The sequence below is a fragment of the Thermobia domestica genome, chromosome 5 (assembly GCF_964235325.1).
Source record: "Thermobia domestica chromosome 5, izTheDome1.hap1.1, whole genome shotgun sequence".
NCBI classification, from domain to species: domain Eukaryota; kingdom Metazoa; phylum Arthropoda; class Insecta; order Zygentoma; family Lepismatidae; genus Thermobia; species Thermobia domestica.
In genome coordinates, this window is record NC_137458.1 from 301,340,604 (window position 1) to 301,412,692 (window position 72,089).

A 72,089-nucleotide genomic window follows, 5' to 3' on the forward strand; every position below is an offset into this window, starting at 1 on the left:
GTTTAACTATATTCCTGTTAACTGCAGATTTTTTAAAAAGATCTCTTTTTAATCTATATTTGTATTCTTTCTTTACTCACTCATGAAGTATATCTATAACTTTTGTCAATTTTTTAAAGTTGCTTCTTAGATAAGTTTCGAGAGTTGTCCGCAATTAGCATCTTATTTGAACTACTTTTTAAAATGGTATGTGTACGTTTAGAGAACTTGTGGTTTGATCTTACAATGTACATAGTATAATATAACAAAAATAGTTTTTTATGTACTGTAACGCTGTAATCTCACTTTAATTTACCATCGTATATTTTTCTTTCTTTCTTTTTTTTTTTTTTTTTGCGTGAAAGTAACATTTGAAACCGAATTATTCCTTTAAAATTTATACATGAAATGAAAATTGTTTTTTTTTTTTAAAAAAAACTATATGACATACTCATTGTATAAATAAATGTGAAATATTAGTGTTTTGTTTGATTTATTTGTGTTGATTGAAGTCAATACTTCGAGTGTAACTTTGCCCACTTATCAACAAAATTAAAAAGTCGTAGACCAGTATAATTTAAGCAAGTTACATGATTTGAGACATAATTTTGGAGGGGAAGAGTAGAAATTTTACTAATAACATTTTTTTTTATTTAACTTTTCCTGTATTTATGTTTAGCGTGGCCTTGTGAATTTTGTTTACTTTTTTTTTTCAATGTAGAAACTTACCTAGGGATTTTGGAGTCTGCTCTTAGATATTTAAATTGTGAATAGTGCTTCGGTGATATTTAGCATTTTGATTATACTGCTTGTTTATTATTTTTCTAATAACTTCATTTACATAATGTTGTGGCTTGATGTAACAAAGTATTCCATCACATATTTTTATACTCATACGGTAATGCTTTAGTTTAATATGTATGACATTGACAAATTGGTGTACCTTAACAAAAAAGCCCTATATTTTAAAATGAAGCATGAAAAAATAATGCATAAAATTAAAATTATTCTGTTAATATGTGTTGTACTAATATATATATATATATATATATATATATATATATAATGTTGTAGCTATAGATGAAATTTTGCGTTCACCATCTGGAAAATAAATATTTCTTATTTAGAATGCGCAAGTTACAAGGTTATTATTAGCAGGTAACACTTAAGTCCCTATTCCCTGTTACCAAGAAATAAGTCCCTATTCATATTTCGAAAAGTAATAACCAAGAAAAGACGTTACCAAGAAAATGACGTTTGTATCTACATTAACACTACATATTTCATTATGTATAGATGTTTCCTTGTGTAGTAAAAGAATCCCTGATATTACACTTCACTTTCTCCTACAAATGTGCTCTGTTAGAAGGCTAATGTGTGGTCAGTTCTTCAGTTTCCCAGTTGCCTCACGATACTGAAACAACACCGAAAAATCTGTCATCATTAGGAATAGAATTCTACAGCACGCTAAGAACACATTTGTGTAACAAAAAAAAAAGTTTGTTTCTAAATTTCCTTCGTATGTGGTAGAAATGAAATTATTATTATTTAGCATAAACATTCTATACTACTATTCACAGTTTCAAATGCATATACACAGGCCGGTAGCCAGCCCCAAAATGTAGGGGGGCGGCTGAAGTTAGGGGAGCCCGATCCAACCATATCATAGTTTATCACCATATTATAGTTCATTTGCAAGTATACCGTGAAAAGTTTAGGGGGGCCAGCGAAAATTTAGGGGGGCAAACCCCTAGATCCTCCTGGATACGGGCTGCATATACATATATATAATTATTCCAAAATGCTATCTCCACTGGTTTACCTGTTTCCGTGAGGTTACAAAAGTCAAAGAGCGCTGGTGTTTTCGATGTGAAAACCCCACTGGTGTCGGCAGCGCGGCCAGTCTCTGGTCAGGGAAACACCTTCAAGGAGGAACCGATGTGGTGACCACAAATTTTAACTAAATTACTAGTGCCAAGCCGCACTGATATTCCTTGCTCGTTACAATCTCTTGTGTCAAGAATTTCCTATTATTATTATTATTATTATTATTATTATTATTATTATTATTATTATTATTATTATTATTATTTCACACAGGAAATTTGAAAATGAAATGAAATCTGTAAGTTTTACGTCCCACAGTTATGCCGGTTAGGCTAAAGGAGACGGTGATGATAAGTAATGAATGAAATGGTGGAATGAAGAAAGTGGGAGAAAACAGGAGAATTCCGAGAAAACCCATGCACACGGTGTTTGTCCACCACAAAGTTCACTTAGCGCGAGCTGAGATCAAACCAAGGACCCCATGCAACTGAGATGAACGCTCTACCACTGAGCCACCGCAGCCCCCACACAGGAAATTTATCTGCTATCACAATCGTTTGCTAATTTATATTTGTATAACCAATCACCAGGTGTAAGACTGAAATACATGAGATGCAAGAGGCACCTTTCTATGTTTGAAAGTAGCCACAAGAACTCCGAATAAGACTAGACGACTATACTAAAAGCAATAGGTTTAGCAAAGAAAATAAAGAGCGCCCCTCCTTCTCAGTGCCATAAATCTGTCCTCGAAAAGGACGAGAGGGCTAGAAAATTTCATTCCACAGATGTGATATGGACAGAGTTTAAAAACCTGTTTTAAATGGCTAGCCCGAATTTCCCTCACGCTGCTAACACAAACAGGGAGAAGCAGAGATCGCACTGTTGCAAATCTTCACATGAAAAAAAAAGGGGGGAATGAATAACTTAATTGGAGGCTTTTAGTAAAATTATAAGCTCATATAACAAATCCTTTATTATCGACCTGACTCTATGTAAATTTTTATAAGGATTTGTTCATTGCTTGCTGAGGAAAACACGAAAAAAGTTCCAATGTTATTAGATAGGAGAAAACTCGACTCAGCGAAGAGGTAGCAACAGCCTTAAGATGAAACAGTGTTGCAGCACTGCTACCATCTGCTGTACAGAAATGCAACTATGAGCACCAGTCACTAAAAATATATATATATATAATATCATCTACAGGGTAGTCCGGAAGTGGGCGTACCTCCCCTTTAGTTTCAACAGTATATTGTTAGTTATGGTAGAATGTCTGTACACAGTTATCTTGAAGTCTTAAGAGTCTTAAACATTGGTTTGATTACCATCCCTGTCGTAAGACAGCTGAATTCTGCGCCAAGTTCTCACAAATGTTTCGCGGAGATACTCCGGAGTCACGAGGGTGAAGGCGTGTTCCACAGCTGCTCGTGTGCTTTTGAGTGTTCCTACATTGTTTGATATCGAGTGTTTCTTACTTGTTGCTTTATGAAATTGTCTGGTGTTGGTACATCGGGACTTCTTGGAGGCCAGGCAAACGGAGCTGGTGAAGATGCACAACCTCTTCCACAACTTCACTGCCAGGGGTGCCCATCCCCCCCAAAGCTGATGGCGCACTCCCCCCCCAAAACCAATAATCTCTTCTCTCCTCAAAACTCAAGTCCTCTAAAAGCAATTGCCCAGTGTAGCAGTAGTTTTTATAGTACTAGTAATTGTTATTTTTTTGTTGTTTTTATTTCCTGTAGTAGTATTATAGAATGCTTGTAGTAGTAGTAGGGGCAGTAGTAATTATAAAAATGGCATTACTTTTATTAGTAGTCTTGGTAGTGTACAATACTAAATATGTTCTATAAGGATATTGAAGGGTATAAAAACTTCTACACACTGTGTATGGCACAGGTATTTTTTTTACATTTGTAGTAGTATTATTTTTTTCTTTACAAAATATTGATATAATGCCCTTGTACAATCCGCGGCAAAAAACCTGCAACATGAGCATATAAGTTTATTGTGAAATGACGAAGTCTTTTGCTCCAAAATAAGTGTGCACGGGAGGAGGCGGAGGTTTATCCTGGCATGATTCGTTCCACTTAGACGTTATGTTCATTCCCTGTGCTGTTAGGCGTAGTTTCACAATAAACTTACATCCTCATGTTGCAGGTTTTTTGCCGCGGATTGTACATGAAAAGTAAGACGCAAGTTACAAGTTATTGAGTTTGATACCAAAAGAAAATGTTATCTTCGAAATTAGCCTACAAAAAGAAGTGATATCCAACAAAAAACATTCCTGTAAAAGAGCCAAGTACGAGTGGCCTTAAAAAGAATTGAAATCACAAAAATAAGCGCCAAGTTCTGGTGGACAACAGTTACAAACACTCACTGGCTCACTTCAAATTTAGATTTGAAACTTGGCTGTTGTCTGTATGGTTACCACTAGCTCACAATTATGTCAAACTACTTTATAATTTTCAACAGACAACATAGGCAAGTTTCAAATCTAAATTTGAAAGTGATTCCTTGAGTGTTTGTAGCTGTTGTTCACCAGAACTTGGCGCCAGCCTTTCATATAGCAACTTGCGCGGTACTTCATTCATAGAGTTTCTAAGCAGGGGGTAGGGGGATTCATTCTCGAGATTTAAAAAGAAATCGCATCGTGTTCCAATGTTATTCTGACGACAGCAAAATTACTTATTCGACATTAGAGTAAAATTCTTCCCCAATTTTTTATTCCCCCCAATTCTTTTCTCGATGGCACAACTTGCGCCATTCATCCCTCCTGTGGGCGGCCCTTCTCTCTTAAAACGAACCAACCTTTCCTTTCATACGGCTACTTGCGCGGTACTTCATTCATAGAGTATAGAAGCAGGGGGTACGGGGGTTCACCCCGGAAAATTTTTGAAAATTAGCTTCTCAAAATCGTGTTTTAATGCTATTCCGACAGTAAAATTGCTAGTTCGAAAGTAGAGTAAAATCCCCCCCAAAATTTTTCTCAATGGCGCAGCTTGCGCCATACATCCCCCCTGTGGGCGGCCCTGTTCACTGCAAGTAGCTGTTACCAAGCAGAAAACAGCCGAAAACAAATGAACATGGATAGCAATGTTACCAGACAATGCCAAGCAATGTTAGGAAACAAATGTGGGTAAAACCTAAAGCTGTCAGAAAACAATTAGGGGTACGCCCACTTCCGGATCATGCTGTATGTGATAAGAATTATCTGTAAGGATCATCTTAATTAAAGATAGAGATTTATTTATCCAGAATAATGTTTTTATGTGTGGTCCTCAAAGGAAACTTTGTTTCACACGAATTTTTGTTCTAAATACTTGTTTTGTTTCACCAATTTCCGCTTCGACGAAAGCCTTAGGCTACTCGATTATTGCATATCTCGCAGTCGGGCACGTTCGGAGAAACAGCAATACTTGTTTGAATCATGTTTTGCCGAAAACTATATGAAAGTAATTTATATTTAGAACCGTAGTCTTCCCAGCGAAAGACCCAAAGTCTCCATTTCTTTTCTTTTCTGAAGTTTGAGGATTATAATTAGAAACCGGATGTTTAGGCACTAAAAACCTCGAAAATAGGCAGGCAAATAGGCACTAAAATTATAAATAGGCAGTAAAATAGGCACTAAAATGTAACTCGAAATAATGAAGATAAATACTCAATATAATTAAAAAAATAGATTCAAGTTATAGATAATGTTCAAAGAATATAGAAACATACTTCTTTGTTAATACCTTCTTTTATTTTATATATAAAAACGAAGCTTGTTATGCATTCCATACATACTGGGTGAACCTGAAAGATGTGCACATACTTCGAGAGATGATTCGTGAGATCAAAACAAGACCAAAAGTCCTTTTGCATGTTGTCGAATTCCACGTCGTGTAGGAGTGACAGGGGGACCAACTTGGAATCCAAAATCGAATCCTGACAACTGGAACGAGACATAAAGGTGTGCACATACTTCGGGAGGTGATTCGTGACATTCAGGAGGACCTTTTGTCTTTTTTTCATGTCACGAATCACCTCCCGACGTATGTGCACATTTTTGAAGTTCAGCCCTTATATATATTGTAACGTACCATGTGGTTGTGTTTACAAACACCTAGTTTACGTATATATGTGTGTATTATTTATGTTATATAAATTATATATTTTACCAATGAAGGCTTATTTTGAAGGAAATGCATAGAATAGGCAACATTAGGCACTAAAGCAATTATTTAAGCAGTAAAGGTCGAAATAGGCAAATTGGGCAAAATAAAATTGGCTTAAATCGAAACGGTAACCCCCATATGAACTTTAAAACGTTATTTTTGATCATATCTTTAATATTAAAGAATAGGCATTTTGCCTAACATCCGGTCTCTAGTTATAATAGTACTAGCTACAGTCGGTCGAACATTTGTGCCAAGGGGTACCTGGCTCAGGGGCCTGGTCCAGTCTTGCATAGGGGTACGTTGCTTACCCGGAAGGGATATATAGGAAAGAGATAGTTCTAGAAGTTTGGGTGGTCCATCTAGTTTCCTTTCATGTGTATACAATTATCAAAAATTTAAAATTAAGAGGTTTTCTGATCTAATGTATCCCCTTTCATTATGTTTTATTATGTTATGAATCAGTATAGGGGTCAATGACACCGTTAAATATTGGAAATTGCCAAAATTTAAAATGTGGTATGGTAGCAAAGAACCATGGTATGTACCTTTGTAAACTTGGATGATTTATTTCGTTTCTTTTTGTGGGCAAAAAATTATCGAAAATATTGATCCCATGTGTCCTCTTTGATGATTGTATGTCAAGTCATATGGTTATATGGATGAGCATAGGGGTACCCATTTCTTTCATAGGACATTACTACTTTAATATACCCCTCTAAAATTACGGGACGACCACTCCCATTAAAATTTGGAGATTGCCATGGTAGGGTAGTATGAACTATGATAAAGTTTGGTCGATTCACATTCCTTTTTTTGAGAAAGATATTGTGACAAATTAACATTTGGATTTTTTTCGTCCTAATTTATCCTCTTTCATACCCACTTGTCGCGAGATGGGATTAATTTTCTAAGGTGCGACGTATATTCGGATATCGTCTTCTTGTTTCCCTCTTTAATTTTAAAACGTTGGCTTATATTTGGGCATTGTCTTGTTCTTTCTGTCTTTGATTCTAAAAGCATGAACTTATTCCACTCCTTACTTTTAAGTGTGCGGCTTATAATGTTTTCTTGTTTCCTCTTTAATTTTAAAAGAGTAGATTTTATTTGGACATTATCTAATTCTTTCAGACTTTAATTTAAAATCCATGACTTACATTTCGTAATTTGTCATGTTGTTCTCCTTAGTTTTAAGTGTGCGCTTATATTATTTTCTTGTTTCCCTCTTTAATTTTAAAGGGATGAATTATATTTGGAAAATGCGTTCTTTCTTCTGATTTTAATTTTATATGCATGGCTTATATTTCATTAATGTCATGTTCTCCTTAGTTGTAATTGTGCGGCTTGTATTGTCTTTTCGTTTACTTCTTAATTTAAAAAAAAAAGCGGCTTATAGGTCTATTAGGTCATTGTCTTGTTATTTCTGACTTTAATTTTAAAAGGGTAGCTTAGACCTATATTTGGACAATGCCTTATTCTTTCAGACTTTAATTTAAAATTCATGACTTATATTTCGTTATTGTCATGTTGTTCTCCTTAGTTTTAAGTGTGCACTTATATTTTTTTCTTGTTTCCCTCTTTAATTTTATTTGGCCGACTTATATTTGAACAATGTGTTGTTTTTTTCTGATTTCAACTTTAAATGCATTAGTTATTTATATTTCATTATTGTCATGTTCTCCTTAGTATTAATTGTTTGGCTTGTATTGTATTCTTATTTACTCCTTAATTTTTAAAAAAGGCGGCTTATATTAGGTAATTGTCTTGTTATTTCTGACTTTAATTTTAAAAGGGCGACTTATATTTCATTATTGTCATGTTTTTCCCTTTGGTTTTAAGTGTGCGGCTTAGATTGTTTTCTTGTTTCCTCTTTAATTTTAAAAGGGTAGATTATATTTGGACATTATCTAACTTTTTCAGACTTTAATTTTAAATGCATAACTTATATTTCGTTATTGTCATGTTCTTCTCGTTAGTTTTAAGTATCTGGCTTATATTGTTTTCTTATTTCTTCTTTAATTTTAAAAGGGTAGCTTATATTTGGACAATGTCGTATTCTTTCAGACTTTAATTTAAAATTCATGACTTATATTTCGTTGTCATGTTCCTTTCCTTAGTTTAAGTGTACACTTATATTCTTTTCTTTGTATCCCTCTTTAATTTTAAAAGGACGACCTATATTTGGACAATGTCTTGTTTTTTTCTGATTTTAATTTTATATGCATAACTTATATTTCATTATTGTCATGTTCTCCTTAGTTTTAATTCTGCGGTTTGTATTATCTTCTCATTTACTCCTTAATTTTAAAAAGGCGGCTTATATTTTGTCATTGTCTTGTTATTTCTGACTTTAACTTTAAACGCATGACTTATATTTCGATATTGTCATGTTCTTCCCCTTAGTTTTAAGTGTGCTGTATATTCTTTTCTTGTTTCTCTCATTAATTTTAAAAGGGCGACTTATATTTTGACATTGTCTTGTTATTTTTTATTTTAATTTTAAATCCACTAGCTATTTATATTCCGTTATTGCCATGTTTTTCTCCTTTGCTTTAAGTGTACACTTATATTGTTTTCTTGTTTCCTCATTAATTTTAAAAGAATAGCTTTTATTTCGTTATTGTCATGTTCTTTCCCTTGATTTCAAGTGTGCGGCTTATATTGTTTTGTTGTTTCTCTCATTAATTTTAAAAGGGCGACTTATATTTGGACATTGTCTTGTTTTTTTTTTAATTTTAATGCATTAGCTACTTATATTTCATTATTGTCATGTTCTTCTGGTTAGTTTTAAGTTGGTGCCATGTATTATCTTCTTGTTTTCTCTTTGATTTTAAAAAAGAGCAGCTTATATTTGGTCATTGTATTTTTATTTCTGAGTTTAATTTTAATGCATAACTTATATTTCGATATTGTCATGTTCTTCACCTTAGTTTCCGATATGAGGTTTATATAGTCCTTTTGTTTTCCGTCTTGAATTTTAAAATTGTGGATTGTATTTTTATATTATATTGTTCTTTCTCACTGTATTTTAAAATGCATTAGCTATTTATATCTCGTTATTGCCATGTTTTTCTCCTTAGCTTTAAGTGTGTGGCTTATATTGACTTCTTGATTCCTATTTAATTTTTAAAAAGTTGGCTTATATTTAAATATTGTCTTGTTCTTTCTGACTTTAATTTTAAATGCAAGATTTATATTTCTATATTATCATCTTCCCCATAGTCTTAAGACTGTGGCTTATATTCTTCTTTTCCTCTTTAATTTTAAAAGTGTAGCTTATATTTGGACATTGCCTTTTTCTTTCAGACTTTAATTTTAAATGCAAGACTTATATTTCTGTATTATCATTTTCCCCATAGTCTTAAGACTGTGGCTTATATTCTTCTTTTCCTCTTTAATTTTAAAAGTGTAGCTTGTATTTGGACATTGCCTTTTTCTTTCAGACTTTAATTTTAAATGCAAGACTTATATTTCTGTATTATCATCTTCCCCATAGTCTTAAGACTGTGGCTTATATTCTTCTTTTCCTCTTTAATTTTAAAAGTGTAGCTTATATTTGGACATTGCCTTTTCTTTCAGACTTTAATTTTAAATGCAAGACTTATATTTCTGTATTATCATCTTCCCCATAGTCTTAAGACTGTGGCTTATATTCTTCTTTTCCTCTTTAATTTTAAAAGTGTAGCTTATATTTGGACATTGCCTTTTTCTTTCAGACTTTAATTTTAAATGCAAGACTTATATTTCTGTATTATCATCTTCCCCATAGTCTTAAGACTGTGGCTTATATTCTTCTTTTCCTCTTTAATTTTAAAAGTGTAGCTTATATTTGGACATTGCCTTTTTCTTTCAGACTTTAATTTTAAATGCAAGACTTATATTTCTGTATTATCATCTTCCCCATAGTCTTAAGACTGTGGCTTATATTCTTCTTTTCCTCTTTAATTTTAAAAGCGTAGCTTATATTTGGACATTGCATTTCAGACTTTAATTTTAAATGAATGACATATTTTGGAATTATCATGTTCTTCTCCTTAGTTTTAATTGTGTGGTTTATATTATTTTCTTGTTTCTCTCTTTAATTTTAATAGGGCTGCCTATGTCTGGACATTGTCTTGTTCTTTCTAACTTTCATTGACTTTGACTTTCATTCACTTTCATTGACTTTCATTAATTTTAACTGTATGAAGCATATATAATTTTACGCGCTACTCTAACCAATTGTTTTAAGTTGGTTACAAGGAAGCGAGTGAGGTTAGATTTACATGGAAGTTGCACCATCCGAGTGCGAGGCAATGTCACGTGATATTGTCATAGGGGTCAAGGTGGAACAAAATGAGAACTGTGGGGCTTTTAAACCCCTTCGCTCGTTGACGCTGACGCTGGTTCAGCTATGTTTCGTAACGTCAGTAAATCACTTTATATTACGTACAAAGGCAAATGAAGAGTTATTATTTATATAAAAAGAAACTTTTTTGGGTCGGGATAGAACGCAAGCCAAAACCAATTTCCGTTACTAGCCCGTGAGTAGAATAGCACGTAGATCTCACCAACTTGTTCCGAATTTCTCACCAAAATGGGCCTAAAATCCGCCATTTTGTACCAAAATTTACCCATGTTCCCAAAATGTCACCAAAATGGGGCGAAAATCCGCCATTTTTTACCAAAATTTACCCATGTTCCCAAAATCTCACCAAAATCGACCTAAAATCAGCCATTTTGTACCAAAATTTGTACAGACCAAAAACCTCACCAAAATGGATGCAAATTTCCTTCATTCTCACAAGAATTGATTAACAGTGCAAATTTCTCACGAAAATGGATGCAAATTTCCTCTGATCTATTTTATCATATATTTTAATACAATTTTATGTTAATTTATACAATTTATGCTGATTACTTACCGTTTTCCCCAATCCTTTAAGAAACTTGTTTCTTCCTTTCTTATTCCTCCCTCAAGTGCTGAGAAATAACTGAAGAAACTTCAGAACATGCCCACACAGGTCTTTTTTGTTAATCTTGAACACAGTTCGTCTTGGTATTCAAGAAACTAATTCTAAAGAAAGAATGGGATGTCGTAAGGTGAGGTAACCAGTGGGGGAAAGGATCAGGAAGTGGGGGTGGCTGTAGCCTTGGTGTAAAATGTAACCAAAAGAAGGGGTGGTAATTACAATAGGAACCTTTTGTATACGTAATTGAGAAGCTCTTATGGAACTGTCACGTAATTTCATCATTCTGTCATTTAAAGAAAGAAGAAACTCTCATTTAAAAAGTGACATATAGATGTCTGAGAATAGTCTAACAGCAGGAAGTCAGAAAGACATGTTAAATAACATAGTTTCAAAATGTAAGCTAAGAGTTAAAATTGGTCGAGAACCCTTTGATGCAGAGTAAAGAAAGAAATATAGACACCTGTTTGTATGTGTGTGTTCCAGGGTGTTGGAGGGGGCGAACTCTAATGTCGTTTTTTGAGTAAAAGACCTTGTTTAAATTGGGCTGAGACTTCTACCTTATGGAAAAATAGCACTGATTATTTTGAAGGACAGAGATTTTAAGAAAGAGATAGTTAAATGTTACGTGTTACTTTCTAAAAGATAATGTATTGCCCCATGCTGAGAGACCGCACATAAGATTGGAGGGAACTGTGTTTTTATTTTGAGCAAAGGACCAGTTTTAAATTAGCGTTCGACTTGTAACGCATTTTGTTAAGGACCTTGCCACATACGTAGAGGGAGAGAAACAGTGACCCTTCTTACCTGAGTTTCAAAGGGGAAAAAGAGTGAATGAATTTTTACGCAAGGGAACTTTCCCTTTTGTGCTTTTTGCAAGAAGTCTTCAAACAAGATTTCTTTAAGGTATTTCCGCATAAATGATTTTATCCTTTTAAAAACTAGATTATTGAATTAATTATTTATGAATATTAATGAGATGGTAATGAATATTAATGAGGTGGTAAAGAAAGGGTTACAAAGAATGATTTTTTGTGTTTTTGCGTATATTTAGAGGTATATTGCGGATATATGTAATATAGAGCATTACATATTGTACATAAATGTATGAGATAATGTGGAAGGAAATGGGCGCAACTCTAAGAAACGTATTTTATGTATTGATATTGTATTTTCAGTAGCTGATATGGGATTTTAGCATAGAATATCATCTTTTGGATACTGTATGCGTCTAATGGTGTACGAAGCTTAGACGAATGACAAATTACATGTATATATAATTAGTTTGTAAGTGGGTACATGTATGTGTAGCTGATATGGGATTTTAACATAGAATATTGTCTTTTGGATACTGTATGGGTCTAATGGTGTACGAAGCTTAGACGAATGACAAATTACAGGTATATATGAATATGTGATTAGTTTGTAAGTGGGTACATGTATGTATGTATGTATATTGGTTTTTTGATATCGGGACAGGAATATATGTATCATATGGTAGACATATTATCTTTCGTTTTTATGTAAGTATTTTAAGCATGTGTTGATGGGTTGCGTAGCTTTAGGGGCTATACTAGGTGGGATGCAAACACCTAAAGTGTTTCTATTGTAGGGTTATATATTGGGACTTTTTATTGAGGTAGCCTTATTTTATCGTATTGTAGAGCTGTATATCTTGTTGTGGTGATATGCTAGATGAATGTAAATGCCTGAACTGATTGTATTATATTAATATTGGATTATATTGTAGACTTATATTCTGACTCCATATGTATATAAGTGTTTTAGATTACCTTGAATACCATGTTAGGATGTATATATTGTGATTTTTATGTACGTAGATGTTTGTTAAACATGTCCTAGTGGTATTTGAAGCATAAAGGATATCACTGTGGCATAAGCCATTTACACATAGATATCTTTTCACTAGAGTATTCTAATGTCATATATTCGTACTTTTACTTACTTCTAAGATGCTTGTTCACCCTGTAGAAGACATTATGCCGTCAACATGGTTTTCAACTTAGGATCATTTATTGTAAGAACATAAAAGATAATAAATACGTATAAATAACCTTATATGAAGCATACGTATTCTTCCTTTAAGTTATTCCTCTAATTTTAAATACATAATCTACTTTCCCTGTTTGAACTTCTTTCATTCTATAGGCATAATTTTTTGGCCCTAAGCCTATAAATGCATCAATTTCCCACCCATCAGGAACTTCATTAGTTAGTTGACCCAAATAGCAACCCAAAGAAAGTGGAGGCTTTTCATTACGTGGTTGTACAAACATAATACTATCAGTGTCGCAGTACAATACACGATCAGGATCTATAGCTGTTAGTAACTCGTAAAGTTTTAGACGCGCCCACGAGGTGATGAAGGCTGCAAGGACAACATTGGAAAATTTCCATGGTTTGTTTTTGTTGTCAATGTTTTTATATGATAGAATGAGATGTTGCTCTCCAATAGGCAATACATTTTGTACCTCATATTGTGGTGCCCATAGATAACTTAAAAATTTTTCTGGAGTATCTACAATTACAGATTGAGATACATCTGTTCGCTGTCCCCATTTGCCATATAAGGAATTGAGAAATATTTTGGAAATATATCTTAGACCAGGATTTGATTCAATGTTATTTTCCGCTAACTGAATGCATTCATGAACATAATAGTCTGCAATATATTTCTCTTGATCTTGTTTAGTTTTGCACCAGCTAGGAAATCCTGAAGACTCCTGTTTCATTTTTAAGAAGGAATTGACATAATCTTTAAACAGATTATTTTCTGAATCGGATAATTTAAATTCCCAAATTTCGATAATTTGTAGAATTTTGTATCCGAGATCTAAAGCCACATGAAGTTCAGGAGTACAGTATGTACCAGTAAGGACACGCTCAGTGTCATTATGCATGCAATTCTGACACTTTGTTCCATACACGTACGGCATAACCCAAACAAAAGGCGATCATTACATGTATATGGTAAAATTGGAAAATATAAGTCTTTGGGAGGTAAGATACTACATTTAACTAATCCATGAATACTTTGCACTTGTGGAAAGTCAGGCACCTTGTATATTATAGGTTTACCTATAGGCAATGGCTTACGTGCCATCACCCAGGGGTAAAGACTGGTAACATCATAATATGCTACAAACTCTTCGTTGGTACATTCGTACAAGGCATTAAAACATTCTGTACGTCCACCATGAAAACTATCTTTAGGTACCAGATGATCAACAAGATCATGACACTGTGTTTGAATAAACTGTTGTAATTTTTTATCATTTTTTACCATGTGGTCCCACTCACATTCCCACATTTCAATGACATTAAGATTTAATTTTTTAAGAAATGCTATTTTTGTGGCGGTGTTTTCATACCGATCTTGTAGTGATGTACCTTGCTTAGAGGTAGAATCTAGGGACACGTGTCGTAGTGTAGGATAACAGTTTAAACACCCGTGATAGTAACATCCATGAAATTCGTAAACTGTATTTGTTTCACTTTGAAATCCATCAACCTTATACCTCCCAAATTGTTTTTCTAATCCATTTGCAGAATGGAGAATTTCACTACCAGTAGTACGTTCTAAGTATCGTAGCCAATACATTGCCTTTAGACTTTGACGATCACGATGGTCAAACCCATAAGGTGGAATAATTGGAATAATTTCTTTGGGTAAATATAAGGTACGATATGTTAGTATTGCCAAATTAGCAATAGTTGACGCGACGATAAAACATTGAATACCATTTGTTTTGTCTTCAATTAAGTTTGAAAATTTAATGACAGCCTCTGCTAAAATTTTAACATCATTCCGACAATATTCAATCATTTCCTTTTGAAGATTATATTCCTCATTACTTGCAACACGTTGTTTGTGCCATATGATAAGTTGTTCTCGATCTTCAGTGCTCCTTGAATCAGGATCAAAATATTTTAGATCAGGAATTTTGCCTATATAATTTTGGTTTTCTAATGTATTAAACAAGTATGGGAAATCTCCCTTTCGTAAATTTGCAGAAAGACCTAACGTCTTAGGTAATTTAGATAATTTAACTCCCATATACAAATATGTGTCACGGAAGTAAATCTTTTGTCCTAAGCGCATTTCAATAATTTTTTGCCCTGACATTATTACTTCAGGTGTAAAATGATGGTTTATGATCAAAGTTTTAGCACAGAACTGCATATCATAATTACTGCCATTATGGGAAAGCACAATGATTTTTTTAAACATTGGTCGAGTTATTAATACATGATTAACAAATTCTTCAATGTTGTTGAAATCAAACGAACGGAACCCATTTTTATCACCGCATACAAAGCATGTATCATCAAGTTTCATGTCCTTACACTTGTAACAGGCATGAATACAATTTACAAAATTTACGCGATGTTCTTGTTCTCCTTGTTCATTTTTAGGAAGTAACATTGTTTCTACATCAAAGATAATGTACAAAAAGGTATCTATATGCTGCATCATAGCCGTTTGAACAAAACAAATATGGTCATCGCTTACATATGTATAACATGTTTTACAATGACGTTCACCACAGTCATGTTCAGACTTGCGTGAACGCATGTCAATCATAGTACCACAATGGACACAAATTTTCTTTGTTTCGCATAAACTCTTTCCGGAAACATTTATTGTTTTATGATTGTCAAAACATTCATTCTTAGAAAACAGTCTATGACAATGATTGCACTCGAGTTTAATATTATTATCATTATTACAAACATTGTGATACTTTTCGCACATTGGACATTTGAAGTTACACTTATGATTTTCTGTACGATGATAACCTTCCAAACAATAGTGACAATAATTTTTCTTGTTTAATAGCTTTGTAATACTAGTAATTAATTCAGTGTCCCTCAGTATACAAAATTAAAATTTTCTTTGATGCATGTATTCCAGGATAAATTATATTGTAGTTTCGAGTTAAACGATTTTTTTCGTAAACAACAATTTGATAATGAGGTGCTAGCTTATTTTGAAACTTTTTTACATCATTAATAGTACACCATCATGGATTTCAATGTCAACTTTAGCACTGACACATAAATCCTTTGCTTGTTTTATCAATCGTTCAGGATAATTTTTCAATTGATATACAAAGTTATAACGATGATCAGCCCTACCCATTCCAAGAATAATACTTTTAGGAAGACAATACACATCCTTTTGTACAGGAATAGTACATTGATGCATGTGTGTTACAAGATCAACATATTTTGCTGAACCCATAGTTCGTCCCCTACCTTTACGTGAATCAACAATATGAATTTTGAAATTTACTTTATCACCTAATAAATAATTTTCATTACTATTTAAAACATTTTCAATATTACGAAATAAAATGTCGGAAGTTAAATTTGACTTTTGACGCCACGAAATGTATATTGGTTTATTAATTGTGGAAGCAGTTCTTTCTATTGTTATACCAACATACATATCATCATCGGCATCATTTAACACATGATCTTTTACAAATTTAAATAATAACTGAATATATTTTTCAGGATCATCTATTCCACCAGTTTGCATACGTTCAATTGTAACTTCCTTTCCTGTAAGTCCAAAATAAGTATATTGTTTGGTTGTACTATTAACAATACGAAAATATTCATTTGTTTTACCACTCCCATACATGGTAGGTTGTGATACAGTATTAGTATTAGGACTTGGAAAGTTTATAAAATTTTCCATGAACACGGTAAAGTCATCTGTAGTTAAACTATCAGCTTTTCCTTCAGACACAAGTTCCATAAACTTTTCACGAGCTAAATTCTTTATATTATCTTGACGAAAGAAGCCTACATGATACAAGTCAATAATATCTTTTGCAGACTTACATTTTTTCAAAACAACATGAGGATCATAAGCAAAATGCATAAACAACGCATGCAATAACTTGGAATAAGCTTCATTGCTTACCCTTGCACCCGTAGCATGACATTGTGTTATCACTTCCCATGTAAATAAAACTTCGTTTGGATTTTCATATCCACGTGCTTCTTGTGCTGACAACATGGTACAGATGACAGACTGTCCTTCCATTGTATTATTGACACACTAAATATGTAATTGCAATTTGAATTATTGTCTTATACAGTAAATATTTTACACAATGATGTACACAGAACTTTGATAATTGTTTTCACAGTTTTTAAATGACAAGGTTTCGTAAGTAGACTTTTATGATATGATTCACAATGTGTTCACCAAAGATACACTTTTTTAAAAGAATTTTTACACTTACCAGTAAATATAATAATAAAACTTTCCTGAACTTGTTTCAGTTCACAACAGATTTAGTTGTAAGTTTACCGACACTACACTTGAAAGCTTGTCGGGAATTGCACTAACACTTGCCGTTAACTACAATCATAAAACTTCCCGTAACTTTTTTCAGTTTAGTATCGATGCACTACCACTTGTCACTCACTAACTATATTTTTAGTTCACCGAAGATATACTTTTAAGTTTATCGATTAATCCTTTAGTACTTTCCGATAATTGTAATTTACAAAGTGCCGTAATGAAATTGTTTTAGACTAATTACAGCACGCAGAGTACAAACAGAAAGTGTGTTTACTTTTTTATTGATTGTTTATTATCAACACTAATAAATGGAAATTTCAAGAACTCCACACGAAGATTTCCGAAGATTGCCGAAGTTTCCCGAAGTTTTCCGAACATTGTCGAACCTAACCGAAGATGAACATGAGAGTTTATCCACAATTCCTGTACATGTTGGTTAATGTACCACACGAATGGTTTCGAAAATTGCCGAACTTAACCGAAGATGAACATAAGAATGTATGAACAATTCCTGTACACGTTTAGTAAATGTAACTTCTAAAAGACTTGTAACTTTAAAGATCACCAAAGATATATTTCAAAGTTTATTATTAGATGTAACTTTGTAAGAAAATTGATATTTTAAAATAAATGATTTAACAACAGAGAGTATACCGATGATTGGCTTTACTTTAACATTAGTAATTCTATAGTGCGCGGCGCGGCTTGCTGCGCTGGATTTATACTTTTAAAATTTAATCTCGTACCCAAAGACATTTAGTTTTTGTAATCTCGTACCCAAACGCACTTAGTTTGTAATCTCGAACCCTAATGCTTTTAGTTTGTAGTCTCGTACGCAGGTGCTTTAACATATTTTAAATTAGTAACAGTAATATTACATAATGTGATATAATTTGTAATTGTAGTATTAAAGTTTGTGACACTTCAAATAATTATAGCTGCTTGTTTTTGTATGCTCTTCCATTGTGTTATCGGTCTAAAAAATTGCTTTCTTAGTAATGCTAAGAATTTCTTTTGTTTGCCTTGCTACAGGTGTTTAAACTGGTTTAAACCGGTTTAAACTAGTTTTATTGTTTTTCTTAACAGAACACTCATAGAGTGTGATCGCATTTAAATTGCTGTGCAAACTCCTTATTTATTTAACCCCTCGAAATAAATTACTTGAACATTTTGTGTGAGCATACCAAAGATAATTTGAAAATATTAAAAGTTGTGTCAACTTACAATTAATTCCGATACAAACTCAAAGTAACATAGTTAGAAATATTTATTCGTTCGCTTCATTAGAAGCTCAGCTTATTTTGTTAACATTGTTTAATGTCATCATATTAAAATTCTTATGAAGTTATAAATAATTTTTATCAGAACACTCATAGAGTGTGATCGTATTTAAATTGTCGTGCAAACTCCTTATTTATTTAACCTCTCGTAATAAATTACTCGAACACTACGTGTGAGCATACCAAAGATAATTTGAAAATATTAAAAAATGAAGTGAACTTACAATTAATTCCGATACAAACTCAAAGTAACATAGTTACAAATAGTTATTCGTTCGCTTCATTAGAAGCTCAACTTTTTGTTAACAAAACATAAACATTAGAAAGTTATTTTTAACACGACACAAGATGATTAAACTTAAAATTTATTACATGAAACTCTTTGATTGTTAAATGGAGAAGTAAAATTTATGTCAGTGTTGCAATTGAATACAGAAACTATCAGTAAAAGAACAAGTTCTGAAAAAAAGTGCAGAAACAAAACTTAAAACACAATGTTGCAATCTAAATTGGAAAGAAAATTAAAAATACAACTTACAAACAAAATGTACAAAGCGAAAATAAAATTGTAGAAGCAAAATTAATACTACAAGTTTAAAAAATTGAAACTCACATGAAAATACAGAAACAAAATTAAACAACGCTACAATCCAAATTAAAAGTACAAGTTCCCAAAAGTAAAGTGCAGAAACAAAACTTAAAACACAATGTTGCAATCCAAAATACAGAAAGTAAAAAATAAAAAATGCACAAACAAAATTAAAACTACAAGATAAAAGATGCAAAACTGATAATATAAAATACAAAAACAAACTTAAAACACAATGTTGCAATCCAAATTGCAAAAGAAAAATTAAAAGTACAAGACAAAAGATGCAAACTAAAAAAAATAAAAATACAGAAACAAAACTTAAAACACAATGTTGCAATCCAAATTGCAAAGAAAATTAAAAGTACAACTTTAAAACACATTGTTACATTACAAATTCCGAAACAAAATAAAAATTACAAGTGAAGAAATAAAAATGCAAACTAAAAACTAGAAACGCAGAAACAAAAAACTTTAAAGTACACAATGTTGCAATCCAAATTGCAAAATGAAAATAGCAAGGAGGAAACAAATTTTAAAAAATGCAAAACTGAAAACAAAAATACAAAATAAGGTTAAAACAATGTTGCAATCCAAAATACACAAAGGAAAATAAAAATACAAACATAAAACATATACGAAACATTATGTAGTAGAATAGAACGTCATTATTTTAATAACATGACTTTGCACCAACTTTGGTGAGATTTGAGGACAAAGTTGGTGAGATCTACGTGCTATTCTACTACATAATGTTTCGTATATGTTTTGTGTTTGTATTTTTATTTTCCTTTGTGTATTTTGGATTGCAACATTGTTTTAACCTTATTTTGTATTTTTGTTTTCAGTTTTGCATTTTTTAAAATTTGTTTCCTCCTTGCTATTTTCATTTTGCAATTTGGATTGCAACATTGTGTACTTTAAAGTTTTTTGTTTCTGCGTTTCTAGTTTTTAGTTTGCATTTTTATTTCTTCACTTGTAATTTTTATTTTGTTTCGGAATTTGTAATGTAACAATGTGTTTTAAAGTTGTACTTTTAATTTTCTTTGCAATTTGGATTGCAACATTGTGTTTTAAGTTTTGTTTCTGTATTTTTATTTTTTTTAGTTTGCATCTTTTGTCTTGTACTTTTAATTTTTCTTTTGCAATTTGGATTGCAACATTGTGTTTTAAGTTTGTTTTTGTATTTTATATTATCAGTTTTGCATTTTTTATCTTGTAGTTTTAATTTTGTTTGTGCATTTTTTATTTTACTTTCTGTATTTTGGATTGCAACATTGTGTTTTAAGTTTTGTTTCTGCACTTTACTTTTGGGAACTTGTACTTTTAATTTGGATTGTAGCGTTGTTTAATTTTGTTTCTGTATTTTCATGTGAGTTTCAATTTTTTAAACTTGTAGTATTAATTTTGCTTCTACAATTTTATTTTCGCTTTGTACATTTTGTTTGTAAGTTGTATTTTTAATTTTCTTTCCAATTTAGATTGCAACATTGTGTTTTAAGTTTTGTTTCTGCACTTTTTTTCAGAACTTGTTCTTTTACTGATAGTTTCTGTATTCAATTGCAACACTGACTTAAATTTTACTTCTCCATTTAACAATCAAAGAGTTTCATGTAATAAATTTTAAGTTTAATCACCTTGTGTCGTGTTAAAAATAACTTTCCAATGTTTATGTTTTGTTAACAAAAAGTTGAGCTTCTAATGAAGCGAACGAATAAATATTTGTAACTATGTTACTTTGAGTTTGTATCGGAATTAATTGTAAGTTGACACAACTTTTAATATTTTCAAATTATCTTTGGTATGCTCACACAAAATGTTCGAGTAATTTGTTACGAGGGGTTAAATAAATAAGGAGTTTGCACAGCAATTTAAATACGATCACACTCTATGAGTGTTCTGTTAAGAAAAACAATAAAACATGTTTAAACCGGTTTAAACCAGTTTAAACACCTGTAGCAAGGCAAACAAAAGAAATTCTTAGCATTACTAAGAAAGCAATTTTTAGACCGATAACACAATGGAAGAGCATACAAAAACAAGCAGCTATAATTATTTGAAGTGTCACAAACTTTAATACTACAATTACAAATTATATCACATTATGTAATATTACTGTTACTAATTTAAAATATGTTAAAGCACCTGCGTACGAGACTACAAACTAAAAGCATTAGGGTTCGAGATTACAAACTAAGTGCGTTTGGGTACGAGATTACAAAAACTAAATGTCTTTGGGTACGAGATTAAATTTTAAAAGTATAAATCCAGCGCAGCAAGCCGCGCCGCGCACTATAGAATTACTAATGTTAAAGTAAAGCCAATCATCGGTATACTCTCTGTTGTTAAATCATTTATTTTAAAATATCAATTTTCTTACAAAGTTACATCTAATAATAAACTTTGAAATATATCTTTGGTGATCTTTAAAGTTACAAGTCTTTTAGAAGTTACATTTACTAAACGTGTACAGGAATTGTTCATACATTCTTATGTTCATCTTCGGTTAAGTTCGGCAATTTTCGAAACCATTCGTGTGGTACATTAACCAACATGTACAGGAATTGTGGATAAACTCTCATGTTCATCTTCGGTTAGGTTCGACAATGTTCGGAAAACTTCGGGAAACTTCGGCAATCTTCGGAAATCTTCGTGTGGAGTTCTTGAAATTTCCATTTATTAGTGTTGATAATAAACAATCAATAAAAAAGTAAACACACTTTCTGTTTGTACTCTGCGTGCTGTAATTAGTCTAAAACAATTTCATTACGGCACTTTGTAAATTACAATTATCGGAAAGTACTAAAGGATTAATCGATAAACTTAAAAGTATATCTTCGGTGAACTAAAAATATAGTTAGTGAGTGACAAGTGGTAGTGCATCGATACTAAACTGAAAAAAGTTACGGGAAGTTTTATGATTGTAGTTAACGGCAAGTGTTAGTGCAATTCCCGACAAGCTTTCAAGTGTAGTGTCGGTAAACTTACAACTAAATCTGTTGTGAACTGAAACAAGTTCAGGAAAGTTTTATTATTATATTTACTGGTAAGTGTAAAAATTCTTTTAAAAAAGTGTATCTTTGGTGAACACATTGTGAATCATATCATAAAAGTCTACTTACGAAACCTTGTCATTTAAAAACTGTGAAAACAATTATCAAAGTTCTGTGTACATCATTGTGTAAAATATTTACTGTATAAGACAATAATTCAAATTGCAATTACATATTTAGTGTGTCAATAATACAATGGAAGGACAGTCTGTCATCTGTACCATGTTGTCAGCACAAGAAGCACGTGGATATGAAAATCCAAACGAAGTTTTATTTACATGGGAAGTGATAACACAATGTCATGCTACGGGTGCAAGGGTAAGCAATGAAGCTTATTCCAAGTTATTGCATGCGTTGTTTATGCATTTTGCTTATGATCCTCATGTTGTTTTGAAAAAATGTAAGTCTGCAAAAGATATTATTGACTTGTATCATGTAGGCTTCTTTCGTCAAGATAATATAAAGAATTTAGCTCGTGAAAAGTTTATGGAACTTGTGTCTGAAGGAAAAGCTGATAGTTTAACTACAGATGACTTTACCGTGTTCATGGAAAATTTTATAAACTTTCCAAGTCCTAATACTAATACTGTATCACAACCTACCATGTATGGGAGTGGTAAAACAAATGAATATTTTCGTATTGTTAATAGTACAACCAAACAATATACTTATTTTGGACTTACAGGAAAGGAAGTTACAATTGAACGTATGCAAACTGGTGGAATAGATGATCCTGAAAAATATATTCAGTTATTATTTAAATTTGTAAAAGATCATGTGTTAAATGATGCCGATGATGATATGTATGTTGGTATAACAATAGAAAGAACTGCTTCCACAATTAATAAACCAATATACATTTCGTGGCGTCAAAAGTCAAATTTAACTTCCGACATTTTATTTCGTAATATTGAAAATGTTTTAAATAGTAATGAAAATTATTTATTAGGTGATAAAGTAAATTTCAAAATTCATATTGTTGATTCACGTAAAGGTAGGGGACGAACTATGGGTTCAGCAAAATATGTTGATCTTGTAACACACATGCATCAATGTACTATTCCTGTACAAAAGGATGTGTATTGTCTTCCTAAAAGTATTATTCTTGGAATGGGTAGGGCTGATCATCGTTATAACTTTGTATATCAATTGAAAAATTATCCTGAACGATTGATAAAACAAGCAAAGGATTTATGTGTCAGTGCTAAAGTTGACATTGAAATCCATGATGGTGTACTATTAATGATGTAAAAAAGTTTCAAAATAAGCTAGCACCTCATTATCAAATTGTTGTTTACGAAAAAAATCGTTTAACTCGAAACTACAATATAATTTATCCTGGAATACATGCATCAAAGAAAATTTTAATTTTGTATACTGAGGGACACTGAATTAATTACTAGTATTACAAAGCTATTAAACAAGAAAAATTATTGTCACTATTGTTTGGAAGGTTATCATCGTACAGAAAATCATAAGTGTAACTTCAAATGTCCAATGTGCGAAAAGTATCACAATGTTTGTAATAATGATAATAATATTAAACTCGAGTGCAATCATTGTCATAGACTGTTTTCTAAGAATGAATGTTTTGACAATCATAAAACAATAAATGTTTCCGGAAAGAGTTTATGCGAAACAAAGAAAATTTGTGTCCATTGTGGTACTATGATTGACATGCGTTCACGCAAGTCTGAACATGACTGTGGTGAACGTCATTGTAAAACATGTTACATATGTAAGCGATGACCATATTTGTTTTGTTCAAACGGCTATGATGCAGCATATAGATACCTTTTTGTACATTATCTTTGATGTAGAAACAATGTTACTTCCTAAAAATGAACAAGGAGAACAAGAACATCGCGTAAATTTTGTAAATTGTATTCATGCCTGTTACAAGTGTAAGGACATGAAACTTGATGATACATGCTTTGTATGCGGTGATAAAAATGGGTTCCGTTCGTTTGATTTCAACAACATTGAAGAATTTGTTAATCATGTATTAATAACTCGACCAATGTTTAAAAAATCATTGTGCTTTCCCATAATGGCAGTAATTATGATATGCAATTCTGTGCTAAAACTTTGATCATAAACCATCATTTTACACCTGAAGTAATAATGTCAGGGCAAAAAATTATTGAAATGCGCTTAGGACAAAAGATTTACTTCCGTGACACATATTTGTATATGGGAGTTAAATTATCTAAATTACCTAAGACGTTAGGTCTTTCTGCAAATTTACGAAAGGGAGATTTCCCATACTTGTTTAATACATTAGAAAACCAAAATTATATAGGCAAAATTCCTGATCTAAAATATTTTGATCCTGATTCAAGGAGCACTGAAGATCGAGAACAACTTATCATATGGCACAAACAACGTGTTGCAAGTAATGAGGAATATAATCTTCAAAAGGAAATGATTGAATATTGTCGGAATGATGTTAAAATTTTAGCAGAGGCTGTCATTAAATTTTCAAACTTAATTGAAGACAAAACAAATGGTACTCAATGTTTTATCGTCGCGTCAACTATTGCTAATTTGGCAATACTAACATATCGTACCTTATATTTACCCAAAGAAATTATTCCAATTATTCCACCTTATGGGCTTGACCATCGTGATCGTCAAAGTCTAAAGGCAATGTATTGGCTACGATACTTAGAACGTACTACTGGTAGTGAAATTCTCCATTCTGCAAATGGATTAGAAAAACAATTTGGGAGGTATAAGGTTGATGGATTTCAAAGTGAAACAAATACAGTTTACGAATTTCATGGATGTTACTATCACGGGTGTTTAAACTGTTATCCTACACTACGACACGTGTCCCTAGATTCTACCTCTAAGCAAGGTACATCACTACAAGATCGGTATGAAAACACCGCCACAAAAATAGCATTTCTTAAAAAATTAAATCTTAATGTCATTGAAATGTGGGAATGTGAGTGGGACCACATGGTAAAAAATGATAAAAAATTACAACAGTTTATTCAAACACAGTGTCATGATCTTGTTGATCATCTGGTACCTAAAGATAGTTTTCATGGTGGACGTACAGAATGTTTTAATGCCTTGTACGAATGTACCAACGAAGAGTTTGTAGCATATTATGATGTTACCAGTCTTTACCCCTGGGTGATGGCACGTAAGCCATTGCCTATAGGTAAACCTATAATATACAAGGTGCCTGACTTTCCACAAGTGCAAAGTATTCATGGATTAGTTAAATGTAGTATCTTACCTCCCAAAGACTTATATTTTCCAATTTTACCATATACATGTAATGATCGCCTTTTGTTTGGGTTATGCCGTACGTGTATGGAACAAAGTGTCAGAATTGCATGCATAATGATACTGAGCGTGTCCTTACTAGTACATACTGTACTCCTGAACTTCATGTGGCTTTAGATCTCGGATACAAAATTCTACAAATTATCGAAATTTGGGAATTTAAATTATCCGATTCAGAAAATAATCTGTTTAAAGATTATGTCAATTCCTTCTTAAAAATGAAACAGGAGTCTTCAGGATTTCCTAGCTGGTGCAAAACTAAACAAGATCAAGAGAAATATATTGCAGACTATTATGTTCATGAATGCATTCAGTTAACGGAAAATAACATTGAATCAAATCCTGGTCTAAGATATATTTCCAAAATATTTCTCAATTCCTTATATGGCAAATGGGGACAGCGAACAGATGTATCTCAATCTGTAATTGTAGATACTCCAGAAAAATTTTTAAGTTATCTATGGGCACCACAATATGAGGTACAAAATGTATTGCCTATTGGAGAGCAACATCTCATTCTATCATATAAAAACATTGACAACAAAAACAAACCATGGAAATTTTCCAATGTTGTCCTTGCAGCCTTCATCACCTCGTGGGCGCGTCTAAAACTTTACGAGTTACTAACAGCTATAGATCCTGATCGTGTATTGTACTGCGACACTGATAGTATTATGTTTGTACAACCACGTAATGAAAAGCCTCCACTTTCTTTGGGTTGCTATTTGGGTCAACTAACTAATGAAGTTCCTGATGGGTGGGAAATTGATGCATTTATAGGCTTAGGGCCAAAAAATTATGCCTATAGAATGAAAGAAGTTCAAACAGGGAAAGTAGATTATGTATTTAAAATTAGAGGAATAACTTTAAATCATCGTACACGACAAGAAATTAACTTTGATCATTTTTATCAACTAGTTCGAGATAAAGCTGAGAAAAAACAGTTACACAATCCAGGAAGAATTTGTTCGTAAACCTGGGTTTGTCATCGTATCCAAGTCTGAAAGTAAAACACATCAGAAAGTTCAAAATAAAAGACGACGATTAAATCATAACAGTATTACCGACTATAGAACATTGCCATACGGTTATCAAAGTATTAAGTGTGTTAAATGATTGGTATTCTGTGTATATTTAAATAGTAGACTGTCTAAAGGTATCATAATGTCATAACATAGGCATAATATCATCAAATATGTCCATAAGTTTTCACAAGACCTATCTGTTGGTACTTCTACGTATATATAATGTAAATATGTCAATAAGTTATTAAGAATATTCTAAGTATAGTAAATATCTTATCTATATATGTATATAAATATGCCAATATTGGAAAATAGAATATTGTAGACTATATAAATACAATAAAGCGTTACAATTTACGATATTATGTTTTATTCCTATGACTATACCCAAACAAATATTGATATATTACGAAGTATCTGTATTCTATATAAGATAAAGGAAGAATACGTATGCTTCATATAAGGTTATTTATACGTATTTATTATCTTTTATGTTCTTACAATAAATGATCCTAAGTTGAAAACCATGTTGACGGCATAATGTCTTCTACAGGGTGAACAAGCATCTTAGAAGTAAGTAAAAGTACGAATATATGACATTAGAATACTCTAGTGAAAAGATATCTATGTGTAAATGGCTTATTCCACAGTGATATCCTTTATGCTTCAAATACCACTAGGACATGTCTAACAAACATCTACGTACATAAAAATCACAATATATACATCCTAACATGGTATTCAAGGTAATCTAAAACACTTATATACATATGGAGTCAGAATATAAGTCTACAATATAATCCAATATTAATATAATACAATCAGTTCAGGCATTTACATTCATCTAGCATATCACCACAACAAGATATACAGCTCTACAATACGATAAAATAAGGCTACCTCAATAAAAAGTCCCAATATATAACCCTACAATAGAAACACTTTAGGTGTTTGCATCCCACCTAGTATAGCCCCTAAAGCTACGCAACCCATCAACACATGCTTAAAATACTTACATGAAAACGAAAGATAATATGTCTACCATATGATACATATATTCCTGTCCCGATATCAAAAAACCAATATACATACATACATACATGTACCCACTTACAAACTAATCACATATTCATATATACCTGTAATTTGTCATTCGTCTAAGCTTCGTACACCATTAGACCCATACAGTATCCAAAAGACAATATTCTATGTTAAAATCCCATATCAGCTACACATACATGTACCCACTTACAAACTAATCATATATACATGTAATTTGTCATTCGTCTAAGCTTCGTACACCATTAGACGCATACAGTATCCAAAAGATGATATTCTATGCTAAAATCCCATATCAGCTACTGAAAATACAATATCAATACATAAAATACGTTTCTTAGAGTTGCGCCCATTTCCTTCCACATTATCTCATACATTTATGTACAATATGTAGTGCTCTATATTACATATATCCGCAATATACCTCTAAATATACGCAAAAACACAAAAAATCATTCTTTGTAACCCTTTCTTTACCACCTCATTAATATTCATTACCATCTCATTAATATTCATAAATAATTAATTCAATAATCTAGTTTTAAAAAGGATAAAATCATTTATGCGGAAATACCTTAAAGAAATCTTGTTTGAAGACTTCTTGCAAAAAGCACAAAAGGGAAAGTTCCCTTGCGTAAAAATTTCATTCACTCTTTTTCCCCTTTGAAACTCAGGTAAGAAGGGTCACTGTTTCTCTCCCTCTACGTATGTGGCAAGGTCCTTAACAAAATGCGTTACAAGTCGAACGCTAATTTAAAACTGGTCCTTTGCTCAAAATAAAAACACAGTTCCCTCCAATCTTATGTGCGGTCTCTCAGCATGGGGCAATACATTATCTTTTAGAAAGTAACACGTAACATTTAACTATCTCTTTCTTAAAATCTCTGTCCTTCAAAATAATCAGTGCTATTTTTCCATAAGGTAGAAGTCTCAGCCCAATTTAAACAAGGTCTTTTACTCAAAAAACGACATTAGAGTTCGCCCCCTCCAACACCCTGGAACACACACATACAAACAGGTGTCTATATTTCTTTCTTTACTCTGCATCAAAGGGTTCTCGACCAATTTTAACTCTTAGCTTACATTTTGAAACTATGTTATTTAACATGTCTTTCTGACTTCCTGCTGTTAGACTATTCTCAGACATCTATATGTCACTTTTTAAATGAGAGTTTCTTCTTTCTTTAAATGACAGAATGATGAAATTACGTGACAGTTCCATAAGAGCTTCTCAATTACGTATACAAAAGGTTCCTATTGTAATTACCACCCCTTCTTTTGGTTACATTTTACACCAAGGCTACAGCCACCCCCACTTCCTGATCCTTTCCCCCACTGGTTACCTCACCTTACGACATCCCATTCTTTCTTTAGAATTAGTTTCTTGAATACCAAGACGAACTGTGTTCAAGATTAACAAAAAAGACCTGTGTGGGCATGTTCTGAAGTTTCTTCAGTTATTTCTCAGCACTTGAGGGAGGAATAAGAAAGGAAGAAACAAGTTTCTTAAAGGATTGGGGAAAACGGTAAGTAATCAGCATAAATTGTATAAATTAACATAAAATTGTATTAAAATATATGATAAAATAGATCAGAGGAAATTTGCATCCATTTTCGTGAGAAATTTGCACTGTTAATCAATTCTTGTGAGAATGAAGGAAATTTGCATCCATTTTGGTGAGGTTTTTGGTCTGTACAAATTTTGGTACAAAATGGCTGATTTTAGGTCGATTTTGGTGAGATTTTGGGAACATGGGTAAATTTTGGTAAAAAAAATGGCGGATTTTCGCCCCATTTTGGTGACATTTTGGGAATATGGGTAAATTTTGGTACAAAATGGCGGATTTTAGGCCCATTTTGGTGAGAAATTCGGAACAAGTTGGTGAGATCTACGTGCTATTCTACTCCTGTGGGACATGCTCGGCCATGAGAACCGCCAGCTATTGGCGTTCAATTTGTGTTATATGTATGCTACGTGGCGAAAAACGGATAATTTCAACCAATCAGAACCGTCTACTTAACTCGTATGGCTAGCGTCAAGCGTCATTAAAATATACCGTTATGCATACGTGACTTATATTTCGTTATTGCCATGTTCTTCGCCTTAGTTTTAAGCATGTGGCTTATTTTCGATATTATCTTATTCTTTCTCCACTTAAAGTTAAGGGATAGGATTTATTTCTGGATGCTGCGTATTTACAAACCAATACGGTAAAAAAAATTAAAGTTAGGGAAAAATATCTCCCTGTTAATTTGGCAAAGACGAAATAAATTTGTACCAGGCGCCATGACAATGAAAACTGTTACTCCATTTTTACAATCGACTGATGGTGATAAATTCAAATACCAGCGCATTTCCAAAGGTGTTATTAAAATAACTGTATTCCTTGTTTTATTTTCTAATGGGGTAAGTAGTGCTTACTTACTTTAAGGTTCAATTTCCCATCCGTCACACTTTGTTAGCAGTTTTAATCAAGGGTGAAATTATAACATAATAACATCGCTATGAAGGCTCCTGCATCACTTCTAAGGAGAAAAGCAAATTACTTTAGCTACTCGAATTCGCCATCTCTGGTCCCACGTGCACGCTTTCAGTAATAGAATGACCATGTTCTGTCAAGGGATCGTGCTGTGATGGCCGAGTAATGTGTTCACGAATATGGTTGCCTCTTCTCTATTTTTGCCCTTTATGCGTCTTTCAGTTTCACACTACGTAACATAAAAGTTATGTATAAATAAAAAGAAAATGGTCCTTCCTTACCTCTACAATAAATGTAAGAGAAACAATAAAGTTTGATTCATAGAGCTTAGTATATCAATACAATTTCCGTATTTTGGGCTAATAAGAACATATTGCATAGAGATTATATTAGTACGCATTCAAACATCTCAGTGTAATAGTGGCCCCGCATAGCGTAGTTGCTAACGCTCTCGACTTCGGTACGAGAGGTCCACTCGGTCGAAAAAGTGTAAAACGCTTTTTCAGGCCAGCCACCCTGAATGAGGATTTCCTGGATTTTCCTCATTCACACCAGGCAAATACCGGAAAGGTACCTAACTTATAGATCCTAGGCCGCTTCTTTCCTTCCTTCCCCAATCCTTTCTTCCCTTCCTTTCCCCGAATAATGTGCTCGCCGAGGGACGTCATCCCTCAAAACGTGACGCGCTAAATGGCCTCAGATGCCGAGTGTGAATTCTAATCTCAGTGTGTGTGTGTGTGTTTATATATATATATATATATATATATATATATATATATATATATATATATATATATATATATATATATAAAGATTACATTAATACTCATTCCGTCATCTTTGTGTAATAAAAACTTCTTACACAGAGATTTACACTAGCACGAATTAGTACATAATACGTGGAACAAACCGGTTAAATAATCAGAGCCGTAGCTAGGGAGGCGAGTAGGACTGTTTCCCTGGGCGCTGATAGAAAGAGGGCTTCGAACAAGTAAGCAGAAAGAAAAAAAATATTGGAAAAGAGTAAACCACATGGCGCCCCATAAAAGTATTTGCACCCTATTAAATCAATATTGTTGTCAGTTTGTAAAGAAATAGATTTGGTAAAAATTTTCTTGATCGCTCCTCTCGCAACCCAAACGTTTCAATGAGACAGGTTTTTACTTATTACTTTAAAAAGTTATATAATGATAGTGTGATATATAAGAAGCTTTCATATCGCATGGTAATGCTCCGGCCCACACCACTGTTGTTGACAAGGTTGCGGTGCTAAATCTTGGCGATAGAGTGGATGTTGAATTTCCTTAAAGCCAAAGTCTTTCACTGCAGCTTTCCATCCGTTTGGACTGGAGCATTATCATGCAATAAACAAGCTCAACGCACAGCGACTACTTCAAATGACTGCCTCCAACGAACTGATGCAGCTAAACAGTTGAAACTGACAAATTATTTCTATCATAGATGGCACTATATGTCATGAACAGCTTATGATCAACTGCATGATATTGCAGCGTCAAACTGGAAAAGTTTGGTAATCCCCTCGAAATACTATGCCAATGCAGTATACAATTTTGATGTATAAAAACACCTTATTTACGTTTAAGTAACTGTTTTATCACGTCAAGCATTTAGAGAAGAGATAAATAAGTCTTGAATTACAAAGTAAATTGATTTACCTCTTACTTCTGCTATGAATGCAAGCCTGCAACATCAAATACATAATTATTATACTTGTACTTCAAACAATTAATTATATAATGCAAATAAAATTTAAATTGTGCTTTTCTTATGCTGAATGAAAGCATTTAACCTTTTCACTATTGACACATAACCACAAAGCCGAAGAATCAATCCATCACGTTTCTTTGTAAAAGTGATAGATGACAAAACATGATAACGGTTGAAAAATCACTTTCGAAATTTATAGACCATATCATAGAATCCAACAAGAGGTTCCAACTGGTTTACCTGCTGAAACTAAATCACGTGAGTAGAGACTGGCGCCACTACTCAAAGCAGTTGGGTAGCACGAACTTTCAAAAAAACAAGAACGAATCAAATCATTCAGAGCGCGTGAGTTTGCTAAAATTTGTCAATAATAGCTACAAGTAGCTACTACCAATAGCAGATGATGCAGTTTGTTACGGCTGTAGCCGGTAGTGTAGCCGATATCACTTCCGTTGTATTGTGGGAAGGATTTGGATTTCGATTAGATCATGGTGATCAGTAGAATCCAACTTTTTAGCGTATAGTCGTTCGATGTGACAACCACAACAATCAGAAGGTTAATCTTAGATTCAAATATTATGTATGTGAATCAAATACTGGGTATATGATTATGCAATGCCAAGTTAGTTTTTATTTTCCTGTAATATGTGTATGTCACATCTGAATTTACAGATTGTCCTTAAAGTGAAAAATTATTGAAGGCCCCAATCCAGGGGGATTCTGTGGAAGGACGCAAAGCCGATTTCGGAGCCACTGTGGGTGATATTTTTCTCTTGTAAAACTCTGGCACCGCCACTGATTTCATAAGAGAATGTAGAACAGAACTATTACTGTAATTTATTTCTTTTTCTTTCTTTTTTTTTCTTGCAAGGAACTAGTGGAAGCTTTAAAGGTAAGGTTTATATTTACATAACTTGTAAACTTTCTGTGCACTGAGTAATTAACCTTCACTGTTAGCAAACTATACGCGTATGTATATGCATGTAACACCAAAAATAAGCGACGTTTTTGTCCCCATTATTTCTTTATCACGTCTCATACCACAATTTTCCATGCTGTTTTCATCATAATTTCAACAATGCCCATCCATCTTTACAAGTGTCAGTAAAGTACATGAGGACGGCATCAATTAAACTCATCAATTAAATATTCCTCAATCTCAAATTACTATCTTTACTACGCCATAATTTGAGATTTAACGACTTCTTTTTCTCTATCTCAAAGACATACGTGCATACACACACACACACACAAATAAGTATAATCAATCACTTACAAAGACAAATATGTAATATTTGTGCTGCATGTTCTCCTTATTACTATATCCTTAACTTTGGAAGAATGAATGTTAGTAAGCGTGATGCAGAAACAAGAAGTAGTGGCAAGGAACAAGAGAAAAAAACCAACGTCTAGGGCAGCGTTTCCCAACCTTTTTCAACTTGCGGCACACTATCGGTGTTACTTGGATTCTCGCGGCACACTTATAGATATTATTATTTGTAAATATAAGACACAGCGGTATTTTTCCTGTGATTATTGATCGCCTTCTCACAAAGAAAGCTCTATCACTGGTTTTTCCCCGTGGTAAATCATTATGCTTATTTTTCATTCTAATTTTAAAATAGAAAACAATTGCAATGAAATATTGGACTCAGGGTTTTAAAAATAAGCTTTCTTTTTAAAAACTGTATCCAACCTTTTACTAAGAAGGAAGATCACTAAATAACGAACGAACAAACAAATCTCTTTTACTTTTAAAACACAAATGTAAGTAATTTGTCGAAAGGATTTAACGATATTTTCAATTTTCAAGTTACGAAATAGTCTGCAACTATAAAGAAGCAATAATGGCCATAACAATGATAACAAATACTTTTTTCAACATTAGAAATGTACAGAACAGTAACCCGGTATGAAACTTAAAATTGTATATTCATACTAGAGGTTCATAGTAATGTGAAATACAAATATACATTTTTCCCTACGTTTTGCAATTTGATTGTTATAAAATTAATAATTTTGTTTCGATTCCTCTCGGCACACCAGTTGGGAAACGCTGGTCTAGGACATTGGGTATGTTACTTAGTAATTCATCAAGTAATTCTTCAGATTTCTTTGTCTTCCGAACGGACCGATACACAGGGTGCTTCAAAACAACACCGACACCGTTTGGGAGGTGATTCTTGACACCAAAACAAGACAAAAAATATAGACCAACCTGGGTGCACAACTGCTTCCTTTCGGAGTTATAGGCTGCCGAAAACATGAAAAAATGAACTCTAAATGTCCATAGCTCCAAAACTATGGGATCTACTGTAGTCAGGTCAAGACTTCACTTAGGAACTAATATGTGCGCTATCCAAAAATGCATCTTTTAGAACCATAAGGTACTCATGTGACAATTTTTATGGAGGGAGTTTGGTTACGGGGTTATAGTTTGAAGTACTCACCAACTACCTCTATAAAAATTGTTGTGAAAGTTACCGCAGGATTCTCAGGAAACACTTGCCAAACGTTGTCCGTGTTGTTTTGAAACATCCTGTATAAGAGAGTTTTTGCGATTCAAACTCCTTTAAAAAAAAAAAAAAAACTATGGTTTTAAAGAGAATATGTGATTGTAAAAGTATTTTGCTGTTAGAATAAGTATTTCATTTTCTGACTCCTGTGACACGGTTAATATAGACAAAAGTCGGTGACCACGAGTAGCGTACTTGCTAAGTGATACTAGCAGTCCCGGGTTCGATTCCTGGTGCGGACACTTGGTCGAAAAAGTGTAAAATGTTTTTCAGACCAATTATCTTCAGTGAGGTTTTCCTCATGCACACCAGCCAATGTATCTAACAAATTAGTTCCTGGTTTCTTCCTTCCTTTCCTATTCCTTTTTTTCCTTCCTAATTCTCGCGATGGACTTCGTCCCTAATACGTGATGGGTTAAAATGCCCATAATTACTAAAAGCCCAGAAATCTAATTCCTATTACTAATCCTAATCGATAAAAGCCAAGGAATAATACACGTTTTCTACAAAAGTATGTGAAATACGTATACTTCTGTATAGGTATAACTAGCGTTGATTGCCTGCTTTGCTGGTTTGAAATCACTTTAAATGCACAAGTCTTTTATATATAGGCGTTATCCAAGTCCTGGAAACTATGGATTCAACACTAATATCGATCATTTTTTATTATTTTTATATATATCTCTCCCCTCCCCCTCCCCTCCCCTAAGTTGCACCGTGAAATGATAAAGACCGTTCCAGGCCCGAACCTCATCTATGTTGAAAATTTGATCGACATTGGTCGGGTGGTTCAAGAGTTATTAAGTTTTATTATTTTTTTTGGTATATATCTCCCCCTCTCCTACTTTGTACCTAGAGCGTCTCTGGCGATTTGTACGAGGGGGATGCGCCCCCCAATATTTTTAAGTATAAAATATTCAATACTTTATTCTATTTTATTTACTAACGACAGAATAACATATAAATAATAATTATATTTGGTCTAGGAATTAATTCGTGCGGGTGGACAAGAGATGGCGCAACGAACGGAGCGTCCCACAGTTCCGTGTATCCACACATGTGTTGCAAACCCCTGTCATCGCGTATCGTTCGTAGTATAGGGCAGTGAATTAAAGCGTCAACAACACCAGTTTGTAGTTAAGTGAACATGGCGCAATTTGTGCCTGATAAAGTGTTTTTGCGGGGTGTCCTGCTGCATTACTTTAACATGCAGAAAAGTGCGACTGAAAGTCATCGTATTTTGGTGGAAGTGTATGGTGACCATGCTCTAGCTGAGCGAACGTGTCAGAAGTGGTTTGCACGGTTTAGAAGTGGTGATTTCGGCTTGGCAGACCAAGAGCGAGCTGGACAGCCAAAAAATTTCAAGACGAAGAATTGACAGCATTGCTCGAGCAGGATTCGTGTCAAACGCAGGAACAACTTGCAGCAGCATTAGGCGTTGATCAAACAACAGTCTCCAAACGCTTGAAAGCCATGGGAATAATTCAAAAGATGTCACATTGGGTTCCACATGAATTGAAAGACAGAGACGTTGAAAGACGAAAAACCATTTGCGAATTGCTGCTTCAACGACAGAGCAGAAAGGGGTTTCTGCATCGAATTATTACGGGTGATGAGAAGTGGATCCATTACGAGAACCCTAAACGAAAAAAGGCCTGGGTGAAACCAGGTGAACCAGGTTCATCACAACCAAAACGAGATATTCACTGTGCAAAGGTTATGCTGTGCATATGGTGGGATATGAAAGGTGTGGTGTACTATGAGCTGCTGCAACCGGGTGAAACTATGAATGGAGAACGTTATCGACGACAATCAATGCGTTTGAAGCAAGCTCTGGCCAGAACACGACCAGAATGGGAGAACAGACATGATAAACTTATTGTTCAACATGATAACGCTCGCCCACATGTCGCAAAACCGGTCAAAACCTATTTAAAAATGTCGGATGGGAAGTTTTACCCCATCCGCCGTATTCACCAGACGTTGCTCCTTCGGACTACTACTTGTTCGATTGCATGAACCACGATTTGATTGGACAGCGGTTTACTTCTTCAGAAGATATCGAAACATGGGTCTCTGACTGGATCGCTTCCAAGGATGAGGACTTCTTTCGCCACGGAATCCGTACATTGCCTGACAGATGGGCGAAAGTGGTGGCTAGCGATGGACAATATTTTTCTTAAGGTATTTATGTATTTTGTGTTTGTACTACAGCTTCAATGTGTGCGTACCAACCGCACGAATTAATTCCTAGACCAAATATTTATTTGGAATATAATATTCAGGCTGTGAAATGATTGTAATCGAGTTCTTGATATATCTTAGGGGGTCCGTGAAGGTAAGCAGAAAGGTAACAAATGGAATCAAAGATAATAAACAGGTTGGGCTAGGTAGTACCATTTAAATAACTTTCTCTGATGTCCCCCTCCCCAAATTTTACATGCCAGAGACGCCAATGCTTTGTATCGTCAAAGTGAAATAATAATAAGAGCCGTCTGAGGCTTGAAACTCATTTATATTAAAATTTGACCGTGGTCGTTGAGTGTTCAAGAGGCACGAAGCAGTGGCGCCTTTAGAGGGTAGGCCGGGTAGCACGGGCCTACCAAAATTTTTCAAAATATATAAACGCTAAAAGATACAATAAAGAGTAAATATATTTTGCACTATTTATATTAATGGTAGATAATTATTTGATTAATAACATCAAACACTACTGTAAAAGTAATTTAATACTGTAATTAATTGATCAAATGTGTTTATGTATCCATAAGCGAGGGAGCGGGCCTACCCAAAATTAAAATCCTAAAGCCGCCCCTGATACGAAGTCACAAACATAAGGATGTTGCACTATATCGAAAAATTTACACGTATAGTTTATTTTAGTAACAAAAGCAAGCACGTATGACAAAATCAGGAAAGTTGGCAATCTTGTTCTGTACTAGTGTACATGCTGCATGAAATGACTGTCGAACAGTTGATAAATTACTTTCAAGACAGTGACTGCAGTCTCTCACTTAAAAGAACATTTGCTTATTTTCAGACTGTCAAGCAATCTTTCATATTTCCTCCTTCTTCGCTATCATTTTATTTGGTCTCATTAGTGTGCAAAAGCAGACACGGACGGGATAACATGCTAACAGCAAGTTGCGTGATTGAAAAACTGGCTGAGAGGCACAAGTTGGGTGTAATTAGGATATTGAATATTTAAGTGCACGCTTCCTACGTAAGATCTCCAAACAAGCACACACACACACACACACACACACACACAGCCTTTGAAACAAAGTTAATATTTGTTTTTACAAACTACCATAATCGCCTTCATTGAAAACTTTTATTTTAGCATTATTGTTTAAAGAATGCAAACAAAAATAGCTACTTCACTCTAAATATACAAAGAATGTTGAAGTTATTTTGAAAGATTTAAGACATGCATTAGAAGCATAAGCTTGCAATAACATGCAACGCTAGTTGTTTTGGTAAAACGTTTTATTATTATTATTATTATTATTATTATTATTATTATTATTATTATTATTATTATTATTATTATTATTATTATTATTATTATTATTATTATTTAAAAGCGCGAGAAACGATGAAAGAAAAAAATACAGTAGACTTCCGAAAACTCGACCTAATGTAGACCGAAGGCTGACCGAGTTTGTGAAAATGCCGGGTTATCGGGAATGTGGTTCCAAAAGAATAAGTACGAGTATTACCTCGGAAAATACAGTACTGTACTTGTATGTATTAGTTGCTTCAGAATACAACAGAGAATAAACTGCCTAATTACCCTTAAAAAGAGAAAAAAGTACGTACTTTATGAAGGCTTAAAGCCTTTACTATACATGAAGATAAAAATTAATGAATACACACTGCACAGTAATTTATCTGATAAGACAGACCTCAGAATAACACTTGAATGTGTCTGCGCGCGTTTTTTTTTTTTTTTTTTTTTGCCCTACCAGAGTGTGGCCGAGTTAACCCGACTGCGGCTTACCGACCGCTGAGTTTTAGGGACTCTACCACAAGGTGACCAGAACTTTTACTTTCAAAAACGGGACGCATACGAATTAGCGACTGGAGGGGGGGTGTTCCACATTGCATTTTGGGACTCAGCAGTGTTTTCAATTTACAAAATACACAAGTAAGAATGATAACACAACGTTTCTAACTTAAGTACTACCCAACAATACTTTTAACTACTTGAACACTCAAAATTCCCACTCAATTCGCACTTGAACCACAGAACACTCAATTCTCATTTGAATATTCAGAAATTCTAGGCACGGCTGAACCTTCACAATGAGTGTTGGTACGGAAGAGTGTGGAATTTGCGCTGACCATTTATATTTTGAATAATAATTACGGGACACCTGGGTCATTTTTGCTTAAAAACGGGACATTTAGGCGTCCCGTTTGAGAATCAGAAAAAAACGGGACGACGGTTGAAAATAAGGGACTGTCCCGGCTAAAACGGGACGTCTGGTCACCTTGCTCTACCAAGGATCTTATAAAATAGAGGATCTGCCCATATATATATCTTCATCCTATTAAATAATGAAGCCAAAAAACAACCGAGCATCGGCACGTCTGATTGGCTACTCTCGTTTCCGCCATTGTCTGATTGGCTACTTTCGTTTCCGCCATGTTTGTTGGCTCAAAACATTACGATCCTAGTGGGTGGAGTGGGCAGAGTAGCGGTGGCAAAACTGTGACGTATGGCTTCAAGATTTTGTTGTAAGCCCAGATCCTCTATTTTATAAGATCCTTGGAATCTACTGTACAACGACTGTGAAAAAAAACAAGTGAGTTTCATTTCACAGTGTGAAACTATCCAAAATATGGCAATTAAATACTCAAACTTCAAATAGTACATCTATACTAAATGCTGGTTGCAAGAGATTAATACTAGGGATGGCCAGAACCGGTCCCTGGTGGAACCGGTTTTCGGGTCTGAACGGATCCGGTTTCGGAACCGGTTTTTCGGATCCAGGTCTGGAACCGGTTCTTCGGATCCAGGTCTAGAACCGGTTCTTCGGATCCAGGTCTGGAACCGGATCCAGAACCGGTTCTGAAAACCGGATCCAGAACCGGTTCTGAAAACCGGATCTCCAAGAACCGGTTCCGCTGGAACCGAAACTTTGTGACCATCCCTACGCTAAACCCGAGCTGCTGGCAAGCTGTGAACAGAATGCTAGATGAAATGGTGGAAGCGACAGGCAGGCGCCCAGGCGGCGGCAGCTTGTCTCATTTGGCTAAATAAACTGGGTAACTGGCAAACTCATTGGCTAAACAGGCAAACTGGCCAACTCATTTGGCTGAACACCCACTGGTGGACCAATTTATTTTTCTGGGTTCACAAGCGGACCTGGGCAGGGAGGGTACAAGCGCACGGTCCTCTTTGTAGTGTTTTGAAGGTGAACTTTGTGCCTCCTTTACGGGTCTTTCGGGGCTTTCGGATCCAGGTCTGGAACCGGTTCCTAAGATCCTGTTCTGGAACCGGGTTTTCAGATCCAGATCTGGAACCGGTTTTTAAGATCCGGTTCTGGAACCGGGTTTTCAGATCCGGAACCGGTTCCTAAGATCTTGTTCTGGAACCGGGTTTTCAGATCCATATCTGGAATCGGTTCTTAAGATCCGGTTCTGGAACCGGGTTTTCGGATCCAGGTCCGAACCGAAACTTTGTGGCCATCCCTAATTAATAGGATCAAAGATAGAACCTGTTTCTTAGATGCTGAATTCATATCAGAAAGCCATTACTCGCCGTACCGTATTGTTTTTGTTCTATGGTGATAAAAGGTTGAAACCGGAAAGCGTTAATGTTTGAACCACTTCCGGTTTGAATAGATGAGAAACTACTCTTAGGAAGCTGAATCGATTGCCCCCCCCAAAAAAAACTGTATCGCGATATCTCTGACCGATTTGCTCTATGGAAATTATTATTGAAACCGGAAGCAGTAGTAAATTGGAACCACTTCCGGCTTTGGTAGAGTGTTGGGGGTTGTGATGGGATTTTCTCTTAACAGCCTCAATCGTTTGTAGAAAAGCACTTATCGCTATCTAATGTCAATTAGCTCTATAGACATAAATATTGAAACTGAAAAAAATAGCTTAACCACTTCCGGTTTGAATAGATGGTTAATGGAGAAGGTGGAATCTATTGTTGGGAATCTGAATGAACTGAATAAACAGCATCCCGATGATTCATAACATTTTTGCTCTATGAAAATTGGTATTATAACCGGAAGCAGTAGTAAATTTGAACCACTTCCGGTTTTGGTAGAGAGTAGGTGGTCATGGTATGTTCTCTTAGCATTCTAAATCGTTTGCAGAGAACTGATTATCGCTATCTAATATAATTTAGTCCTATAGAGTTAAATGTTGAAACTGAAAAAGGTTTAACCACTTTCGCTTTGTATAGAATGTTAATAGAGAAAGTGAAACCTTTTCTTGGAAAGGTGAATCAATCGCAAAAAGCAACATCTCGATGTCCCTTACTGCTTTTACTCTACAAAAAAATCAATATTTGAAACGGAAGTAGTAGCAAATTTCAACCACTTCCGCTTTGGGTAGAATGTTGCGGATTGTGATGGTATGTTTTCTTGACAACCTGAATTGTTTGTAGAAATACGCTTATCGTTATCTAATACCATTCCATAGAGATAAATGTTGAAACTACAAAAGGTTTAGTTTAACCACTTCCGGTTTGAATAGATGTTAATGGAGAAAACGGAATCTATTCTTGGGAATTTGAATGTACTGCATAAACACCATCTCGATGATTCATAACATTTTTGCTCTATGGAAATTAGTATTGAAACAGGAAGCAGTAGTAAATTTGAACCACTTCCGGCTTTGGTAGAGTGATAGGGGTTGTGATGGGATTTTCTTTTAATAGCCTCAATCGTTTGTAGAAAAGCGCTTATCGTTATCTAATATCAATGAGCTCTATAAAGATAAATGTTGAAACTGGAACTTTAGTTTAACCACTTCCGGTTTGCACAGAGGGATAATGGAAAATACGGAACCTATGCTTGGAAAGATGCATCAATTGCAAAAAAAAGAAGAAGAAAAAGAAAAAAGAAAGCAAGAAAAAACTGCATCTCGATATGGGCCTATCTTGTTTTTGCTCTACGAAAATCAGTATTGAAACCAGAAGTAGTAGTAATTTTGAACCACTTCCGCCTTTGGTAGAGTGTTGCGGGTTGTGATGGGATTTTCTCTTAACAGCCTCAATTGTTTGTAGAAAACCGCTTATCGCTATTTAATACCATTCCATGGAGATAAATGTTGAAACAGGAAATTGTTTATTCTAACCACTTCCGGTTTTAATAGAAGATTTACATAGAAGATAAAACCTATTCTTAGGACTCTGAATCCATTGAGAAAAACGCATATTCGATATTGATCATATAAACAAATGTTTCATCAACGACCGTAAAATATGGCAGAAGCCATTTTATATGTAACAATCCACAAAGAATAGTTAACTGTAAGAGAAGAGTTTCTTTCAGATTATTTTCTCAAAAACAACTCAGACTATTTTATTCATATTCTCTACACTAACAACCTGACAATGTGGTGTAAGTGATTTTTAATGGAAAAGTTCAGTGGAGAAGGTGTTACTGCCGAGATGAGTTTTTTTTTTAATGGTTATTTTAAGACAATTTTCTCAAATATGACTCATCAACTTTGTTCATTAACTAGATTAGCCCACGAGACATGAACATGCCAATTCTCGTCCCAGTTTCGAGACAAGAATCAAAATAGTGAAACTCGTCAGGAACACTAGTTGTCCCAAATCCTAGATTTGAAGAAAAATATTTCAGTTTAACGTCCCGCGATTATGCCCTTTTAGGCTAAGAGAAACGGATGATTAACGCACGTGAATGATGATCGAATATTTGATGGAATAAGAAAGTGGGAGGAAACGGGAGTACCTGGAAAAAAACTCACTGACATGATATTGTCCACCACAAACTTACTTGGACGTGGATCGAACCAAGGACCCCACGCACTAGAGGTGAGCTCTTTACCACTAAGCCACTATACGCCCCCAAAATCATTCCACTAGACACGTAGAAGAACCCAAGGTAATTACGAACAATGGCGTGTATTTTGAAGTAAATGTATGTGTGTGTGAGAAGATTTTGTAATTATGTTTATTGAAAACGACACTACTTTTATATTCTGTAAACGACCGGAAATGAAGAAGTGAATTGCATGTTTAGAGGGTGACACGAACATGTCACAGAGGAAAATCATTTATTTATATATATACACATTTTTTTTTTTTTTCAAATTCTTCCTTGTAGCTGAATGAACTATTGGTTAAGCGGTCGATCAGTCACCAAAGCGGTTTAGAAATCGTTTTGCCACCACGTGTAATGTTTGCCGGACATGCATGTAACACAGAGTTTGACATGTTGAGGAACGTGTTCACTCACACATGGCATGCATGTGGTGACCACCGTACAATAGTCATGTGTGTGCATGGCATTCACTGAAGAGGAATTGGAACAAATACCCGAACAAGGAACGTTCACACACTGCACGAATGAAATACAGACTTTATTTTCTCGCAATTTCCTCCACATATTTTATCTTGAATTTTCTCAAAAGATAGTGAGTTTTTTTTTTTTTTTTTGTATTTAATTTGTTGAAAAAGAAATAACTTGCAATCATTTTACTCGTAATTCAAGTTTTGAAGTTTACGGCAAATTTTCAAGTACATAAAGTTATAACACACACACATAATTAAATATTACGGCCGCATTTCATTTAAAATTACTTTAATAATCACCAAAACTTACCACGATAATTATTTAAATAAATTAGACTATTTTTTGTTATTTTTGAACTTTGTATTTCCTTAATATTTATAATTCATTTTACAGAAATCAAAAATACACTTCAACCAACTATGGTTTCCTCAGTTATTATACAGTATCCAGTATTGCCAACAACCTCTGTAGAAAATAGGTTAAATGGTCTTCAGAAATAAGTTTTTTTTTACGCAAAAAATGGCTAGATTTTGAACTGTTAACCTTATAACGACTCACTAAGAGTAGTCGTCAACCTGGTTCGATAAAGTAAGATGTATATATCTTGAGTGGTAGTACTCATTGACAAGTAAAAATATCTTTAATAATTATATTCTATTATTCTCACCTTTTCTATTAAAATGATAACGTCGATGAACGTTGCTAAAATGGTTTATTAGTTGATATACTTTATAATATATTTTTCTTCAAACTGTCAAGCACACAAACTTGCTGACTAGGTATCCATAAACATTTACATAGCAACAACTATCCCATAATAATATTTTACATATATTAAAAACATTCTTCTTTTGTTATTATTAAATTAACATTCTATCAAGTATAGTACACATGTATGAGCACTTTCTGCCCACGGTACAGGTAATTATTACTCTATCCAAAGTATTTTGTTATATAAAAATGTCGCCCGACGATGGGACTGAATATAAAAGTCATAAGCGAGTTTGGCTTTTATCTTCAAGAACCACTGGTCCGTTTACAATAGTGTTCTTAACTTACATATGTTCTTTATATTTTGATCACACCTCGTATACATCTTCATTACATTTCATATATATATATATAGATACATTTATAACAAATCTTATGCTTCATCAATACTTATCTTTTTTATTACATTAATTATATTTATTTCATTATTATCAAAACATTGTCGCTTATTAATATAATTAACGAGGGTGAAACACAAATTACTATGATTAATAGTTTTGATCATTATTAAAACAGTGATGTTATAAGTAATGTTTAATCTTTCAGGGCGCATTAAATAACAAATAAGTTAGATGTTGCATTTTAATGTATACATCGTGGCAATAAGATGTCATAATAAAGAAGAATCTTGTTCGGATAATATATAGGATAGCTCATAAAAACAGTCGTCGAATAATTAGTTTTATAGAATGGATCTTCTTCTTAACATAATCTTTGACAGTTAAGTTTTCAACACAAATCAATCTAATATAAATAACCTTTGCTTTTAATCATTTATGAATCGAATTATAATTCTTACATATATTAAAAACATTTGAGAATTATCATTGATTAATGAGAATTAAAGAAAATTAAATTGAATAAAAATAAAATAAATGTTCATGAAAATCTATAGCTGATATGAATTTAACCTAATTTCATTAACGGTAATGTGACGATGTGCAGTCTCTTTTTTTTATTATGTAGCTCGTTTTATTCCACCATAATGTAGAGATCTGCTCACGCTAATTCTGTAGCGGATGTCACAAAGAAATATACTTAAATTACACCATGATTTTCATGGGAAAAGTGGTTTAATCTAGGGGAATGACAACATTATTTATAAAAGGTAAGTTTATTACATAACTAAAATGGTAATATACAACAATATTTAATTTAGTGATTCAACAAAAGTAATGGAATATCTGATAGTTCATTTGATAGATTGATACCTTAATTTAGTTCGATTAACAGGCTAGGTATTGAAATATTTTAGTTATTGGAGATGGAAGATGAATTACGAGTATGCGACTTTTAGTCTTAGTCGTGAGAGTTTTACTATCGACTGATGAATCATTTTGCAGTGCTGACTGACATACTATTACTTGAACTCAAAATAGCAATTGTGCATGTACATACCTTGAATAGAAGTCTTGTTACACCCTGCAACTTGGTGTCCCGAAGGTCTGAGTTCCTATACTCCTAGTCACTACGTCGTTGCCGCCTGAATAACAACAATCTAGACCTTGAGGTCCCTTTTTATTATTTTGCAAGGGCCACTCCCAAACCTCACATCAGTCATCACATCCTGGTCGTCAGATTCACAAATATGGAAACTTGTTGCTCTTTGCATTCTGATTGGCTATTAGCAAGTAACCGCACCCAAAATTATGGTGTGATCCAGCACACACGTGGATGGAGTGACTGTTACCGCCGGAAGATTTCAATAACAGGATTTCCAGAATTATCCACATCTATCTATGACTTATCCAGAGATTCTTAACTATTAACCAAAATTTCCGCAAATGCGGGGTCACGTTGACAAAATCGTAATTGTTCATCCTGTTAGTAACCAAGCATAAGTAAACATCCTATGAATTTTTTGCGCAGTAAAACAACTACAATCACCTTCGAGGTTTTGCGTAGTTCCGTTCTCTGTTACCAGCTCATGATAAGCTAAAGGAGAAAACCGTCCTGTGATTGCACATTAATCCAAAATAGCCTTTTTCAATTCCTTCAATAAAGAGCAATGTAACCATATTTTGAATCCGGCGTCACATTCCCACTGCTTCATAATTTTCGTCCTCGAAAATCATCAAGAAGCGAGCGCTAAAGCGGGCTGAAGTAACCATACTTTTCGAATGACCCTCGTATTAAATGAAGATTTTACAAAATATGCGAATTGTATGTCATGCACATAATATGAGTTGACTAAGATGAGTTTGATGTCGTCATAGTCGTAATTCACCTTTTCTATACAATAAGATAAAGAACATTTGCAATATAATGATATTTTCCGTCTCCTCAACAGACGGATACTTAAGTAGAAAAACATCAATCAAGTGAATAATCATAGAAATTGGCATAACATAGCATATTGAAGTGGCACATTATTATAACATAGTGCTGCTGTATTAAGTTAAGGAAGTACGATATTAAGAGTAAAGGTTAACAACTTTTGGAACATTGTGTTGAAAACATTTGGAATTTCTACAACTGTAATTAATGTCCTGAGCAAAATACTACATAGATAATGAAGAGTTGATAATAATTTGAACATGCTACTGTGACTGAATGTCACTGACTTATTACATTAAGGTTAAAAATAAAACAAAAGAACAGTTATAACTTGTTTGCTACATGCATATAAGTTACTGAATGAAATTACCACATTATACATTAATAAAGTTAATAATAGGTCGAATACGCAACCTTGCAAGAAATTACGTAACTGAAATACTATATATATTGAAAATCAATAATATTTTGAATCATGCGTCATTAGCAAAAGTGAATAGTACAATAATCTATTAATGCCCTGGAAGGTCAGTATAGTTAACAGGTTCCATGTCTTCCAAAATTCATTACAACTGATTTGAGAATAATCAGTGAATCGATAAACATTAACATTGTAGTTGAACTGTTCTGTGCATGGAGAGGGCATAGGGCAAAAGTAACGATAATTAATAATTTAGACTAAATAGTAATAACAAGGAACTGTCAGGATTATCGTCCTAACGATACAGTTATAACGCTATCTTAGATTCAAACTTAGTTCTGTTAGAACTGTTAAGTCTGTATACGGTTTTATGTAGGTGAAATACGTATAACTTAGTGAGATGTATGTTAGTTCAATTTAAACAAAATAGGGTCTCATTAGGGTTGAACGATATAAATTAAAGATGAATTAGTATTGTCTACCCAGGAACACAGTTAGTTAATTTTATTTTAACATTATTCCATTGTTTTCATAGATGTTAGTACCAATATCATGATTTATGAAGTTGTTGATCAAGAATTAATAATTGATTAGAGATTAATGACTAATAGATCGATTACTTTAGCAATTTAAATGACATTAACAATCTATAACAAAATAACGAGTTTGTTTTGCCTTACAAGGCAATTAACCTTATTCAGTTGCTTACAGGAATGAATGAATATTTACAATATAGTCACCCCAATTGAAGGTGAAGAACCAGGAATATAATAATTTAAAAGTCAATTTCCATAAGTAGATTGCAATAAGAAATTTACAGACTTGAGTTGTCCATGAGGGACGTGAGAGAGTTATTATTATTGATTTAACATGTAGAGTCAAGGGGGCTATGGCAATAGATTTGAATTGCAATTTATATTTCAATTTTGAAAAATTAACAAAACAGACAAAACACAAAGACTTAAAATGAAGTTGGCCCTTTGGTACGCCTTGAGTCTACATGGCATGAGACCCTATTTAGTTATGATTACTCTCCTTTTATACCCAATATAAAGAGTGAGTTCTTCTCTTTCCTTTCTCCTCTTTCTGTGCATTTTAAGAGGTTACAAGTGTATTAAAAAGGAGCGAGGAAGGAAAAAGATTGTTGTTTATTATTCGGGGACTTCGGAGAATTGAACCAATACCTGTTAGATTTGGAAACTCCACACTTGGTGGTTTTACTTCCGCCTGGTCGTAGGTGAGGTATCAAATATACCGAATTTAGTCAATTAGAGAAGTGGAATCATTTACATATTATTTATTTCTTGCCGGCATTAAGGAGTATGGCCACAGGCGAATATCCATAACCTTTTTTTTTGGGGGGGGGGGCAGGGGGGCAATAATCGGGTTTGTAACTCTCAGTATGAAGGGCAATCGTCTCTCCTTTTTCCTATTCTGTACTTTAAGTAGGCAATGGAACGAGGAGAGAGGATTTTAGCTTGTCGATCTTGTGACGAAGGGGAATCGAACCTCAGAGTACTTGTATTCAGGAACTAAATCGTATCCTTAATATAATTTTGAATCAACATGGAATCAACGTTTCCAGGGGGCTATTTCACTAACATCACGACAATTGAACAGATACTTAGAATAAAAAAAAATACAATTTCATGCATAGACGAGTTACATCAGAGGAAATATTAGATAACAAGTATTATGAGCTACGCCGTGGATAACCACAATGCTTGATAGGGGTTTCCTGCTTACGCATTAAAATGCTATTGCAGGAACTTGTATGAATGCAACGAAGAAAGTTGCAGCAATATTTCCATCTGTAAGTATGAGTTTTATACCAAGATAGGGTATTACATAATTATACAAATTATATTCTTCAAGCTGTTTATGTGCGATATCGATATACTAGTAAAAAAAAAATCCAATTTTAGAAGTATCCCCTTCCAGTGCTGGCCGTTAATTTTGAACGAGGCGCCTCTCAAGCCGTAGTCAAGAGTTACTCATGAAAAGACAATTTAAAATATGTTAATTCATAATCTTATTAGCTCTAAATAATGACTAAATAAACTCTAATTAACAAATCCAAATCATTAATACATAACAATAAATATTAATCACCATTAACGAATTTTAATACATTAATACTTAATAATAACTTCTATAACAACACAACACAATTAATAGAATGGGTAGATAGTATGGAAGGATAAATAGTTTATTCTATATTCTTGTATTGCTCTTTTATATTCTTGTTCACCCCTTGTTTTCTTTTTATATATATATATATATAAGTATGAAAACGTTGGTAGTATAATCTAAAGTGCATGCATTTGTCTGTTCATTCATATGTGTGTCCTTGTTCTGCTGATAGCGAGTCGTTGGAATTTTGTGATGATAAAGTCTTCCGGGCTTCCAACTTTACGTAATGATTTGTTATATAAGATTAAGTAATAGTGAAGTTGAAGAGTATAAAATGTTTGCATGCAAATGTTTGCATATACTTTCTCTCTCTCTCTTTTTTTTATTTATATTTCTTTTAAAAATAGTAAATAGATAAAAGGAATCCACACAATTGATATTAGGCAAACCCCTGTTCATATGATTAATTATTTATGGTGTTATTTGTCTATTTAACTAATCAAGAGTCTACCTGTGTCTTTTAATAATAGAATTCGTATTAAGAGATAATAGGGGTCTGTCGTCGGCTAGAAACGAGAATACATTTTAAATAACTTGATTGTACTTACAACCTGTGGCAAAACAAGCTTTTATCTGTATAGAAAGGAACTAGATTATTACAAAATTATTTTATTTTCTTTGTTAAATACCATGTTGTACCACATAAATTAGTGCGATAAAATTTATTAGGTAATGAAAATGAATTGAATTTCTTGAATTACGTCCCATGATTATGCCTGTTAGGCTAATGGAGACGGTGGCGATGAGTAATGAATGAAATGATGAAATGAAGGACGTGGGAAGAAACGGGAAAATCTCGAGAAAACACACGGTGTTGTCCACCATAATTATTAAGATAAGAACAATAATGAGTAAGAACTTAGAATATAAGGTTAGAATGCACGTTGAAGAGGAAGAAGGCACTCATCAACATTCAATGACATTTAAGAGGACACACTCACTGGCCGCTCAAAATACTTCCGGAACAATTTAGGAAAATTTACGCCAATTATTTGGGGACGCCGGTAGCAGAAAGTTAAACTATACCATAGATGTTTGCATGATGTAACGCCCTGTCTGGTGTGTGGATGGACCCTTACAGTCTGCAATGGGGTTGATGGCACTATGTTGATTACTAATAACTTCCGTTAGGGGCAACCCTGACTCTAGCGTGATTTTAATTAAACTCCGTTAGGCAGGGGTGTCCCTGGGGGAATGTTGTTAATTCACCTCGCATGCTCTCAGCAAGTGGATGTGAGAGGACTGAAGAATTTCACCAATTAACACCTACACATTGGAACAAGACTTGAATGCATGGAGTCTGAAGTATATGTAGAATTAGTAATTAGAGGGAATGTAGCATGAGTAATGACATGTAATGCATGTAGTAGTGTAATATGTAGTATTGACATAACTTGCTTGATTTCCTTTTCACTTTTCTTATTATCACAATATAGTTTATTATCAGTTATATAACAGATGCAACGCAAAGGTTTTATGCATGTTTCATGTGCAAGGTTTTGTTGAGTGTTTTTGTTTTATTTTGTTTTAGTTTTTTTTTAATTAGTAGTGCACTCAAGGGAGTTATATCTATATGTGTACTATATAGATAGTAAACATAGTGTTCTTATATAAAATATGGGAACGAAGTCAACACTATATATATATTACACATAAGGAATGATAATGACTCGGTCTTTGCTTAAAATCATCATAAGCTAATAGCATCTTGTGCAAAATATATATATTGACAATGTGCAAAAAAATATATAATAATCTAACAAGTTAACTAAATAACTAATACATATACATATTCAAATAAATCTAGCAATTATATAACGTTACTTCTACACTTCTAATGATAAAACAACAGTAATTAATCAATATTAATCAATAATACAAGATAATCAACATTAGCCTGAAACATAACCTGCGCAACACATATAATTATGTACTAATAATATCACCATAACTACATTATCATCTGTAATCAAAGCTCATCTGTAATCAAAGCAATATAACGTTCATAATAGTACCTTAATAAGGAGTAGTAAGGCGCATAACTCAATAACATTTGATATATTCAGATAGTCAGCACAGGTAAGAGTCAAACTGTCTACGAAATGGAAATCACTCTTTGGACTGACGCTTCATCCAACCTAAAGCGGTCAGAGTAAGAGCACTCGTACGCAGAAAGCCTTCTTGGGAAAGGCTACTGTGGAACACATATTCCTTATTAACCAATGGAACAATAATATTTTTTTTTAGCTAATTTAATGGTGACAATTAGATAACAATTTAAAGGTCATGATTAAAGACAAACGTCTAAACAGAGTTCGAAATGGAGCAGTGGGCGAACAAGGATCAGCCTCCATTTTGTAACACAATATCAAAGGCAATTCCGTGCTCACTCGAGAACGGAAGGCTTCCTATCCGAGGGCATCCTAAATTCTTTAAATTTTCAGCTTTGATTAAATAACTTTAGAATTCATTTAATGTTATTAATTTTCCTTGCAGTATAATTTGCTATTTGGTGTGAGTAAGGTGGAAAGCAGTTCCTGTACTGCTGAAATAGAGATCCCATCAGAATAGGATCATTCCAAACCATGAATATAAATGGTCTGAAGGTGAATACATTTTCGTAATATGCACCCTTGAGAAAATAAAAGGTATTTATAGTGACTACTGCCGTGTAATTAGCAATGATGAATGAACCATGCCTATTAATGAATGTTAATTAATTATTAATCTTATTATTGTTTCCAGATTATAGAATGCTCATGAGTATTCATTTGTTTTAATGTACGGTACAATTTAGTTACCATTTTATTATTATTATTATTATTATTATTATTATTATTATTATTATTATTATTATTATTATTATTATTATTATTATTATTATTATTATTATTATTATTGCATGAAAACTTTCTGAGTAAGGCTGCTGCCATTCAACTTAACCTAATTCCAATAGTAGAGCATTTATCTCAATTAGTAATAATGGTGATTTTATAATTTAGAACCTTCTTCTTTTTAAAGTATTGCGCTTTATTGCATGCAAATTGTAGATAAAGATTGTTGTGCTGAGAGTGTGTGCTGATAACAGTTGAGTAAGGAAGTAGATAACTTACTTCCGGAATACAGAAAATACTCAAGAAAACACTATTACATAATAACAGATAATACTGTTATGAAGTGAGATCGTTGAAAAAAAAAGAACAATGTTTGATTTAACAATTATGAAGTATATCACAATATATTTTTTTTATTTTATTTTTTATTTTTTAAACAAGTATGAAATATACTTGCTTAGAGAAAGAGACCTTTAACAAAAAGTACAGAACGTTGCTGGATCAGGCCGGAAATAAACCGGAAATAAAAAAAATAAAGGGGAAGAAGGCGTCCTTGCTTCGTAACAGAGTACTATACCTACATTCATGCCAATCCAAAAAAAATAAAGAGGGAGGGGTATACAGGTATTTCGGGGTTACCTATAGTGCTCAAACAAACGGTGAATTGTGAATTGTCATCCATCTGCAGTATCTGTAATACAATGATGTATGTAACAATAATACCTTTTTGTAGAATATACTATAATGCTGCATTGCATTAATACAAACAAAGCAAGACATACTTACTTACGACCAATGACAATTTATAGAGGCATTATCTGTAAAAGGAAGCAAAACATGATTATACAAAATTAAAATTATTGTTGCTCGTGTTCTTTTCTTCTCTGTTTCTGTTTTCTAATGACAATTTCATCGTTCTCACTGCTTCATTATCTAATGCTTTAGAGTAAACTAATACTAATAGAAATATGGAAACGTACACCTTTCTGCTATACGAGGACGAAGCACACAGTGATTCATGATTGGTTATCTTATGATATAAGGGAATATAAATTATTATATCAGTCCCTTTTATATAGTTTTATTTCCTTAGCTATCTCTTCTAACTACTAATTACCTGCGCAGAAATTTAAACAGTAAAAGAAAAGAAAATAAAGTTGAAAGAAATACAATGAATAAGATTAAAAAAATACCAATGCTCGCTTATTTTTGAGTTTTATCTATAGGTCTTACATTTTGAGAGTTCTATCCTTATTGTTAATCTGTCTATCACGGCTGGCCTCTATTATTATAATGACCTTCTATACCACGGCCTCTATTATTATAGAATCATTGTCCTCCATGATTTATCAGTACACTCTGTCGATTGATTTTAATTTGGGTTGACTGTATTTCACATTATTGAGTTCCAAGGGGACACCAGAAAGAACACGTAAACCTACTTAACCTTAGCAGATCCATTCAACTTTAGTCAATCAACTTTATTTATACACGACCTGGCTTAAGAGTAAGATATTTTCCAACGCGCGGGGTCCAAACCTTCTAATATTTATCGTTTTCACTCATATTAAATCTAGTTTGTTACATACTCCTTGAACTGCAAAAATAATTCGAAAAACTTTCATGACATTTTTTTTTCATCTTGCCAATCAAGGCAAGTGGTTCACTAAGCTCAAATGAGGCTGCGAAGGCAAGAGCCTATCTTTACCTACAAAATACAAAGGCGTATCCTGTTTTTTAATTATTATTCTCTCTTTGTAATTATATTCTCATTAATGCGATTCTCAATTCTTCTAACGGAAGTTTTACCTTTAGCAAATAAAAATAACTTTTGTTTTTCTAACCACTTCTCTCTTTTCTTTCTCTTGGTGTTTTTCTTTTTGTTTGTCTGTCTGTCTGTCTGGCCATCGGTCTGTCTGTCAACACCAGGAATATAATACCTACGCAAGGAATTAAGTTGTTTCCTTAGTTGTATATTTATATTTTCTTCTTATTCTCTTTTCTCCTTTTTTTTATAGCAGGGTTTCCGACCATGCATGGATTTAAAACCATCTTGTACTTCTCTAAACTACTCTTTTCTCTATGTATTCCTTCTATACATATAAATATTTGATTGGGTACCCATTTACTTACTTAATTATTTATTTAGGTATTAATATAACATTTCTTTCAGAAAGCCTGCATCAACATTGAATTCACGTTAGAAGTTCCTACGCCTATCGCGATAACTTTTTTTTTTAACTATGAAATGATCGAACAATTCGATCAGGTTGAAAATAGAGAACTTGGACAACATAACTTCGTTCGTTCAACATTAACTTTCTTAATGATGCACGTTGCATACATTTAGGAAATAACCCCGGCTTAGTTACCAAATTTGTAATGAGGTCTAATCATTTTCTTTTTACATATGGGCTTTCCTACGCTTATCAATTTTGGCTTTTTGTTTTTACTGCTGACTAGTTAGGCCTTTGTGCTAATTTTCTTTATACGATCAAGATTCTTTTTCACGAGTTTTCCATACGGGGTTCGGCATGGAGTCTCGAGTTCGAGTCCTAATTCAGCCTTTCTACCAAACACCAATTCAAAAGGAGAACAAGGATGGTGTTTGTGTTTTATAGTATTATAAGAGTAACAAGCAGTTCTAACAAATAGAGACCAATCTTTCTGAGAAGTTGACACATATTTCTTCAAATACTTTACCAAAGCTTGATCATATTTCTCCATTCGTGAATTTATTCTATGATGGTAATTAATACTAAACTTTTGATGTATACCGAGTACAGTCATAATTTCGCTAGTTACTTGTGTGTGGAATTTAGAACCAAGGTCTGACAATATATGGCGGGGTGGACCAAAATAACAAATAATATCCTCCAATAAAAACTTTGCAACATTCTTGGCTGTTATTGTTCTTAATGGTCGTGCCACTACATAGTTTGAGAACATATCTACAGCGGTGATGACATACTTATAACCATTAGAGGGGGGCAGTGGGCCAAATACTTCCAAATTTAAGGTATGGAAAGGAGCTAGTGGTTTAATTGGTTCATGCAACCCTAATGGTGTAGTGGTTGAGTCTTTACGTTCTTGACATTCGCGACATGTCTTAATATACTGTTTGATATCAAATCCCATTCGAGGCCAATAAAATCGCTCATTTACACGAGAAAACACTTTGCTCTCTCCAAGATGTCCGCTTTCTAGACATGAAGTATGTGTAGCATATAGCACCTCAGGAACCAGACTTCGAGGAACACATTGTTTTAAATCATTATTAGACTTACGATATAACACCTCATCTACTAATACATAAGGACGAGCCTCATTATTAGTAGGATCAGACCTTACTAAATCACGAATTCTACCAAAATATTCGTCTTTTTTCTGTGCCTTGATTACATCAGTCGCGTCAATTTTCATCATGTTTATACACAGCCCTTCGTCGCGATTGGCGTTTTCTTCCACACTTAGGGTTTGCGTCGGATATCTGGACATGCAGTCCGAATGTCGATTAGAGGGGTTACCTCTTATCGCTTTAATCGAGAAGTTATAAGATTGCAACCTGATTAACCAAAGAAGATATTTGCCTTTTAGATTTTTCATGTTCCTTAAATAGCAAACACAACAACTATCAGTAAATGCAGTGAAGTGAGGCACTCTTATTAGATATTCATGGAAGTGTAACACGGCCTGTACCAAAGCCATTGTCTCTTTTTCTGGGATCGTTAAGGACTTAGCTTCATGGTCTGAGATTTTTCTGCTATAATAAGCAATCGGTTTCTTCTCTCCATTCTTGATTTGCATTAATACGGCGCCAATTCCGTATTCACAAGCATCTACATACAATTCGGTAGCATCTGCTTCAGGATCAAAGATGGCTAATACTGGGGCAGTAACGAGCTTCTCCTTTAAAATATTAAAGGCTTGACGTTCTTTATCTCCAAATTGAAAGATTACATCAGGCTTAGTCAAATCTATTAAGGGCTTCGCGATAACTGAAAAGTTTTTAATAAATCTTCGATTATAACTAGCCAATCCAACGAAACTGCGTACATCACGAACTGTTTTTGGTTCGGGAAAGTTAGTGATAGCCTCGACTCGTTTAGGATCTATCTTAACCCCTTCGCGTCCTACGACGAATCCTAAGATTGGTAGTTCAGCATACATAAAGTGAGATTTTGAGGGATTTATTTTTAGATTGGCTTCTCGCAAACGAGTGAATACTTTCCGAAGTCTATCTAACTTTTCGTCTATAGATTTTCCAAAGACAATCAAGTCATCCACGAAGCATGCCATAATATTGAATTTTAACCCTGCAAACACTTTGTCGATCATTCTTTGAAATGCTACGGAGGAAGTGGAGAGACCTTTTGGGACAACATTAAAATTAAACAAACCGGCACTACAAATGAATGCAGTTTTTAATTTATCCTCTTCCTTTAAGGGAATTTGTAGAAACCCAGATCTGAGGTCTATTGAACTTATGAATTGAATATTTGTGAATAAATCTATTAGGTCGTTGAGTGATGGAAGAGCGTAACTGTCAGGAGATATGACGGAGTTCAATTTTCTATAGTCCACTATGAGTTTCTTAGAATTATCTCTCTTCTTAACTAAAATAACTGGTGATGCGTATGAAGACCGACAACTAGAGATGATGTTTTGTTTAAGCAAATTGTCAATCTCTTCTTTCATGGCTCTTTTTGTCTCTAAAGTCTCTCTGTAGGGTGGTGAAGATACAGGAATGTTTGAAATTAATTCTATGCTATGCTCATATTCGTGTGTTACAGTTATATCATTTATTGTCCACGCAATAATATCTTGAAATTCATTCAATAGATCTACTACCCTTTTTCGATCTTCAGACGAAAGGTCAGGGGAAATGTCAATTTCTTTGCCAACATCGTATTGTAATTTAGATTTCGAATTTTCGACTTTCTCAGCGGAGAGTGGGCTGGCTTTAACCGTGTTCACTCTTATCTCTGGTGTAGGAATACATTTCTCCAAATGTCCTATGATTTGAGCATCTGGAATAGTCACGTCCCGCTTACTCAAATTAAACACAGGCAGTTTAGCATACCCATTTTCTTCTACATACATTGTAGGTGGTATTAAACATGAGTAAGTTCGATGCAAAACATCATTCGGTTCAACATAATGATCTCCAGTTATAGGATAACATGGCTTAACTTGCACTAAACCAACTTTCCCAGCAGGTATTTGCATGCGCTCGGCAGTTGTGATCAAGTTACGAGATGTTTGCTGCTCAATACAGTTGATTTTCAATATAGGACATTCGTCCTCAGGTTGGGAATCACAATGTGCGTCTTCAGAAAGGGAGATTGAATCATGAAGTTCTAAACTACTTTGAGGCACGTCAATGTTCGTAGGTGATACTGATGTTGACTAACGTTTCTATTCGTCCTAGGGTTACCATTTTTGTTGTAAAACTGAACATGCGATAAATTAAGTACTGTTTGCTCCTTACGACTTGGCAAATACTGAACATAAAACTTCATGTTAGGATGTCTTTGATTGCCATTAATAGTTATAGACTGTAACCCTATACCGTATGTGTAACGCTGAATGAAATCTATTCCTAGAACCATTTTCTCGTCTAATTGAGACTGTTTAACTAATGCCACATTTAACCATAAACGACGCGATCTTCGACCATAAGTTCCAACTTGGAAACTTAACCGAACCACTGGGAGTGGTTCAGTTAACTTATCCCCTAATGTGCGCAAACGAATAGTGGCACGCATTCGCTTAGCAATTGGAAAATTTTGAGGGATCATTTCTTCAGCTAAAACCGAAATTTGGGAACCACTGTCTAATAAGGCATCTACCTTTTTATTAAAAATACGAATTGGTATCGTGGGCAATCTGTGATCACACAAATTCGTTCGAGCTCTTTTCACTTCAATTGGCCTACCATCTCTCCCGATTTCACGTCTACATGTCCACATTCTTTTAACAAACGAATTGTTTTTAGCACCCATATAAGGTTTTACATGATGTGGTCTTAATTCTCTACATTTTCTCTTCATTTCCCGATGAGATTCAGTATAAATGTCAGCTAAATACAATAAACGCAACACATGAATAGCTTGATCTATTGTCGATACTTCCTTTAATACTAAGGCCTGGACATAATTTGAAGGCAACGCTTTATACAATAGGCGTAACAATTCTCTCTCTCCCATTTCAGGTCTTACGAACTTCCAGTCTCGTATTAAAGTATATGCAAAGTTATCAGGTGGGAAACGAGGAGGGAGTCGTTTTCTCTTTAATTTTTGTTCAAGCTGTCCTTTATATAAATCGTCAGGAAATGCTCGAGAAATCATTTGCTTTAATTCTCGAAACTGCAACTGTTGGATGGCATCCTTATGACATAGGAACCAATCAAGGGCCGAATTTTCGAGACAGGCCGCTAGATATATACATTGCTCCTGGTCGAGCCAATTGAGGGCACGAGATATGATCTGATATTCATCAAGGAATCTGGTAACAGATTCTTTAGGGCTTCCTTTAAATTTCGGCAATTTCAATACCGGTAAACTGGCTACTCGGTCGTCAGTTTCTTCCTGTGCACTTGATTCATTAGGATCTTGTCTATTTTCTATTTGGGGTCCTTTCGGAGGGAGTAAATTAACATTTATTGCCTTATTCTCGTCCAAGGGTAATGAATCTTCTGAGGGAGTCTTCACTTCTTGATTATCTAAAATTTCTTGCCTAATATTATTATATAACAAAAGTGCAAGTGCGTTATCGGCAGTGGGGGAATATTTCACTTGAGGAGGGTGAGAAGCAATTTGCGGATATTTAAGAAAACTTAGATTTTCAATACAAGGTTCTTCACTTATAAACTCTTTGAGTTCTTCACCTGAGTCATATGAGAAGGGACTTGGTGTTAGTACGTCACGTGCAGTCTTTTCCTGATAGAGCTCCTTCTTTGCCAATTGTTTAATTTCGTCTTCTGAATCATATTTACTTGATTCAGGTGGTGAATTTTCTGGGAGTTTACTTTTCAAGGGGTCGCCCACATGAGGCGGTATGTCAAATGGAAAATAAACTTCATCTTTGACTGCTTCTGAAGCAACTACTTGCCGCTGTTCTTCTTTCTTTAAAGGTGTTGACGCTAACTTAGGATCGAACTGAAAGTCACTCGTCATAATACCAGGGGATTCTTCGGAAGAACTAACTGCACCTTCATTAGAAGGGTTAGTCAATTGTTCTGGCTTAAGAAAAATTGTGCGTTTCGCGACCACTGGTTTATATTGTGTACTGTCCAAAGGAGTCAAGGATGGCATTTTATTACAAGTTTCTTCAAACTTAGCTAAATTTTCTTTATAACGCTGCGTTTGTTTTATCGGTTGCCTATCCACAGGATCCGGTAAACTATACTGCTGTGGATGGTTTATCCGCGGTTCAAGTAAAGTAGGCGAACTGGCTACTGGGAAACTGGCTTGCTGCACGGGCAGATCTGTTGCTTCTTTTGCCAAGGGACATACTTCGGAGCGCAAAGCCTGCGTAAGCGCGGCGTTCTCAGCAAGAATTTTTCTGCAATATTTGCAACTTGCTTCCCCCGATTTTGCAATATACCATTCATGAATTTTTGGTGGGGATTTCTTAGGTTTGAAAAAGGGGAACCAATGGAAAGACATTTCGAATTACTTATTAATTTTTGTTCTCACTAATCGAAAAAAAAAATAATGGGGGGAGGTATTTCACTATAAGCAATATAATCAGATTACTAATTGCCATTATAATCCACAATAACACAATTGCAGTAATGCGACAACTTACATAATTCACTTAAATTAACATGCACTATGAACATAATATCAAAACATAACATAAGACATAGAATAGAAAAGGAAAGATGTCATAGCAGCACCACAAAATTTTTCGTCCCGAAAAATGAAACAGAAAGAAAAAAAAAGCTTTGGACGAGCCCCCATTTGTGACGATGTGCAGTCTCTTTTTTTTATTATTTAGCTCGTTTTATTCCACCATAATGTAGAGATCTGCTCACGCTAATTCTGTAGCGGATGTCACAAAGAAATATACTTAAATTACACCATGATTTTCATGGGAAAAGTGGTTTAATCTAGGGGAATGACAACATTATTTATAAAAGGTAAGTTTATTACATAACTAAAATGGTAATATACAACAATATTTAATTTAGTGATTCAACAAAAGTAATGGAATATCTGATAGTTCATTTGATAGATTGATACCTTAATTTAGTTCGATTAACAGGCTAGGTATTGAAATATTTTAGTTATTGGAGATGGAAGATGAATTACGAGTATGCGACTTTTAGTCTTAGTCGTGAGAGTTTTACTATCGACTGATGAATCATTTTGCAGTGCTGACTGACATACTATTACTTGAACTCAAAATAGCAATTGTGCATGTATATACCTTGAATAGAAGTCTTGTTACACCCTGCAACTTGGTGTCCCGAAGGTCTGAGTTCCTATACTCCTAGTCACTACGTCGTTGCCGCCTGAATAACAACAATCTAGACCTTGAGGTCCCTTTTTATTATTTTGCAAGGGCCACTCCCAAACCTCACATGAGTCATCACATCCTGGTCGTCAGATTCACAAATATGGAAACTTGTTGCTCTTTGCATTCTGATTGGCTATTAGCAAGTAACCGCACCCAAAATTATGGTGTGATCCAGCACACACGTGGATGGAGTGACTGTTACCGCCGGAAGATTTCAATAACAGGATTTCCAGAATTATCCACATCTATCTATGACTTATCCAGAGATTCTTAACTATTAACCAAAATTTCCGCAAATGCGGGGTCACGTTGACAAAATCGTAATTGTTCATCCTGTTAGTAACCAAGCATAAGTAAACATCCTATGAATTTTTTGCGCAGTAAAACAACTACAATCACCTTCGAGGTTTTGCGTAGTTCCGTTCTCTGTTACCAGCTCATGATAAGCTAAAGGAGAAAACCGTCCTGTGATTGCACATTAATCCAAAATAGCCTTTTTCAATTCCTTCAATAAAGAGCAATGTAACCATATTTTGAATCCGGCGTCACAGTAATCAGGTTACGTTCGTACTTGCATACGATTCTAATAAAGTACATTGTACTGCACAATCATGATTAGGTTCTACATTATGTTGTACATGTATTTCATCGTGATTCTGATTTTGATATGAAGTGCCATCTCTTGACCTCCAATCACGTCTATCCATGTAGCTTGTTCTATTCCTGTAATTTCGCTCTATACTTCGATTGTTTTTATATCCACTTCTGTTGGGTGATCTGACATCATGATTACCACGATTAGTTAGGTTAGGCGGATTCCCTACATAACTTTGCCTATTTTGCTCATTTTGATTGCTAGAGTATACTCGGCTTAGGTTATGTTCCGTATTATTCACACTTCGGATATTTAAATTCCGAACAGGCACTAAATGATCTGAATTATTCTTATTTTTACCCATTCCTGCTTGTTGATTCATGGCATGGTATTGAGTTTCATAGCATTGGACAAGCATTAATAAATGGTTGAAACTCATACACTGTGTGGAAAATAAGATCTGTTGTAACTTAAATGGAAGCAAATTTCGAATCGATGCTATTATTCTCGATTCCGATTGCAATGGATTAACGACCTTTAATTCGTTGTATGTATTTACAACAAACTCTACAACAGATTTATGCAATCGAGGATTGAAGTGTTGATTTCTAATGGTGGCATCTCTATTCGCAAGCAAAAAGTCATTTTCATAATTGGCGATTAGTGCCGCTTTGAATTCTTCATATGTACTGATGTGATCACGTACTGCTTTAAACCATAATGAACAAGGTGGGAGTAATACATGAGGGATTAATTTCATATATTGTGATCTATCTATACACATAATATTGCACTCATCCTGGAATTTTTCTAAGAAAGAAGTAGCATTCTCGTTACACTTACCACTGAATTTGCTCATAGCTCGAATTTCACTCATCTTAACACTTAATTTTACCTTCCTTTTATCATTCCGTGTATTTATTGGGTGATATTTCCTATCCATGACATGATGCGTCGTTACACCATCTATGTTTCGCCCATCTGTACTCTTCGGATGTATTTCTTCCAATATAATATCCTCATCAGACACCGGCGAAGGCGAGTTCATCTCTGGTGAGTGGGGAAACTCCATGCGATCACTACACCTGTTATTACGGTATGTGTTGTCCTTAACCTGTAGCATTCTAATTTCTTCCTGTAACGTAGCTATCGACTGCGTATTTGCTCGTATGTTGTTAGCATTATTGATGATCTGGATCTTTTGTTGTTGAACAGAAGATTCGGTTACTTCTAAATCCTTTTTTATATCACTGATTTCTTGGCTCAGGTGGTTGTGATTACCCTGGCATTCCTCCGATATTCCTTTTAACTTTTCCTCGAACTGCGAGGTGATATCGCTCATCGTCTGGATAATTAATTGTTTCGTTTCATCCGACTTCTGTTCCATTCGTCTACTTAATTCCTCGTATTGCTTGTTGGATGTTTCGGAGTTCTGTTCCATGGTCTGCTTTATCTCGGTAGACATCTGCATCAATTGCCGCTGTAAGACTAGCAAGATTCGGTCTTCCGATGTCAATCCTGATGTTACACTAGGTTCACCGTTGTCACTATTAGTGGATTCATTCTCCGTTATTTCAGTGTCCATTTTCCTTACAATTATTCTACCACTTCTCAGTATGGTCAAATTTGTATTCATTAACTATATTGCAAATGTAAATTCCCCCTTACTCTGCTTCGGGATATGAATTTACAGCAAATCCCGGGTGAGGTAAACCAAAATTTTTATAACGACTCACTAAGAGTAGTCGTCAACCTGGTTCGATAAAGTAAGATGTATATATCTTGAGTGGTAGTACTCATTGACAAGTAAAAATATCTTTAATAATTATATTCTATTATTCTCACCTTTTCTATTAAAATGATAACGTCGATGAACGTTGCTAAAATGGTTTATTAGTTGATATACTTTATAATATATTTTTCTTCAAACTGTCAAGCACACAAACTTGCTGACTAGGTATCCATAAACATTTACATAGCAACAACTATCCCATAATAATATTTTACATATATTAAAAACATTCTTCTTTTGTTATTATTAAATTAACATTCTATCAAGTATAGTACACATGTATGAGCACTTTCTGCCCACGGTACAGGTAATTATTACTCTATCCAAAGTATTTTGTTATATAAAAATGTCGCCCGACGATGGGACTGAATATAAAAGTCATAAGCGAGTTTGGCTTTTATCTTCAAGAACCACTGGTCCGTTTACAATAGTGTTCTTAACTTACATATGTTCTTTATATTTTGATCACACCTCGTATACATCTTCATTACATTTCATATATATATATAGATACATTTATAACAAATCTTATGCTTCATCAATACTTATCTTTTTTATTACATTAATTATATTTATTTCATTATTATCAAAACATCGTCGCTTATTAATATAATTAACGAGGGTGAAACACAAATTACTATGATTAATAGTTTTGATCATTATTAAAACAGTGATGTTATAAGTAATGTTTAATCTTTCAGGGCGCATTAAATAACAAATAAGTTAGATGTTGCATTTTAATGTATACATCGTGGCAATAAGATGTCATAATAAAGAAGAATCTTGTTCGGATAATATATAGGATAGCTCATAAAAACAGTCGTCGAATAATTAGTTTTATAGAATGGATCTTCTTCTTAACATAATCTTTGACAGTTAAGTTTTCAACACAAATCAATCTAATATAAATAACCTTTGCTTTTAATCATTTATGAATCGAATTATAATTCTTACATATATTAAAAACATTTGAGAATTATCATTGATTAATGAGAATTAAAGAAAATTAAATTGAATAAAAATAAAATAAATGTTCATGAAAATCTATAGCTGATATGAATTTAACCTAATTTCATTAACGGTAATCAGGTTACGTTCGTACTTGCATACGATTCTAATAAAGTACATTGTACTGCACAATCATGATTAGGTTCTACATTATGTTGTACATGTATTTCATCGTGATTCTGATTTTGATATGAAGTGCCATCTCTTGACCTCCAATCACGTCTATCCATGTAGCTTGTTCTATTCCTGTAATTTCGCTCTATACTTCGATTGTTTTTATATCCACTTCTGTTGGGTGATCTGACATCATGATTACCACGATTAGTTAGGTTAGGCGGATTCCCTACATAACTTTGCCTATTTTGCTCATTTTGATTGCTAGAGTATACTCGGCTTAGGTTATGTTCCGTATTATTCACACTTCGGATATTTAAATTCCGAACATTCACTAAATGATCTGAATTATTCTTATTTTTACCCATTCCTGCTTGTTGATTCATGGCATGGTATTGAGTTTCATAGCATTGGACAAGCATTAATAAATGGTTGAAACTCATACACTGTGTGGAAAATAAGATCTGTTGTAACTTAAATGGAAGCAAATTTCGAATCGATGCTATTATTCTCGATTCCGATTGCAATGGATTAACGACCTTTAATTCGTTGTATGTATTTACAACAAACTCTACAACAGATTTATGCAATCGAGGATTGAAGTGTTGATTTCTAATGGTGGCATCTCTATTCGCAAGCAAAAAGTCATTTTCATAATTGGCGATTAGTGCCGCTTTGAATTCTTCATATGTACTGATGTGATCACGTACTGCTTTAAACCATAATGAACAAGGTGGGAGTAATACATGAGGGATTAATTTCATATATTGTGATCTATCTATACACATAATATTGCACTCATCCTGGAATTTTTCTAAGAAAGAAGTAGCATTCTCGTTACACTTACCACTGAATTTGCTCATAGCTCGAATTTCACTCATCTTAACACTTAATTTTACCTTCCTTTTATCATTCCGTGTATTTATTGGGTGATATTTCCTATCCATGACATGATGCGTCGTTACACCATCTATGTTTCGCCCATCTGTACTCTTCGGATGTATTTCTTCCAATATAATATCCTCATCAGACACCGGCGAAGGCGAGTTCATCTCTGGTGAGTGGGGAAACTCCATGCGATCACTACACCTGTTATTACGGTATGTGTTGTCCTTAACCTGTAGCATTCTAATTTCTTCCTGTAACGTAGCTATCGACTGCGTATTTGCTCGTATGTTGTTAGCATTATTGATGATCTGGATCTTTTGTTGTTGAACAGAAGATTCGGTTACTTCTAAATCCTTTTTTATATCACTGATTTCTTGGCTCAGGTGGTTGTGATTACCCTGGCATTCCTCCGATATTCCTTTTAACTTTTCCTCGAACTGCGAGGTGATATCGCTCATCGTCTGGATAATTAATTGTTTCGTTTCATCCGACTTCTGTTCCATTCGTCTACTTAATTCCTCGTATTGCTTGTTGGATGTTTCGGAGTTCTGTTCCATGGTCTGCTTTATCTCGGTAGACATCTGCATCAATTGCCGCTGTAAGACTAGCAAGATTCGGTCTTCCGATGTCAATCCTGATGTTACACTAGGTTCACCGTTGTCACTATTAGTGGATTCATTCTCCGTTATTTCAGTGTCCATTTTCCTTACAATTATTCTACCACTTCTCAGTATGGTCAAATTTGTATTCATTAACTATATTGCAAATGTAAATTCCCCCTTACTCTGCTTCGGGATATGAATTTACAGCAAATCCCGGGTGAGGTAAACCAAAATTTTTATAACGACTCACTAAGAGTAGTCGTCAACCTGGTTCGATAAAGTAAGATGTATATATCTTGAGTGGTAGTACTCATTGACAAGTAAAAATATCTTTAATAATTATATTCTATTATTCTCACCTTTTCTATTAAAATGATAACGTCGATGAACGTTGCTAAAATGGTTTATTAGTTGATATACTTTATAATATATTTTTCTTCAAACTGTCAAGCACACAAACTTGCTGACTAGGTATCCATAAACATTTACATAGCAACAACTATCCCATAATAATATTTTACATATATTAAAAACATTCTTCTTTTGTTATTATTAAATTAACATTCTATCAAGTATAGTACACATGTATGAGCACTTTCTGCCCACGGTACAGGTAATTATTACTCTATCCAAAGTATTTTGTTATAACCTATAGCCCACATTGTAGATTTTAAACCCCTTTTTCGTGTGTAGGATTATAAGTGAGTTATAGTAAAATTTGAAATGTTGAGTTTTATTCGCTGAAGACTAACAAGCAACATACATAACTTTAAATTATAAAAAAATCCATCAACAACTCATCTGATCTATAATAGTCAATAAGGCTATAAGTTTTTCGTAGGTTTGTATGGCTAAATGCCTCTTCAAATAGGCTAGATTTAGCCAAAAATCGGCTAAATTGGCCAAAAATAGGCTAAATTGGCCAAAAATCGGCTAAATTGGCATCACTGATAGTATCTTTTACAGCCGAAATAAAACAAGTTTAAACAAGTCGGGCCACAAGTTTGTTATCATAAGGTACCGGACTATTGTCCTAGTTGCCTCATACCTAATAAATATAAACGTTATCGTTGTAAAGTACTAAAGGAATACAGCTGATTTCATGATAATCTGTCTGCATAAAAGAAATCGGGACTAACTTGAATGATCAACGCTTAAGCTCAACAGCTTAACTGTAGCACAAAGTGGTCAGTCATGCGTCCCATTCAGGATGGAGTTCCGCACTTCAGATTGATGTTCTGCTGTTGAAGAAAAGGTCGGCGGGACGCTCTAATGTCCTGGTTTGAATCCGTAAACTTCCGAAAACCTGTGCACGCTTATTCCAAGTCTGAACTGATACGATTGCCGTCATGAGTCACATGCAATCAACTATAAACCTACTCTTTCGTTCTGAATAACACTGCTGCTGTTTGACGTTACGTGTGGCTTGTAGATGTGTTTTTCGGTTTCAGTCTTCCTGTAAAGAAGCTGAGGTGAGAATGCCTATCGAGGAAAATGACCCATACGAAAATGCCTCGTAGAAGACGTGAAGACATGATCATTTTCTTTTTAAGTTATTCTTTTTAAGTAGTTTTCGAATGAAATAGCCTATATAGAATCAAACATGTACGAATCTTTGAAGCGATAAGTACGTACCGGTATTTAAAATTTCCAAAATGATTTATACAAGCTAATCTGTGCGGAACCAAAAATTGATAATACTGTTGTCCATATGAACTATTCTGAAATCTATTCATTGACCTATGCTCATAGAGGCCCTGTTCTGCGTTATCTTTTCTCATTACTATGCTATTGGATCAAAAGACCCAATATATTCCAATCAAAAATTTTCTTGTACACTTTATATCTGAAGAACTACATATAGTGGTCAAACCCAAACTATAACTTAACTCAGTATGTCTTATTTGGTAGAAAATACAAAAACTCAATTTAGGCTCGTTCAAAAATCTTATGGCCCCTGATCTAAAAACTAATTATTGGCCAAGATCGCAATTTTTTGATCCATTTTTGGATCATTCCTAAAAATTCTTGGCCAACATCGCAATCTTTTGGTCCATTATTTGGATCATTCCTAAAATTCTTACCGTGTTCATAAAACAGCGATTTTTCCGAAAACTCGTCAGTAAAAAAATCCAGTTTTGGAAAATAAAATTTCCAAGTACCTAAATTTTTGGTCATTCCTAATAGGAGTGCGTGTGTGTGTATTTTGTATTCCATTTTAAACTATTTGGAGGTGGAAAATTTCACGAAGATCTCATGAAAAACGTTTTGAAATCATATCTGACTTGTAGCGATTACCTTCTTTTACCATATTGCCTATTTCCTTACTAAATATTGACAGTTTCCTGTCCTACATAGTACAATGTTTATTACGTGTTTGTCTGTGTTTGTGGCTTCAAGGAAAGGAAAAAAAAAAAAAACAGTATGTAATGTTTTGTGGCAAAGAAATCGATTGAGACTTATCCAGATCGTATCTGCACCGAAGAGCACAGGAGTGGAGCCGGGCGCGACTCGCCTCCCTGGCGCCTACCTTTGTAGCCAACAGAGCTCGTATCGCGTGCAAAGCATACGATGCTTCTGTCCATCGCCCGATGACTGTGCTGTCAGCTTTTACCAGAATTCTCACTTCCTCCCAAAGCGGCGATTCTATGACCCTTTTTCTTTCTTTTTTTTTTCTCCCCGCGTTTATTTATTAACGTCGTTTCCAGCGACTACACCAATTTCATTTGGGCTTCCTTTTCTTTAGTGAAACAGCTTCCGTCTCCATGTTAGCCATTACCAACAGACCACCGGGGCCGTGAAATAATGAAAAGGGTCGTCTGGATGAGATTTCTCCCCCTTCCTATACTGTCCTTTTTAAACTAAGTAGCTCCTTGTTGATTGAGTTAATAGTTTGTCGTATGTGCTTTTTATTTATTTATTTATTTTTCATATTTATTTATTTTTCATTTATTTATTTATTTTTCATTTTTGTATTCCTCATTGTCGTTCTTTCTCTAAGTGAAATTAGTCTAATATATACAGTATAGTATCTATATTCTAATCGTCCTGACCACTATTGATATAAATCCCGGGAGGATGAGGGGGACATGTCCCCCAATCTTGGAACTGGGGGACTGTCCCCCAATAATTCGAATTAAAATGTGTGTTTTTTTTGGGGGGGGGGGGAAATGTGATGATTTGTGTCCGATTGCCACAAAGGACAGTGAGATGAAATTGATGTCCCAGCAGAATAAGCCTCAAATCTGCCGCTTCCCAATGTTGAAGATAACTCTGCCCCCCTGATCCTCCACAGCATTGTTTTTTAGCTTCATAAATATTTTGAACATTTGAACATAATTTTTTAAAAAAAAAATATATATAGGAACGGCCTTACTCCCCCCCCCCCCGCCAATGTTGAAGACAGATTTGCGCTACTGCTGACTAGTGACAGTGTCATCATTGACTTTCGTGGAAATAAATTGATGGCAGAGACATCTGGTATTGAAATTGGTATGTCAGAGACATCTAGCGTTGAAGAATTAATGATTTGCATGAATTATTCCTATGTGCTTGTGCACTATAACTGTTACCTTTATAATGAAATGAAATTTCTCGTTTCATGTCTCATAATTATGCTCTTTAGGCTAAAACCGTGGTTCCCAACCTGAGTATCGTGTAGTCTCACAGGATGTGTCACGAAATTTTATAATTTTAAAGTCATGGAATATTTAATAATGACATAAAAATCACTTTTGATACAGAGTACGAAAGTAAATGCCTCGAGCGTCAACAAAAATGCTCATTACTACATAGAATCATTATTTTATAGAAATTTATAATTATAGTCTTACGTTAGTATAATTTATATTCTTAATAATAAAAATCTAACGATTTGCCACGATGTCGTGAATGATCAGTACAGTGTGCCCAAGGTGACCAGACGTCCCGTTTTAGCCGGGACAGTACCTTATTTTCAACCGTTGTCCCGTTTTTTTCTGATTCTCAAACGGGACGCCTAAATGTCCCGTTTTTAAGCAAACATGACCCAGGTGTCTCGTAATTATTACTCAAAATATAAATGTTCAATGCAAATTCTACACCCTTCCGTACCAACACTCATTGGGAAGGTTCAGCTGTGTCTGGAACCTCTGAATGTTCAAATGGGAATTGAGTGTTCTGTGCTTCAAATGGAAATTGAGTTGGAATTCTGAGTGTTCAAATAGTTAAAAGTATTGTTGAGTAGTACTTAAGTTAGAAATGCTGTGTTATCATTTTTACTTGTGTATTTTGTAAATTAAAAACACTGCTGAGTCCCAAAATGCAATGTGGAATGACTCCCTTCCCGTCGCCGATTCGTATGCGTCCCGTTTTTGAAAGTAAAATTTCTGGTCACCTTGAGTGTGCCCTAAGTCAAAAAGGTTGGAAACCATTGGGCTAAAGTATGATTATTGAAATTGGATGATTATGAAATATAATGAGGGAGGAAACGGACAACTCCGAGAAAACTCCCGGACACGATGTTGTTCATTACAAACCCGCCTCACCGAGGATCGATCAGAAATCCCTGGAACCAGAAATGAGAGCTCTAGCATTGAGCCACTTTTCCGTAGTTTCATTTGTCGAATGCCTACGAATATAGGACAAGACGTACAGTTTAAAATCAGTTATTGACCAATATGCAACTCGGAATCTCGAGAATTGAAGGCATACGCTCTAACCCTAGACTAGAGCGAGTTGTACTATCAATATAATAACTAATTCACAATGTTAATCCCTGATTGGTGAGAGGAATAACCAATGGTTGATTGGTTGGTGTTGGTGTTGCTGTTTAGCGTGTCTTTCAGTAGCGAGGCTATAAGATGTAGATCTACCGTCTACGGTTTAAGGTTGGTTTAAAGGGACAAGTTTTCCCGATAGATGGCACTACAGTCTTCGTATCTCTTCCATGTATTTTTTACCTTTCACGAAAATTCACGATTTCTCTTACAAATTTCAACCTAGAGACTTCTTTTTTAGAAAAGGAAGTTCATAATCTTTCGAAGGCAATAATCCGTGCCGATTTTTTATTTAGAATTTTCTCCATTGTTGGAATGACTTGATTGTTGAAATGATATCCAAACCTTTAATAATGGAACTATTTCAACAATGAAGAAAATTCTAAATAAAAAATCGGTACTGATTGTTCCCTTTAATAGGTTATGAAGTTCCTTCTCTAAAAATTTGAAGTCTCTAGGTTGAAATTTATAAAGAAATTGTAAATTTTCGTGAAAGCTAAAAAAATACATAGGAAAGATACGAGGACTGTAGTGACATCTATAGGCAAATCTTGTCCCTTTACATTAACCTTAAAGTGAAATCCGAATCCCTATATTGTGTGTCAATTTCAAGGCTTTCACATTGAGAATCAAGCCCGGGACCCCTGTGCTGTATCAAAGGTGTGAGCGCAAGCCAGTAGATCAGTGGGGAGCGCAGAGATGACTGACATAACTTGGTTGCTTACTTATCTCATCTGTCTTGCAAAATGTAAATATGGAATAGTGTAGTCAGTAGGCTTTCCGTAAGCCGAAACTCTTTCGGCTTTGTTAGGCTGAGCATGTTCAAGTTACTCGGGCAGACGGCAAGAAGGCATTTAGTTAGTAACAAGTTCTTCCGTTCTTAAACTCAACTATTCTTACAAATGAAAATAAAATTAAATCTGGGTCTGTTTTCCAGAACTCATATCAGCAACTGAAGGAGTGATTATAGTGCTACTTAATTGCTGTTTTTCTTTCTTTCTTTTTGTTTTCGCCTTTTCTTAAATAAAATAAAAATATTGATTAGTAAAGATGAAACTTACTTTGACTATACTTTTTTTTTTTTTTTTTTTTTTTAAGAACCGTAACTGTACCAAGGTAAACGAGTGCTTCTTGACTTACGCCAATCGAAGCGTCTGTGCTGCTATCTTTAAAAAGACGACAAACTGCTGAAGGCTTTTTAGCAACTTAAACCTCAAGATTTAAGTTACACCAAGTCTCAGATCATAGTATTTGAAGGTGGGAGGGACTGAAGAAAGAAGGAAGCGGAATGGGAAATGTGTGTGGTTCCTGTAGGATGACGGAGGTTCGAAGGATTTAAGATGTATGTATATATTCATCTTGCAGCAGTCTTGGAAAGTACCTCAGGCTGGCTGCTTTGGAAGGTATCCGAAGTATGCGCCTTGTTTTCCAAGCCATTCCTCTCAGAGCTTCTTGCTTTGCTCATAGGAGCTCAATTTACTGCAAGTACCAACCGGGTCGATCTTCAAATTCCTCGCCTGTCCACGATGGTTGCCTGTAGGAAAGCAAGTAAAGAGTAAAAGATTTCCAAGCATCAGACTAGGTAATCTTTTCAAAGACATGAAATTTCGATCTGAGATAATACGGAAATAATAATAATAAGAAGAAGGAAATTAAAACACATCGATTGTAGTGCTACTCAGCTATTACAGGGATTATCAGAACAACATTCTTCAGAAATTAATACATGAATCTCACTATCTAAATACTTAGCACACTTGTATTTAGTGTATGTGATTCCTTGTTCGATTGCCAGACAGAAGAAAGTCTCTAGCGGAACAGAGCACAAAAATATGGGATGTGAAGCAAAATAAAGAAATATTACGCAACCAAACTGAAGCAAAACTATCACAGGAGTAGTGTTGCCCATGAGACAAGATGCACAGAAAAAAAACTATGTGGCGTTCATAAAAAAAATGTAGGTTACCTACGTAAATCCTGTAGTTTTTGGACTTTATGTACAACTATATGTAACAATCTGCATTAAAGGTATATCTGAAAATGTATGTTTTATAAAACGTTCCACCTATACGTACTTTCTGTATAAAACGTTCCACCTATACGTACTTTCTGTATAAAACGTTCCACCTATACGTACTTTCTGTATAAAACGTTCCACCTATACGTACTTTCTGTATAAAACGTTCCACCTATACGTACTTTCTGTATAAAACGTTCCATCTATACGTACTTCCCGTATAAAACGTTCTACCTATACATACTTTCTGTATAACACGTTCCACCTATACGTACTTTCTGTATAAAACGTTCCACCTATACGTACTTTCTGTATAAAACGTTCCACCTATACGTACTTTCTGTATAAAACGTTCCACCTATACGTATTTTCTGTATAAAACGTTCCACCTATACGTACTTTCTGTGTAAAACGTTCCACCTATACGTACTTTCTGTATAAAGGAAAGAACTGTGTATAGGCGGTAAGGATCTCACATACAGATGAACGTTTATAACATGTA